Source organism: Mercenaria mercenaria, chromosome 5, assembly GCF_021730395.1.
Source record: "Mercenaria mercenaria strain notata chromosome 5, MADL_Memer_1, whole genome shotgun sequence".
NCBI classification, from domain to species: domain Eukaryota; kingdom Metazoa; phylum Mollusca; class Bivalvia; order Venerida; family Veneridae; genus Mercenaria; species Mercenaria mercenaria.
The window spans coordinates 19,407,631-19,479,719 of NC_069365.1; the positions used below are offsets into that span (position 1 = coordinate 19,407,631).

Below are 72,089 nucleotides of genomic sequence, written 5' to 3' on the forward strand. Positions count from 1 at the left end.
GCATCCCCTCCCCCTTTACTGTCAGTACGTTTTCGTGGTTCCCCTTTGTTTTGGCATCCCAAGACGGTACTTGTTGTTGTTTTTTCCTACTTGTATGCTTGTGAGTCTATAACGGTGCCCTACTGTTTTCTTATGTGTTGCTTGTTCGTTTTTCTATGTTATTCAGTTGATCGTAGTTGTGTGTTTATCGTTGGTACATGGGTGTCTGCGCTATTGTGGTTTACGTTGTAGTGTTACTGTTTTTAAAGAACATGGCATTCCCTTGTATATTCGTCCTTGTTCAACTTTCCTCTTCAGATTCCTCTCCTTCCCCAACTACATTTCGCCCCTTACCATTTCCTTCTCCTCTATCAATATTTAGCTTAAATTAATATGCACTTCTTGGATGTTTGAAGCAACCCGTCTGAAATATTGTTCCATTACAGCTTCTTTTTGTTGTGGGCCTACTATGTAAATGCGTGGCTCTGGGGCTGTGTTTTTGGTGCTCTGTGCTTCCGAGAAATCTACTCTTACCTATTATAATTATTTTGTGATCGGACAAAAGAAGGCTACTGGACAAGGTTGAATGACGTAAAAAGGCGCCAGAAACTGAATAGCCACCAGACGCAAAATACCGTTAGGTATTTATGACCACCAGAAAAAAATGGCCATCATTTACTTAATGGTCATCCGGCGCAAAATGACCATTATTTACTAAATGGCCATCACACACAAAGTAGCCATTTGGCCGTAAGAGGTTAAATGGCAACCAGATACAAAATGGACATCTGATGCTTAATGACAACAGACACAGAATGACCTACATGTACTTAATGACCACCAGAAGCAAAACGGCTGTTATATATTGAATTACAACCCGACATGAAATGGCCATCATATACTTATTGGCAACCAGACAAAAATAGCCATCAGAGGCTTCATTGCATCCAGATATAAAATGGCCGTCATTTACTTAATTTCAACCATAATAAAATAAATATCAGAGGCTTAATGGACATAACACTTAAAATTACTGTCATATACTTAACAGCGACCAGACACAAAATGTCTGTCAGAGGCTGAATGGCCATCAAGACGTAAAACAGTCCTCAGATACTTAATGGTTACCGTAATGACGTATAGGCTTCACGCTGACTGCCAAATGTTAATAATCACACACTGATAACAACCGAGAGAGTCTTAGTAGCTCTCGGACGCTAAAAGAACATCTGACTTAAAATGGTAATTACACGGATAATGGTTGTCGACAGTTAATTCATAGTGTATCGAACTTCAAAATACAAATTTGCTTTCTTCCAATTCCACTGCAGACAAAAGTTACAAAGGAAATGATTATGATTCGATATTGCTAACTTACGAAAATCATTTATACATTTAAATACCTAAAGTTTGTCAGACGTATATTGGAAAAATTAAATTTATACTTTATTGACTATGTACTCATTCACTCCGTTATACTCCTAACGCATATCAGACGCTTATTATAATGTTAGAAATATTTATTTCATAACGTGCATCAGACGTTTAGTGAGAACGAGGAAATAATTCAGTGGTAACGTACAACAAACATTTGGCGGGAAAAGCAAATAACGATATACTTAGAAATGATATGTCATTGTAAAGGAAAAACAAGAACGAATGCGTTTTTTTTTTAATTTATCAGACTTTGCATTTTACATACAATACATAAAACATACAGAACGTGTAGTACATACGCCCCCACATGATGGTTTATCGGAGATCATGAAGTACGTAATTTCGATTTAGTTTCTTCAAGTTTATCTTAACGTTAGCCTTTGAAGTGCTGACCCAAAACAATAGGGATCTTCAACTTTCCACGTTAAATCATCATATGCAGTTTGAAGGTAGTCTAAATTATTGACAGAAAGCCATTTCCAGATCCTTATTCACTGATTTACTATTACCTTGCTTCTACTCATCAGTGGCAATCACTCAATGTACTATGACTATGCTTTTATTAGTAGGAAACCATTTTCAGTATTGATGTTACTTTGTTTTTATTATCAACCTACCGAACCTAACCCAAACCAAAACGAAACAAAAGGATCATCTACGACAAGCTTGCTATGACTACCGGAGATTTAATCATTTCAGTCTACAACAAATGTTTCAGTCTGAAGTTCACTGTGGCCCTTACCTTAAATCTACTGAATGAAAGTACAACAGAATTTATGCACTGACGACACGCATTATTCACATAACAATTAACGGCTGTAGCGCTTGAATCACTGTGACAACTTACCCCAAAACAATATCGACAACAGGCAACTCGGTTCCCTACACGTAACCGTTATTTCAGTTATTGATCAGATACAGTTTTCTGCTCTCGATGTTACTGTGAAGCAGACTGTTGATATACTGACCCTAAAGACAAGATAGATTATTAACTGACCACAGGCAATCGTGCATAGTGGACTAAAAGACCGACCAACTGACAAGAGCAAAACAATTTATAGCTTTCCTTCAAAGAGACATATATAAATTTGTTAACATATATCGCATACAAAGGAAACAGATCATTTTGATTAGTAAACATAAAATACACAAATGGACTAAGGCTATATTTGTTTTCTCCTATACATCACATAAACACTTCCATTCAATATTTCGATATTCACATACTTTCCCGAATAACATTTGCTGATGATATCAACTTCTCGTACACATATAAGTATGTAAACATATATTTATATTTTACACATAAAACACGAATTCATGTAAAATATTTTTATTTGATATTGAGGAAGTATGTCATTATTACACTTAAATTCTGAGGAGAGTCCGCACCTATATAGTAACAAATAGCCTTCCAGAAAAACTCATCATTCAAATTTCACCTAATAAAGCACAACAAACGTAAACAAAGAACACCATATTTTAAATATAGCTGACCGTATGTATGTAGACTGGTTTTACCCGTATCTAGAAATGTAACCTATAAAATTATGCCCATTATTTAAGTAAAATTGACTGTAAAATACCTCCTGTGTTACCAGATGCGTTGAATAACATAGTTCTACAATAATTGATATTTTGTAGACAAGACCACTGTGACCTTGAAATTTGACATTATGGTCCCACAGACATAACCATACATGTAGGCTGACGACTGAATGTCCAATCGTTCTCTACTTATTTGTCGAAAATTGGTTGTAGTTTCAATGCCTGTTCGACTTTGACATTTAATCCACTGAACCAAACTAGAAAAATGCCATTAAAACTAATCACACACAATCATCTGTATACGTTACCTGATGTAAACCTTACCGTTGTTCAGTAACTATTTGGAAACCATTGTTTCGAGGTTAATGTGCAATTCACCGATCACAGGGGATTTTATATACATCCAAAATCAAAGATGAAATTATTCAGAACATCTCTATATTTCAGTTTTATCACATAAAGGCATACATAATACTTTTTGATAACTTACATGTGTATCTATGTAGTCGCTGTCCCAATATAATCCACAGGTATTACTTTATAATAGAAAATTGAAAATTATCTTTGTCTTACGGCTAATTTTCTACCATTATTAAAGGGAATTCCTATAGTTTTTTATGCACATCTTTCTGCGCAGCTGACACTTTCTATGGAAAACCGAACTGAAGTCAACATTTGTTGAAACATGTTACAAACAATCTTAAATATGAGGAATCTTGCATGAAATAACATTTTTGATAAGTTTTATCAGTAATCAAATGTTGATACTGGTTTATGTTGTATTGACAAGTATCATGCCTGACAGGTATCTTGCTATTTTTGTGGTTGTGTTTTCACATCGCATTTTAGTACAAAGACAGTGTTGTTACTATAATATAAGATAATTGACTTAGTACTGATAAGACAATATCACCTTTCAGATTATTTAGTATTCAATTATAGAAAGAATTAAGAATTTTTAAAACTTTTTTTTAACTTTTAGCAGACGTACATGTAATCAATTTGGCCAGGTTCGCGCCATTTCCGTCCGAACAGGTGTTGTATTCTATCGGTCTTAACATAAAATTTAGCCTGGTGACCCATACAATTTTAGCCATTTTTATGCTCACAATACAATTATCTATACACAAGAAGAAAAAGAAAAAAATCTATGAAAGAGTTTTTTCAAAATTAAAAAAAAAAATTCTTCACTATGGGTATTTTTCATTGAAATTAATTCACAAAAGTAAATATGAAACAATATTTTTTTTTCATTTGTACCCATTATTGTAAGGATAGAGTATTACATATATGACTATGATATCAAATAAGTATATAATAAAATGTGTAAAAAGAAAAAACCGTATTGTGCTGCCTGCATGTATATTTTGGTTGGTATTTATAAAAAAGCAGAAAATTATGAAAATGTTGAAAAATCGCTGGCAGTTTCAGCAACAGTGGGTGTGTTCAAAACAATTTTTCACCAAAACAAGCCTGGTGACCTATTGTTTTTTTTTTTTGTTCATTGTTTTCAGCACAAAGTTTCCTATCATATATGTGAATTAAAAAAAAATTCTATGAAAGGAAAAAGACTATAGGAACTCTCTTTAAATGCAGTAGTTCTAAAATATTGATTCTTTTTAACTTTACTAACTGTAATCACTATAACAGTTGCAAATGCGTCTTTATTTTCATCAGTTCAACAATGCTACTAATTTGCTAATATTCCGGCTATATTAAATACTCGTGTTTAATAAAAATTTACTTGTACCTTATACATGGAAAACTACAACCCTTTAAACACGACATAAATGGAAAGTCTTGCAGGCTCGGCTTGACTCATCCTGTTCTTGAGAGTTAATAAAATGCAAGCTACCGTGCACGCCATATAGCGATATGTTAAGCTTGAGACATCGGCAAAAGAATTCATACGGCGATGCAGATGGAACCTTCAATGACACGCAGACTGCAATTCCATGAAATACAATATGTGGTCCCAAGTTTACATAACGTGTATGTACAAAACGAGAAACATTTGACAGAACTAAACAAACTGAAATTTAGTGTGTGGGAGGTGGGGAGGTAAAATGTTACGAAGCCTGCATTTCACAGAAACAGCCATATTCAAGGCTGATAAAACAATACCCAAAATCTATTAAAGCGGGAGGATTGGAACAACTTAAGCCGAACTGGTCAGGCCGAAAGAGTATACTTCCACAACATAATTAACATGCTGAACGACATGAAGATATCAAAATATAACAGCTATGACTGAAAGAACGGAGAGACAAAATAAAAAAATGGAAAACCACAGGTCGCTTAACAAAACATTTAGTTCACTCATCACATGGTATAGTGTATCCATCTTGAACTTACTAGATCCACTGAAAAATAAAACAATATTGCATTTATGTTACCGTCAGCATATTTCAGTTGTAAGAAAACATGTGAAGGTTCCGCGCTTCCGAGAAATCTACGCTTACCTTTCATATTTTATAACATATGCAGATTACGTCCCGGATATTTATCTAGCTAACGCGACGTTCCAAAACACGTAGTCTCCCTACACCACAAACCACAGCAGTGCAGAAACGCACATACACAAGACAAACACACACACATTCAACTGAAAGACACAGAAACACAGAGAGACAGACACACACGCACACACAGAGCAAGAAAACAAACAAGCTGGAAAATACAACACAGTGAGGGACCGCCCAGGGACGGTCATGTTTGCAAAAGCGTCTCTTGCAAGTTCAATATTTTAAAACAAGAAATAGCCCTAAGTTTGAGAACAGTAGTGAAAATAATACGAGAATAATACCAAATCTACAGAAAGCAATAAAAAGAACGAAAAACTCGATAATTTTCGTTTAGACTAATAAACGATTAATGACGCGTACTAAAATATCCTAATTAACAGATCTGTCAGCTTTTGTTAGACCAATGTGTAAGGATATACCGCTTATCTCACCGATCAACTTTATTCCCACCAAAACATTAGAATATCTTCATTATCTCACTGATCAACATTATTCAGACCAAAACATTAGAATATCCTAACTATGTCACTGATCAACCTTATTCAGACGAAAACATTAGAATATCCTAATTATGTCACTGATCTACCTTATTCAAATCAATACATTAGAATATCCTAATTATCTCACTGATCAACCTTATTAAGACCAAAACATTATATTATCCTAATTATCTCATTGGTCAGCCTAATTCAGACCAAAATACATTAATTTAGGAATCAATTTACTTACCCAATTGACAAACCTTATTTAGACAAAAATTACACTAGCTTTTGCTAGCACAAGAATAACTATGGCTTGGCGCCAGCTGACGATCTTGCGGAAACGATTTTTCAATAATGATAATAATGTTGTATCAAGACAGCCCTACCTCCTTGTCTAAATTACTGAGAGCAAGAAGTATGAGATTTGAACACACACAAATAATGTTTTCTTTATCCTGTCTTGTATTCATCTGTGTGGCTTTTGATTTTTTATACACGTCTTATTAACATCCTAGATGCCTTCAGTGACTCATCTCTGGCAAAGCCCACGTGAATGTGACCTGACAAGCCGTATTTTTGATCTCTACATTGTGTTCCCGGCTGACAATACCTCCCGTTAAGATTCGCATACGTACCACCCGCGCCATACCACCACGCGCCGTGTCTTTCTATGGCCATGTTTGTGTTAAAGTAATCTCTGTCATAGGTTGAGAATGCATTACCAACATTTGCGTCAAAAGAACTGTCTGGTAATATTAAACCTGGAAAAGGTTGAGAATGGATAACCAACATTTCCATCGAAAGTAATATTAAACCTGGAAAATTATATATATATGTAATGGTCAACAGATAAAAATATATCAATTTATGATAAGTAATTTTCTTAAACGTTCTTTTGTAAACATAAAAACGTTACTCTAACTTTATTTAGGGAAGATAGCATATTTGACTGTGGCCAGTCTAACTTACTGTCCTCTTTCATAATAATGTAGAAATGCTATCCTTAGTATATAGAAGAGACAGTTTACTGTATCTCATTCCATGCACATACTTTCATAAATAAAACGATGAGGTATATTTTCAATGTCTGATATGGTATGATTGCCGCTTCGCATTACTATTTCAGTTATTTTACGGTGGGTAGTTGACTTAGCCCTTATTCCTTCAGCTCATACTATACTAACGTTTGCTACTAAATATAATATATTTTCTGGTCCTTCGGGATCATTGATTTCAACTCATTTAGGTTTGAAGATTGAATACTGCTTAAGCTGGTGCTAGGGGGCGTGGGTAGTGTTGCATTTTACATTACTGCTCAGGAACAGACTCAATCAAACTGAGTCTGCAATTTTCACTGTTTGCCTTGTTTTCGGCGCTTCCGAGGGATCTACTTTCCAGATTTTATTTACTTCACAACAGCGGGTGTTAGGTGCTGTGTGGCAGCCGTAAAACGTCGCCATGACTTCATCTCAGTGTTGTTATATTTTCTGGTCCGTCGGGATCATTGATTTCAACTCATTTAGATTTGAAGATTAAATACTGCTTAAGCCGGTGCTAGGGGGCGTGGGCAGTATTGCATTTTACATTACTGGTCATGAACAGACTCAATCAAACCGAGTCTGCAATTTTCACTGTTTGCCTTGTTTTCGGTGCTTCCGAGGGATCTACTTTCCAGATTTTATTTACTTCACAACAACGGGTGTTAAGTGCTTTGTGGCGGCCGTAAAACGTCGCCCCGACTTCATCTCAGTGTTGTTATATTTTCTGGTCCTTCGGGATGATTGATTTCAACTCATTTAGGTTTGAAGATTGAATACCGCTTAAGCCGGTGCTAGGGGGCGTGGGCAGTGTTGCATTTTACATTACAGCTCATGAACAGACTCAATCAAACCGAGTCTGCAATTTTCACTGTTTGCCTTGTTTTCGGCGCTTCCGAGGGATCTACTTTCCAGATTTTATTTACTTCACAACAGCGGGTGTTAAGTGCTGTGTGGCGGCCGTATAACGTCGCCCCGACTTCATCTCAGTGTTGTTATATTTTCTGGTCCGTCGGGATCATTGATTTCAATTCATTTAGATTTGAAGATTAAATACTGCTTAAGCCGGTGCTAGGGGGCGTGGGCAGTGTTGCATTTTACATTACTGGTCATGAACAGACTCAATCAAACCGAGTCTGCAATTTTCACTGTTTGCCTTGTTTACGGTGCTTCCGAGGGATCTACTTTCTAGATTTTATTTACGCCAGTAACGTCAAATATAAATGTGACATTATTAAAATGTAAATCAGGAATTTGTAATTAGTCATCGTCTGAAAACCAGCACTGAACAGGGATAGTTAATAAAAATTCATTTTTAAATATATAATAAAAAGATCAAGGAAAGAGACAATTGTAATGTTGCAAAATGTTTAAGGGACAGTGCCTTGAAGAAAATAACATTATAACAGTGGTATATAGATTTAGAAGTAGCAAGAAGGGAATCACGATGATTCGCGGTAAAGATGGCAGAAGATAATAACGTTTAATCAAAAAGCTCCTTGGTACGGATCAGTGCATCGCACTTCAATGTCGATTTAGCAATATCAAAAGTATATTAGATCAAAAGTTTTAACTTGTTCGTAGGAAGAGGTAAGAAACGCTTTCAATGATGAGAAACACTCAACCGCTTACAATATATGGGACCTCATTTGTAGTTGTGACCATGTCTTAGAAACGGTAATTGTTTTCTTATCGATCCCATTTTCAAATTTCAGCAAAGTAGGAGCAAAAAGGAAGTATAAGAGAAAGTATATTTCCGGTAAAATGTATTTCAGTTTAAAATGAAATGTTCCTTTCTCAAAACAAAATTATTTAAAGCAAAAGAACTGTCACAAAGATATCAATTGCGGTGATTTAAATATCTAACACTGTACAAAAGAGTTATCTTTCAGAGAATGAAGCAGAAATAACAGGTAACGTTTTAGATCTACATTCTTTGTAAACAGCAAACACACTTATTCGCAAACGTGTCTGGGCAACAGGGCACATCTGTTTTAACATATGTTATACAAAGTTTTTTACATACAAAATTATTGCAGACTGCTCACAGAAATGTACTTGTTTATAAACAAAAAGTAATTAGGCTTATAACATGAAGTTAGAATTGCAATTTCGAGCTTATGACATGTAATCTGAAGGAAAGACTAAACTGCAAAAAGTATCATAATATTAAGAGAAAACTTTTGAATAAAGTTCTGTGTCCCTTATTACAAACATTTAACGTTGAAAATAAGTTTAAAAAGAACAATGACGTTCTCCTGTGTCATAATATTTCGTAAGAAAGATAAGAACGTTGACAAATTAATATAAACAATTGATGTTATTTTGGCGTACAACTCTCATTTCGCGTTCTAGTAAATTAATACATTCAAACACATTATGACACGAAATATTAGTCAGGAAGATGTAAATTATTTCAACGCCAGTATAACCAATTAAGTGGATCTGGATCCAGTCTAGTCCAGATTTCAATAAATAGGAGAAGTGCATGGATTTTGTAGTGAGTGACTGTGTTTGGTTTTACAGCGAATCGGCACAGACTGGTTATGTACCGCCGAGAATAGTATTAAATCCCATATATATTTTAGTATAATTGGGGTATGCCGAGTTCAAATATGTATGTAGGTCAAAATGGCAGAAAACAAAATGACTGCAAAACTAAGATATTTTAAAACATATATGAAATAGTATCAAAATAACCCCGCCGGCCCCCTCTCTCTCTCCCCCCCCCCCCCCCCCCCCCCCAAAAAAAATATATATATATGGGTTTCTTTATCAAGGTAATGTAAAAGTAACAGTTATAGATGAAATGAAAAACACTTTTCAAAGATAAATAGCTTTTTAAAACAGATGTGAGCTGATTTAACAACAAAAAAATGAAAAGAAAAAAGCAATTTATCATGACTATTTTTCAAATTTGAAAATGAAATAAAATTATTCACGTTAGTTATAATTGCCAGACATTATTCACGTAGCTTATGACTGCACAGAAAGCATCCATGTTGGTTATAATCACACAACTTTGTTGTACACCTTACTACATTAGGAGACAGCAACTTGACAAATGTTCAGTAACAGAAATTGACATTGCTGGTGACAAAATCAAACTAGAACTGTCACAGGAATGACGAATACCCCCACAATAGGGTCTTGTCACAGAAGAATGGCAATCATAAGAAAGACATGGCCACAAGAAGGTGCAATTGAAATCGAACTTGACCTGATGTTACTACGAAAGACCCGTGGTGACATTTCAACTTCATTATTTCACGATTTCTGCTTCATGATTTCACGATTTACACTTCATGAATTCACGAATTCACGATTTCTGCTTCCTGATTTCACGATTTCCACTTCATGAATGCACGATTTCACGATTTCAACTTCATGAATTCACGATTTCACGAATTCACGAAAAAACTTCACGATTTCTTGATTTCACGATTTCATGATTTCACGATTTCTTGATTTCACGATTTCCACTTCATGAATTCACGATTTCACGATTTCTGCTTCCTGAATTCACGAGTTCCACTTCTTGAATTCACGATTTCCACTTCATGAATTCACGATTTCACGAATTCACGATTTCACGAAAAAACTTCACGATTTCTTGATTTCACGATTTCCACTTCATGAATTCACGATTTCACGATTTCTGCTTCCTGAATTCACGATTTCCACTTCACGAATTCACAATTTCACGATTTCCACTTCATGAATTCACGATTTCCACTTCACGAATTCTCGATTTCACAATTTCCACTTCATGAATTCACGATTTCACGATTTCCACTTCACGAATTCACGATTTCCACTTCACGATTTCACAATTTCCACTTCATGAATTCACGATTTCACGATTTCCACTTCACGAATTCATGATTTCCACTTCTCGAATTCACGATTTCACAATTTCAACTTCATGAATTCACGATTTCATCATTGTGAAATCGTGAATTCGTGAAGTGGAAATCGTGAAATCGTGAATTCATGAAGTGGAAATTGTGAAATCGAGAATTCGTGAAGTGGAAATCGTGAATTCATGAAGTGGAAATCGTGAAATCGTGAATTCGTGAAGTGGAAATCGTTAATTCAGGAAGCAGAAATCGTGAAATCGTGAATTCATGAAGTGGAAATCGTGAAATCAAGAAATCGTGAAATCGTGAAATCAAGAAATCGTGAAGTTTTTTCGTGAAATCGTGAATTCGTGAAATCGTGCATTCATGAAGTGGAAATCTTGAAATCGTGCATTCATGAAGTGGAAATCGTGAAATCAGGAAGCAGAAATCATGAAATAATGAAGTTGAAATGTCACCACGGGTCTTTCGTATGTTACACCTGTGTACCAAAATGTATCTAAATCTGTCAAGCCTTTCGTGAGTTATTGTCAGACAACCATGAGTTTGACAATTTTTAAGTTGGAAAGGGGCTATAACTACATGTAAAATCGGTGGTTTATGGCCAAAGTTGAACTTTACCTGTATTTTATGATGTTACTCCTGTGTACCAAAATATTTAAATCTATCAAGAACTGTCACAGGAGTGTTTGATGGCTCCAATGGTGGATGAATATTGCACAATAACTGTGTTAAAATATCAAATAATAAGAAAAGTACGGATAAAGTATATCAAAACACAATATAAGTCCAATTCTAAGCACAAAGGGGGCATAATTCAGGAAATAGTGGTGCAAGAATTATGCGCCTTGTGTCATATGATGTGGGTGGTGTCGTGGAACATCTGCTTCTAGTTTGAAACAAATGCATTTCGTAATAACTGAGATATAGAGAAAATGCAACCTTAAGACATTGGTCCATGTTTAAGACCTTATATTAATTCTGCATTGGCCTTCACAACTATAAATACAGATTTTATAGAGATTCCTTAGAAATATGATATTGTGCCACAGCCAGCGAGGGCACGAACTGCATCAACATAATTACAAAGTAGCATACTGACCAAATGCTCTTTCTCCTTCTATTTTATGATTGGCCATCCACAATAAATGCAGTCTTTTTTGTATGTTTGATCATTCATCTCAGTGTTCTTGAACAATATAGAGTTCTTGCCACTTTGATTCAGAAATTGAAACCAAAACTGACAACAATTTTTCTGTTAGTATTTTCTCCATATTAACATCCTCGCAGTCACTACACGATGCAGGCAGGGTATTTCAGTTTGCTTTAAATATTTTGCCGTTTTTCAACCGTTGAGTTTGATGCTGTATCAGTGATGTACAACGAAGCAAACGTAGACGAATTGTTCTTTATTGTATCAAATAGCTAAACTTTTGATACATTCTCACTGAGTTTCTCTCTTAAATAAGCATAGATCTGTTAAATCGGACTAGACTAATCACCAATTTGCAGTAATTCCAATATTAATAAGTTGATAAAGCATTATACACATATAGTTAAACAATTTATAACAAAATGCTGGTATATCGGTGTCTGTTTTTCTGTTTTAGAGAGAGAGAGAGAGAGAGAGAGAGAGAGACGCAAATTGAATGTTCTTGTTGCAAAAGGGAACTTGAAAAGGAAACATCTGCGATCCGTTGAATAATTACACATGAAGGCCTTACATTAAGAATGTAGGCATGTAATATAATACACATTACAGCCTTTAACATTTTATCAAAAGAAACAAAAAATTTCGAAAAGATATAAGACTGAAACAGACGGTGGCATTTCTCTTATATATAATTGTCGTTGAACTATTTTGTCTGATGCACTTGCATGTGTACAGCTTCTTTAAACAAGTTGTCTGTCTGATATGTGATAAACAGTTTTTTGCAGAAATCACTACATTACCTTTGTGTAAGAGTATCGTAGACCATTTGAAACAATTTTCAGAATACAAACTGCTACATACTTACGATGAACAGTTTGATTATTCTGAATGCTGCATTAAAGAGTACTATTTGTGTGCTGTTGAAGGCAATAAGTCATCATTAACTTCTTTACGATTCTTATATATCATTATCAAAGAAATAAAAGATGTTCGATCATTATTATAAACAACAACAAATTATGGTTCTAACAACTATTATTTAATAGATAAATTAGTTAAATTAATCACTTTTATGTTTTGATATGCAAGTGCGAAGCATCAATATATATGAAATTAAACTTTCCATTATTAGTTGAAAAAAATCGTTAGTTTTATCTTGCGACTGGCAAAGACATTTGCAAAATCTTCATATGTACGAAAGTTTTGACATTTAGAAACTGTTATAAATAAAATTCGTTTTTACTACTTCTTTCCTTTACATAAGCTTTGAAATACTCTTCTTTTTTGAAATACTCTTAGTCTTGACAATATTCTAACAACATAAGTATAACTTTAGACAGTTGCTATTACTTTGACACATACAAATGTACAAATTTATACTCCAAAGTAAAATTATAGTGGACATTATAAGCGCCTATTTATCTGTAACGATTTCATGAATGGGAAACCTGAAAAACAAAATATTGTATATAAATTATTCGTGTTAGGAAGGTCAGTGTATATATATGTAAAACAAAATTCCCTCCACATATTTTATATTGCGTGTTTGCAATAAGTGCCTCGGTAGCGCAGTAGGTAGCGCGTCAGTCTCATAATCACAAACGCAGGAGCAATCTGAAGGTCGTGAGTTCGATCCTCACCCGGGGCATTACGTTTTGGTTTATTTATTACTGGTTGGCGACCCTGATTCGGACAATTTTACAACATTTTCAGCTGTCATAGTTTCATTTTAATGCAAGATCCATGAAATGTTACCTGAATCAAGTTCGGTTCTTCGGTGACCCAAAATGCCAATTTGTTTGTATATAAAGATAAACTGAACACGTTATTGAGGCCCGATAGAGGGTACGTAAATCAAACTCCTTTCGAGTGTTGCAGGACCAGGAAATCGGAAAATAGGAAATCGCTAGTTATCTTCATTTTTGTCTCGCAGAATCGCTTTTAGGTCGGTGTTAATGATAAAAAGACATGTTATCTTGTTAACATTCAACTATTAATGTTTGATATAAGGCTGTCAAAAGTTTTAAAAATCCAGCTGGCCTATATATGATACAAAATTTAAGGTAAAACAATTTGAGTTAAACGCAATGAACTCATGTTATCATCAGGAAAACCTAGACACTTGTTTTATAACACGCAATTTTCTCGTCTGCATTTTGCAGACTGTAGATGAGTACCCCTTGAATAATGTTGGGGCCTCACTGAAAGCACATGCACCTCCCCACGGCGAGAGCTGTCACAACATTTCGTGAACAAATGTAAATATTCATATATTTTGTAAGTTTTACTTGCCGATTTTCAGTTATTGCAGATGATGTTGCACATAATGCTAACGTCTTTTTACTTGTCAACAAACGATCAAAAATAACACAAAAATAAGCGTTTACGCGACTGTCCGATTTCCTAGGTCGCCCTAAATTCTTGGCCGTCCACCAGTAATGAAAATATGTATGTTTTCTTTTATTGACATTGTATTAATTGTATTTCTTTCAATTAAAATATATGTATGTCTGTTTTTAAAAACAACAGCTTCCTTACTATACAACCCAAGAGACAAACAAATTAGTATACTCTTAAGATGTTTGAAACACATTTCGTCTATAGGAAAATTATAATATTCTAAAGAGATGTCATAACTTTAACGTTTTGACACACTTACCATATTTGTCCTGGATCTACGGCTTCGAGCTATTTATTGTTCATCGGTAATTTTGCATCCCAAAATGTTGTTTAGTGTAAAAAGAGAAGCCGTAAAACAAAATTCTATCATGGAGAAAAATATTAAAAATCCAAAAGTTGGTCAACGGTACCTCAAAGTTTGCAGTCCAATAGATGGTTGCATTATATTTGATGCATCTGTGAAAGGTCTGAAAATAGCGCAGCGGATCTCCTTTATCGGAAAACAGAAACGTCTTGTTTTAAGGCACCGCCACAGTGGCGGCCATTTTACTCAAAATTTTACATGCAAATTTTATAAAAATAAAAGATGACTAAGTGTTAATAATAAAGTCAATAATGTAGTCATAATTATGTTCTAAATATCTATGTGAACATATGAAAGTAAAAGGATGTGCATTTCACTAACCGTATTATGCTTTTATTCTATATTTTTCTCTGACCAAAATGACAAAATTTTGCAACTTTACGTGCAGTCAAACAAAACAAAATACATTTAAAAGATAATTACAGCCAATTGTAAAGCAGACCGTGAAGAACAAAGTCTTAGGAAATTATTTTAAAATTTTTCCTGGTTAATGAATTGTACTAAAATCCCAACACCATCAATTTATCCAATTTGTGTTATCATAATTTACATGTATATAAACATGTGATATTGTAGGTCGACTGTTCAATGAAAAACTATGTTATCTCCCTATATAAATCAATATAGATAGCGTAGTGTTGCACTGAACCATCGATGCGTATAGGTTTACCTGGCTAGCTGTGGTCAGTAATGCATGTGCAAACAACATTTTAAATTAAACTTACAAGGGGTTGTCTTTTTGTGTCTAATGCAATAACCAGAAACAATTTCGACAAAAATCCGCAGAGTTCGCAGTATACATACGGTACTTTTAAATGAACTAAATTTTTGTCTTTGTAATATTTTTATATTGGAGTTTGACAGCACGTTAGATTTCAATATTTTGGGGTAATCTTTCGGTCTATATGAGACTCAAGCATTTTACAAGCGGCATGATATTATGTGTAACCGGGTTGAATTTATTACATTTATATTTATTAACTCTCGGTTAATACTTAATCATGTTCCTTTCCGATTAATCCCTGTTTGTCGTCTTTCTACTTTTACTTTCGGTTTTGTTGTTATTTTTAGTTCCCGCGCTTTGGTCATGTGAAAATGGCGGTCGATTATCTGTTCTTCTGTCATTGCACATAACCCAGCATGTATTTAATATGTTACGTTTGTTCGCAGTAACCGGAGCACAGACAGAGAGACGTGGTGTGTATGTATGTATGTATGTATACTGCTTGACGCCCCTTTCGGGTATAACTAGCAGGTGCGCGTCTGTGCCAGAATAAAGTTAAAAGAATGACAGTAAGATGTCAAAAGGAAGATAAGTGCAAGATAAAACTGTATTAACAAGAGTAAAATCAGGATAAAACAGGGTGTAGTCACTTAATAGTAGTGGGATGCGTTAACAGCATGTCTGAAATGTTCAGGATCAGGCTGATTAACGATCAGGGGTGGCAGCTGATTCCATAGGGTAACGGTGTATGGAAAGAAAGAGAACTTAAAAACATTAATGTTTGTATGGATCTGCCTAAGGGAGTGTTCGTGCATATGACGTGTTCGTCTCAATGGCTGTACTAGATACGGAGGGACTGGAATAGCTACGTAACCATGAACGATTTTGTAAAACATGAAAAGTCTAGCAATTGTCCGTCTGTCCTCGAGTGTCTGCCAACTGAGATCATTTAACATGTTTGTTACACTATCATAATATGAATATTGACCCTTTACCCACCTGGCAGCTCTTCTTTGCACCATTTCTATTTTATGTATGTTTCTTTGTGTGTGTGGTGACCATACCGTAGAGGCATACTCTAGTTGTGGCCTAACTAGAGTCTTGTAGGAGGTTTCTTTAATATTTTGGTTTTTGACCGGGAGGTTTCTGCGTAGAAAACCCAGTGATTTGTTTGCATTGTTTGTGATTCTATCTACATGTGTGTTCCAGGAGAGATCATTTGCTATATCTACCCCTAGATACTTTGCACTGGAGACCACTTCCAGGATTTGACCGTGTAAAATGTAGTTATGTGTAAATTTCTTTCTGTTTTTTTGTTATGTTCATGACCTGACATTTGCTGGGATTGAACTCCATCTCCCAGACGTGCTCCCAAGTTTCTAGTTTCTGGAGGTCCTGCTGTAGTGTGACGCAGTCTTGTTCTTTAGAGATTGTGAGGTAAACTGCCGTGTCATCTGCAAATAACCTGACTTGTGATTGTAAGGACTGAGGTAGATCATTTATGTATAATAGGAATAAGAGGGGGCCAAGGACTGAGCCTTGAGGGACACCTGATGTGACAGGTACTTCATCGGATTTCATTCCGTCCACGAGTACTGACTGCGTTCTGCCAATCAGGAAGGACCTTATCCATGTGATAACCTGTTTGTTAACGCCGCACTCTTGTAGTTTATAAAGTAACTTTAGGTGACTGACCTTGTCAAATGCTTTACTGAAATCAAAAGTCATGTGTCATGTATTGTTACAGAAAGGGTTTGATCCCATCAGATCAGTAAGTGTTTAAAATGTCCATTGATGTGTATGTTTAAACATGTATTGATCAGCTGTTTATTTACATGTATAATTTTAAGGTTTCAGACCACTATACTATGAATTTGATATGTTTTACTGTTTTATGAAATATATGTAATACTTGAATGAATAGATTTTAATGTAATTGACTAAGGACAGAATTATTGATAGGTTTGATGAATTACCGTATTTGTTCTAATTAATTACCGTATTTGTTAAATTAATGTATTTTGGTAATTGTATTAGGATATGTTTGGTATGTTTATTTTCAGACCTGAAAGGTTTTGGTATCTGTCCATAAGAAGGAATAGTATTTGGAAGAGTGCTGGTATTAACTGTTATCAACTGGTATTAAATACAATAAAGTATAAAAGATCGAACACGTCTTCTTGGATGTGTTTGGCCATAGTATATAGTCGCAGATCCCAAGATTACAAATGGAGCCCCCAGTGATAAACCAGTGAGGATACCAGTGACACACCAGAAGTACTTCGGAGATACTCTGTGAGTTAAAACATTATTGTCAGTGCTCAGTAAAAAAGACTTTTAATTTTTTAATACATTTAGTTTTAAAGAAAGTATTTACATACAACACGGTTCTTCAAGAAATCTATTGAACTCCAGTGAACTTCAACACAAGTGTTTTATGGGTCTTCATCTTCTAGATTGGTGCTATTTATAAAACAACAGTGACAGAGTGACGGTGATTTTACAAGTTCAACTCTTGGTACATATACAATGGTTGTAGACCTACAGTGGTACCTTATGTTTTTACACTTAAATGTTTGACTTGTGTATTTTATTTATTGAAACTTACCTTTAGAAGTCATCTACTGAGGACAGTATTTCTTCGGCTGGAGGAGAAGACATTTAGTGTGTGCGTGTTTCAAGTAAAGACAATCGACAAGTGTTTGTGAATAATATAGTGGTCACAGTTTACAGTATTTAAAGCCATATATACCAGGTTTGGTGAGTCATTTTATATTGAACACTTTAGTCGTTCGAGCAGAATTATCCGCATAATTACAAGTTATCTTGGTTTTAGAAGTTATACGGTAAAGTTCTGCCAGAGTGATTTCAGTGTCATGATAATGAGAATGCTATTGTAAAAGTGTGTGAGAAATTTCACTGCACAATTAATTTTTGGTGTAGGGATTTAATCAGTTGCATGATTCATTAATTCTTCTTTCTATTTCCTGAGAGTCTCTGAATTTAACCTCATAACTTATAAAGACCGTTATTTTTAAAACACTCAAATCATTTATTAAAATAACATATTGACCAGTAACAAAATACATTCCAGTCTTCAATAAGGTAGACACATATTGTAGTAAATACGGTAGTATAGTTCTGTGATTTTGACGGATTGAAGGTGTCGGTTGGTTCTAGAGTTTTGTTGATTGATTGGTTCTTTGTGGTTTAGTCCTTAGACATCCTTGGTCTATATATATTCAATAGTATATTTAAAGTACTAATTCTTTATTTTAGAAATAAGAATTTTAGAAATATCATTTCAGCAATATAGATACTTTTGTATCGGTCAATATTATTATGCTAGGATAGCTAACAAGATTTTTTACAGCAAAACAAGAACTGGACAGGTAGAAAAGTAAAGACACAGAAACACAGATTACAACATACAGATATTACAGATTACAGTCAAGTCACAGGTATTTTTCAGGTACACAACAGAAAATTGTTTGACCAACAGCTGTGCAGACATCATATAGAGAATTTCATCATTGAAAATATTTATGAGGGTGATTGAAATCTATATTTCATTCATCATTGTTAGAAAATATTGTGATTTTTGTCGGTGATTGTGATCATTTTTTGTCTGTCAGGGTGTTTGAAATAAAATATTTCTTACATCATTACAATATAATTGTGATCTTTGTCCGTTATTGTGATCAAGCTTCGTTCGTACTTGAAAAAGAAGCCTCAAGCTTCGTAAAAGGAATTGTACAGGATTGAAATTGTGAAGAAGCCTCAAGCTTCACAGAGTGTATCGAACTTCGTTCAGTTATAACATAAAGAAGTCTCAAACTTCACAGATAGAAAGCCTCAAGCTTTATACAAAAAGTCGAAGAAAAGCCTCAAGCTTGTAAACTTTGTGAAAGTGAAAGAAGTTTAATAGTGGAAGTTGAATTACAGCCAAGGAAAACAATTAAGGCTAACAGACACTTGAAACCAAATTGTGAGAAATATTTAAGGTTTAGAGACACCTGAAATAACAACTGAAAGAAAATAATTAAGGTACACGGACACCTGAAATATAAATTTGAAATAGTTATAAGGTACATAGACACCTTAAGTAACAAGTGAAAGTATAATTAAGGTACACGGATACCTGAATGATAAAGGTATATGGACACCAATATAGACACTTGAAATAAATTAAGGTCTTTGTACACCAAACAACACTTAATAAAGCTTATGGAAGTGAAAAATTCAGCAAATTGAAAAGAAATAGTTAGTTGAATTGTGAATTGCAACATACAGAGTGAAATATAAGCAAACTGTTGAAAGTGAAAGAGAGAATTGTCGACTTGAAATATTGTCAAGTAATTGAAAGTGAATGTAAAATTTTGTCGAACAGTTGAAAGCGAAAGTGAAATTTTGTAAAAAAGTTGAAGTTTACGACAACGTAGTTGAATACGGATTGAATAGAATTTGAAAGAAATACGTAAAGAGATCAGAAGTAATTCGTGAATCGGGAAGAAAATTGTCATCAGTGCTAAATAAAGAATAATTTTAGCACTGGGAACTGCTTACACAAATAAAAAGTTTTGCATAGCAATGCAATAATTATTCATTATTGAAATTGTATTGAAAGAAACACATTGAAGATACACACAGGAATTTGTGAATTTGAATAAAACTTGTGATTAGTGCTAATTAGTGAAATATTTAGCACTCAAGACTGCTTACACAAATTGAATCGACATAAAAAAGTGATTGAATTCATATTGAAATAAAAGTGAAGCACATTTGAAATACATTTAGTAAAACATGATGTATTGAAATTTGGAACAGAACAGAATAGAACCGACAAGAATAATTTTAAAAAATTATTCAACTGAAATTGAACTTTAAGAAAAAGTCGACTACGAATTATATAGTCGGAAGAAGTCGAACGTTAGACAGAAAGGTGAATCGCAAACTTAACAGAATTTGAAAGAGAAGTTTGGATAAGAATAAGGGTGGACCCAAAACACTTGAATTGAAATGAATTCGAGATAAAAATATATCTATATACTAAGAAGTGCGGAAGAAAATAAAGAGACTTGTGAGTTAATCCGAGTTTAAACCGAGACAGACACAATATAGTTATACAAACTTGTGATGATAATAAGAGGATAGATAGACTTTGTAAAGTCAAAGATAGAACACAGGAGAAATAGTGTTTGAATTTACTGTCAGAATAATTGAATTAGTGTTTTCATATACAAGTGAAAGATGTCGGAGGTATCAGAACAAGACAAGAAGTTGCTTGCAGCCTTTAAAGCTCTACACAATCCTCCAGAAATAAATACACCAGATGATTTAGTGTCTTACATGAAACATTTTCATGAAGAAGATACTGGGACAGGAACTGTCAAAGAGGAGAAAAACTACATCTACAGATGATAAAGGAGCAATTCCTAAATTCATCAACTTAAAGAATCAGTTCCCACGTATTTCATTGTTTTACAGAGAAAGTGGAAAAGGAGAAGTCACATATCAGACATGGAAATATGAAGTTGAATGTTTAATCGAGGAAAAAAGCTACAATGAAGAACAAATATTGTTGGGTATACGACGGTCAGTGAAAGGAGAAGCGGCAAATATCTTAAGAAGGTTGGGTCAGAAATCTACTCTTCACGACATTCTATGCAAGTTTCACAGCACCTTTGGCGACATTGAAACAAAAGAATCAACTTAAAGAAATTGTATGCATGTGCCCAAGAACAATCTGAGTCATTCTTAAGTTATTCATCCAGACTTGAAGAACTATTTGCACAAGCATGTGAAATTGATGCGGTAACATCAGGGCAAGAACAGATTCTGAAAAATGTGCTATATCAAGGACTTAAACAACCGTTAAAACAGATGGCAAATTACAAGTTTGAAACTATAAAAGACTATGATAGATTTAAAATGGAAGTACGCAAAATGGAGAGTGAATTAAAACCAACAGAGAAGAAAACTGAATGCCACTCCATGAATCAAAAGCAAGACAAATCTGAATTGAGCGAGGTTAAAGAATTATTACTGAAAATGGATGAAAGAATTCAAAAGAAATTAGAAAAAGAGCAATCTAAAAGCAATCCCGGCTATAACAACAGAGGCAGAGGTAACTACAGAGGTCATAGCGTTAGTAGAGGAAATTACCAAAGAGGCTACAATAATTTTGGGAATAGAGGGCAGCATAGACCTTCAAGACCAACAGGCCCACAACAGTTTCAACCCCTTAGACAATCATTGCCTAGATATCCGCCAGCAGCAATAAATAAGACATGCTATCGCTGTAAAAAGGAAGGACATATTGCCAGATTTTGCACAGAGAATTTAAACTTCTAAGTGCTTCTGTTACTGGACCAGACAGCAGCACTCTGAATGAACAAGGTCCTCAGTTAGTTGGGCAATCAAATGAAGCCCATGTTACTATCAATAACATTGAAACTACAGCGTTGATTGATACAGGAAGCTGCATAAGTAGTCACTCCTTCTATACTACAAATCTTCAAGAAGTTCCATTAAAACCTGTCAAGAACATTTTGAATATTGAATGTGCTGATGGAAACACGTTACCATATCTAGGTTACATAGAAACTACTCTTTCAACTGCCGGAATTCCAGATTGTCAAGATCAACAATGTTTATTTCTTGTGGTTCCTGACACGACTTATAACCATAAAGTACCTATGTTATTAGGAACAAATGTCCTAAATGAACTCCTAAACAAGTGCAAAGAGAACTTCGGAACACTTTTTCTTCAGAAAGCTAGTCTTCATACTCCATGGTACTTGGCATTCCGCTGCATTTCAATACGAGAAAAAGAACTTAAAAGAAACAAGAACCGAATTGCGATAGTAAGAAGTGCTGAATCATCAAAAGTTGTAATTGGACCAAATCAGACAATAAACATTCAGGGCTATACAGACAAAGAACTTGAATATAATCCTACTTGTGCTATTTTACAAGAAACAGAAGACTCATCTCTGCCAGAGTTCATAGATATTACACCTGCAGTTATACATTTCAACTACAAGAAGAACGATTATATTTCTGTCAATTTATCCAACCTAACTACCAATACTGTCACAATATCTCCTAAGTCAGTGATATGTGAATTACAACCAGTTACAGTAGATGAATCTATATTTGACAGAATTGAAGATAAAGACACTGAACGCATATTTGAAGAGATTCACATCAACTCGAATTTGACTACTGAACAGAATACTCGAATAACAAGTCTGCTCACTAAGCACTTAGATATATTTTCAAAGAATGATTTAGACATTGGAAAGTGCGATAAAATAAAACACAGGATAGACCTAATAGACGACACGCCATTCAAACAACGCCATCGTAGAATACCTCCAACAATGATAGATGAAGTTCGACAACATCTTGAACAATTGTTAGCTTCTGGAGTTTTTCGCAAATCTAGATCACCCTGGGCGTCAAATTGTGGTACTGTTTAGGAAAAAGAACAAAAAACTTAGAATTTGTATCGATTACAGATGCTTGAACAAGAAATCAGTTCGTGACTCATACGCTCTCCCTAGAATAGAAGAGGTTTTTGACATATTGCATGGAGCTACCCTGTTTTCAACCATAGATATGAAAAGTGGCTATCACCAAGTTGAGATTGAAGAATCCCATAAGGAAAGAACAGCTTTCACAGTCGGTCCATTGGGTTTTTTTGAATACGAAAAGATGCCTTTTTGTCTCAGCAACTCCCCTGCTACATACCAACGTCTAATGGAAGAGTGTCTAGGAGACCTGAATATGAAAATCTGTATTATTTACTTGGACGATCTGATCATATTTAGTAACAACTTCGAAGAACATCTAGAAAGATTAGACATGGTACTGACACGATTGAAAGAATGCAATTATCTGCAGACAAGTGTTTCTTTATGGAAGAAAAAGTCAAATTTTTAGGACATGTAGTCAGCAAGAACGGTATCGAAACAGATCCAGACAAAATAGAGGAAGTGATAAACTGGCCAAGACCAACCAATGCAGATTCTTTACGTTCCTATCTGGCATTTTGTGGGTATTACAGACGTTATGTCAAAGATTTTTCAAAGATAACAAAACCACTATCAGACCTACTACCACCAACAGCAAGTAAAAAGAGTAAAAGAAAACATCAGGTGAAAGAGTGGAAATGGGCAGATGAACAAGAGACTGCATTTTAGAAACTGAAGTCATTACTTACATCACCACCTATATTAGCATACCCAGACTTCCTGAAACTTTTTGAACTGCACACGGACGCCTCAACAGTTGGGTCAGGCGCTGTGCTCTACCAAACTCAGAACAACCAGAAGAAGGTCATCGCATATGCCAGTCGAAGCTTGTCGAGATCGGAGAAAAACTATTCAGCATTCAAGCTAGAATTCTTAGCATTAAAGTGGTCAGTAACAGAGAAATTTTCTGACTATCTCACAAACAATCACTTCATAGTTTACACAGACAATAATCCTCTCACTTACGTTTTAACTTCTGCAAAATTAGATGCTACAGGTCAACGTTGGGCGTCGGCTTTGGGAGAATACAATTTTGATATTGTTTACAGATCTGGTTTGAAAAACATGGATGCAGATGGTATGTCCCGCTATCCACACGAGAAGTTGTTGGATGAAACAGAGGAAGTGATAAAGATTGATGATGCTACTGTAAAGACAATTTGTAGTTGTACTCAAGTACAGGCGTACATAGAAACTATACCAATAGCATCTATCAACATTGTTGAAATAACAGACTGTCCAGGACAACCGTTAGCTCAGATAGAGTGCAGAGAAATTAGAAAATCACAAAGAGAAGATCCAGTAATAGGCAGATGGTATAGGTCAGTACTTGACAAGAAACTTCCAGACAAAACTAATAACTTCACAAAAGAAGACCACAACATGAGAAAGAATTTTGAAAATTTTACTTTGATTAGAGGGATTTTGTACAGGAAAGTTAACACCGGAGAAGAAACTGTCAAACAACTAGTTCTTCCACATGTGTACAAGAAAACAGTGTTACAGGGTTTACACACAGATGTAGGACACCCTGGCAAGGACAGAACTCTTTCATTAGTCAGAGAAAGATTTTTTTGGCCAAGTATGTCCGCAGATGTTGAACAATGGACTAGTGAATGTGATAGATGTTTGAGAAGAAAAAGTCCGACAAATAGTAGAGCACCACTCGTCAATGTAGTAACAACATACCCGCTCGAACTTGTGTGTATGGACTTTTTAACTTTAGAGCCGTCAAAAGGAAGAATAGGAAACATTCTCGTAATTACAGATCACTTCACAAAATTTGCACTTGCAGTTCCTACGAAAAATCAGACAGCGAAAACTACAGCCGATGCATTATACGAACATTTTCTAGTACATTACGGTATTCCAACAAAGTTACATTCCGACCAAGGTGCAAATTTCGAATCCGATATCATCAAAGAACTGTGTAAACTAACTGGAATGCAAAAGTCTCGTACAACTCCGTACCATCCAATGGGTAATTCGATCCCTGAAAGATACAATCGCACGTTACTGAACATGTTAGGTACATTACAGCCAGAACAGAAACCAGATTGGAAGAAGTATTTGCCATCTTTAGTGTATGCCTATAACTGTACTAAGCATGAGACAACTAAAGTGTCGCCATTTGAACTGATGTTCGGTAGACGTCCGAAATTACCGGTAGATTTATTATTTGAAACGCCAGTTACACAGTCGACAAGTCAAACAACACAATCTTACATAGAAGACCTGAAACAAAGAATGAAAACAACACAAGAGATTGTAAAGAAAGTAACAGAAAAGGCAAGGTTAAAAATGAAAACAGGGTACGATAAAAAGGCAAAGGCTGTGAAAATAAACGTTGGTGACAAAGTATTAGTAAAGATATTAGCCTATGACGGCAAACACAAAATTGCAGACAAATTTGAAAAAGACTCTTATACAGTGATAAGTCAGCCAAATAAAGACATTCCAGTGGTTGAAGTAAGGTCTCCAGATGGTAGTATGAAGAAGTTACATAGAAATCACCTTTTTCCTTTGGGATTCATCGACAATGAAACAGGAAAGGAAAAAGATACAATTGATATAGACAAGGAAAAACCTGTTCCAAAGCCCAGAAAGACATTGGAAAAGTTAGAAACAGAGAAAGGTGCAAGTTCTAACAAAGAGAACAAAGTGATAGATATAAATGATAGTGACGTCACTGAGAAAGATAAAATTGATCAGATTTATAAAGATGATGATGATAGTTCAGGATATGGATATGTAGAACTTACATATTCTTCCGGGGACGCCCGAACTCCTGATGGTGAGGATTCCGATAAAGAAGAACAGATTGCATTAGTGAATGAGATTGAAGAAGATGATGTTGTATCAGAACATAATATTGAAGGCATAGATGATACTCATGATGATAGAAGTCACACAGACAACCTATCTGAGTCAGAAGATGAAACAAATTCAAAAGATGTCATAGAGACACCAGCAGAGATAGAAGGGAGACAAGAGGAGATAAACACAAACACAGGAACAAAAGAGATAGAAAACATCCAAGGAACAGCAGAGATTGAAGGGAGCAAAGGAGCTGAAGGTCAACATAAAACAAGGAAGAAACAAATAGGAAAGCCAGTACCAGAGCTCAGGAAATCCATTAGGCAGACTAAGAAACCTGAATGGCAGAGAGATTACCATCTATATCAACTTACCAACAGACCAGTCGATAGCAGACTCAAGCTTTGGATAAGTTGATTAACTCTGGAATTTTAGATACATTAAATTCAGACATTACACATAGGATTTTAGAGGCTGTGATGAAATAAAGATAACATGGAATATAAAGAATAAGACGAAAGACAGTTTTTAAAGTTTTAATATGTAAATATTACCTGAAAGAGAAGTCATTCATATACATGTACTTCAAGAATGAAGTTAAATGTCCTTATCAAGTGAAATTTGATATCAACTACAGATGAATTCTGTGTTTAACTTGAAATGGAACATGATAGTATATGTATGAAGCATGATTTATAGAATGAAACAAACATCATCTTTTGAATTAAGTGTGAAAAATATGAGGTATATTACTTCATATACAATAACTTGGTGAGCTGACAAGGAAGAAGCTAATGAAACTTAGGTGAGCTTCATTAACTACTTGATAGCTAAAATATCTGTGTTATTATAGTGTAATATTTTTATCATATTTTCAGGTAACTATATGCTTGTTTTTATTACAAATTGCGAGGACGCAATTTTCAGAGAGGGCGACAACAGTTATTTATTGAGTAATTTTTTTGTTGTATATAGAAATTAATTTCAGTTGCAGAAAATGGACCTGAAGTGGAAATATTTTTGTTTGTTTTGGGTTGTGACATACAAACTAAGATATTGATAAGTTATACTTAGTTTATACTTAGTATAATAATCTAATTAGAATTAGATTATGAACTTTAGTTTATTTAAGTATTAATACCTAAAGTATTAATGATGAACTTTTTGCAGATGTTAGATAAATGACGGGACGTCATTTTCCGGACCGGGGGAGTGTGTAACCGGGTTGAATTTATTACATTTATATTTATTAACTCTCGGTTAATACTTAATCATGTTCCTTTCCGATTAATCCCTGTTTGTCGTCTTTCTACTTTTACTTTCGGTTTTGTAGTTATTTTTAGTTCCCGCGCTTTGGTCATGTGATTAGTCATGTGGTAGTTTTATACCTGTTGTACGTCATTCTTTCGCTATAACTGACAGAGGTCAGACATGTTTTATAGAGAGAAGTGAAACGTTTGTCTTGAGTTTTTTAAACTCGGCTAGCAGTGTGAGGTGTAGCATTTTATCCTTTTGTAAAGTAGATACATGTAATTTGTAATGACTGGAATGATTTGTTTATGGTCTCATATTTATAATTTCGGCTTCGAAACATATTTCCATTGTTTTGAAAATGGCGGTCGATTATCTGTTCTTCTGTCATTGCACATAACCCAGCATGTATTTAATATGTTACGTTTGTTCGCAGTAACCGGAGCACAGACAGAGAGACGTGGTGTGTGTCATGTATTGTTACAGAAAGGGTTTGATCCCATCAGATCAGTAAGTGTTTAAAATGTCCATTGATGTGTATGTTTAAAAATGTATTGATCAGCTGTTTATTTACATGTATAATTTTAAGGTTTCAGACCACTATACTATGAATTTGATATGTTTTACTGTTTTATGAAATATATGTAATACTTGAATGAATAGATTTTAATGTAATTGACTAAGGACAGAATTATTGATAGGTTTGATGAATTACCGTATTTGTTCTAATTAATTACCGTATTTGTTAAATTAATGTATTTTGGTAATTGTATTAGGATATGTTTGGTATGTTTATTTTCAGACCTGAAAGGTTTTGGTATCTGTCCATAAGAAGGAATAGTATTTGGAAGAGTGCTGGTATTAACTGTTATCAACTGGTATTAAATACAATAAAGTATAAAAGATCGAACAAGTCTTCTTGGATGTGTTTGGCCATAGTAGATAGTCGCAGATCCCAAGATTACATATGCACTGTGAATCATCTTATGCTTCTATGCTGATGATTATTTGACCAAATGTTAAGGCTTTAGTGTAATATGCAAGAGAAAAATACTCGGCCTGAAAATATGAACTGATATTGAGTTGTGCCTGTGGCGATGCCTTAATGTTAGCAAGCTTACTTTCATGTTTCATGTTCACTGTATTAATCGGCGATTTTATGACCATTTTGTGTCGATCCGCCGTATGACCTAACTCACTCACTTGCTGTAATAAGGTAAAGTGTTTCCTGTATTTTTTTAGGGATAAAATGATAAAGGTAAGGAAAATGACACCGCAGCATTATGAAACGATTATTTTACCACTGCATTGTTCTACTAAGTCCTTGTGATAAAGCAATTCGATTGATACCAATCAATTTAAAAAGCAGACATAGGGTAAAACATTATGCGGAATATTCCATTAAGACGTCGCAATATATATTTTATAATATAGCTAGCTTCAGTTAAACACAACTGTAGCATAAAACATGTGAAAAGATCCTTTGGAAGCGTAGAACGCAATCAATCAAAATAACAAACTCGATTTGACTGAGTTTGTTCATTAGAGGTAATGAAATGTGCATTACCTCTCAAGTACTCTAGCACCAGCCTAAGCGGAATTCTATTATAGTAAAAATGATTGTACTCTAGGATCCAAGATGACTAGAAAATATAACAACATTAAGTTTAAGTACGGGGAAACATTCGGCACTTCAAGACTGCCGTTTTGATAGTTCATAAAATCGGTGAAAAAATAACAACATCTAAGACGTTGCATCCTCTTCCCACGACGGAGGTATCAGGTAACTGCGTAATACATTTCAATTTATCAATCTGAATCTCTCATATCTTTCATTCAGATTGTGTAGTTATCATTATTATTATATCATTATCATTTTCTATGAATCAGATATCTAAATATATCTAAATATATAAACTGGCGCAATTCCATATATATTTGTTAGTCTATTGGACACATCACAAAGAAGTCGCTCTACTTTACGTAATTTCAGACAGTTGAAGAATAATTCATTGAAAACATTTTCTTCCGCTGATTGTGATGTTATAGCTTTTAGAAAATGAAATTGGGGGAGGGGTGGGGGAGTATTTCAATACGTAAGCACAGCTGCATTAAAATTCTTGACACAATGGCTGTAAGTGAATAAGTGTTTCTTAAGAATAAAGAGATATATAAGTACAGAGCGTATTCAAATCTAATTATTATCATAGATATGCAGATGATTTATATGTAAATGGTATTACCATAACCAGATGGCGGGCAGCAATTATTTTGCAAACTTATTAGCTATATATTTGTTCACGTTATGGTATGTATAGATTTTTTATGGGGATTGTTATTCATCCACTGTATAAGAGTCATGTTCGTGGAAGGGTGTATTCGTTAAAATTATCAAAAAAAAAATGTTTAAAAAAATGGCGCCACTACCCATGGAAGCCTTATAGGGACATTTCATTCCCGTACATTTTACTTCTGAATTCTGCACTTTTCACTTGCAAGTTCTTGACCTTTTACTTCCAACTTCTTACTTTCGTACATCTGACATCAAACTTCCTGACGTCCGACTTCAAACATTCCAAATTCTTACTTCCAACTTCCTTATCACTTTTAAATTATAACTAACTCGCTCCCGACTAATGACTTCGAATTTCGTCACCTCTTACTTATAACTTGAGCACTTCTCATTTCTTACTTACAGTTTCAACACTTCTAAATGTGGTAAAATAAGACAAATGCGAATAAAAAATCTGCTGATTAATTGTTTACACTAGTTAAAATTTAGAAATTTCCATAGTAAGTCCTCTAAAATCAAATTTAACTTTGTAATGACCAAGTCAGATTGCTGTTGAAAAACCTCTGATTTCCAGCTTTCCCACTTCTGACCTCTAACTTTCTGACCTCTGACGTCGAATTTCTAGCCTTTTAACATACAACTTCAAACTCCTTGATTTTCTGCCTTCTGACTTTTAACTTTCAAACTCTTTATTTCTGACTTCTAAAACTTCTGCACTTCTGGCTTCTAACTTTCTGACTTCCGACTTTCCTTTTTCTTCCTACTACTATACTTAGAAGTTAGAAGAATGGAAGATGAAAACGAGAAAGCAGGAATTTAGAAATCAGAAGTGCGGAATTTGGAAGGAAGAAGTATGGAAGTACGGAAGAAGGAAACAGGAGTGCAGAAGTTAGAAGTAGGAAATGAGAAATAAAGAAGTTGGATGTGAGAAATGCAAAAGTTAAAACTCAGAAGACCCTACTAATTTAAGATGACACGGCATGTTCAGGTCAAAGGCTACGGCATTCGTTGAATGCTTTTGATGATTCTGGTGGGATATTTCATGACAGAAGCTTCTGAAAATCTACTGGGACCGATTCCCATTATAAGTGAACATTTTCATGTTTTTATATTTGCTACGTTTTTGACTACATGTATTTACCAATTTTGGAAAAGATGTGTCATGTGAGTAAAGTTTCACGAGCAGTTAATCAGTTTTAACTCTCCGGTAATGTATATGACATTGACAGTTCCCAGGCGGGGCCTCAACTCGTTTTCATTCATATAATGAAATATTGGTTGATGTCCGGATTTAAATGGATACTTAGAGGTTTTAAACAAAATGTATGAATCTTCTATTAAATTATTTATAGAAAACAAAGCAAGTCCGTTTTGCTGTTTTAAATCCTGCAGTGGCCATTTCAATATGACTAAATGTGAGTTCCCGAAAGTCTAAAATTATGAGCACGTTTCGTTAATTAGAATATCTGTTTTACAAATGAAATAACAGAAGATCATGTTGTTTAGAATATGTTTTTTCCTTGCATCATCTGTTTCAAAGTTTTTCTAGTTGAAAAACAATAGAAATTCCGTTCTGGCAATATGGTTGAATGATATGTTCTTTTCTATTCCTATGTATGCAGTGAAACTAAAAATACATACTTTAAGCAGGCACTATCTATATTAGATACATGTGTAGCTGACTGCATCAAAGTACAAAATCTAAAAATGTAATTCAGAAATCATTTTCTGAAAAAAGAGTAATTTGACATGATGAAAAAAAGATCCTGAGTAAATATTTAGAAACACTGGTGATAACTCCGCATAGACGTTATTGTAAGCTTATGTGACTACTGACCTTGTACCTCATGCAAAGCATGCACTTTACTTTTGCCCACCCGCTTAGCTCAGTAGGTAGAGCGTTGGTCTACAGATCGATATCCTGAGCTCGATCCTCGGGCCGAGCGTATGTTCTCCGTGACTATTTTATAAACGACATTGTGTCTGAAATCATTAGTGCTCCACCTCTGATTCATGTGGGGAAGTTGGCATTTACTTGCGGAGCACAGGTGTGTACTGGTACAGAATCCAGAAACACTGGTTAGCTTAACTGCCCGTCGTTACATGACTGAAATACTGTTGAAAAACGGCGTTAAACCCAAAACAAACAAAGGTAGCAGTTGGTAGTTTCCAGCCTTAGATGCGAATTGGCCAGTCAAAATCTTAAAATAAAGTAAGTGTCAAAACTCAAGCCATGTTTTCATTCAAAATAATACTCAATGCGCATTTTGTGCTTTGTTGCTGTGTAATGGACATTAAAAACACTTCTGACAAGTATTCAGCCGACGTGAACGGAACTAGTGTCCTGAAGATGGTCATATCCCAAACTGCGAATGTTGATTGCTGGCTCTATGTGCCTAATTCAAGAAGGAGTACTAAAAAAAACAGATATTTTTGTTACGCATACAAGTAATAGGTACAGGAGAGGCTTGTGTTCAAGGCACTGCGCATTGTTGGACTCCTGCTTTTCCCCTACCTTTTTACCACCAGGCTAAATATGCAATATTTTGGAAAATTTGTCCATATTTTCGAGAACCTATGTTTCATTATTAGCTACCTATGGACTACAGAGCCTTATAAATGGCAAATAGTTCTATTGGATTTTAAGAACGCATATAAATACATGATACCTATATGCTTTATTGCTTTCAAATCACATTGTATAGTTGATTTCTGATGCATCGAAGAAAAGCTGTCTCCGATCGGCTTGCGAAAAGTCTGGCATCTGCCAAAAACTGGCATCTGCTACAAAAACACTTTACCTTACAGCATGAAACAACTGCATAATTACTTCAGTCTGAATAGAATATCTAAAGATCAAATCAATTACTGCCCTGAGGAAATTGTGATTATATACTTGTATTATACTCTGCGACATAAGTAAATCTTTTGATAGGGTATGACATTCAGGGCTCACTTTCAAACTTAGACAATGTGGTATAAACGGAAACATAATAATAAACTCGATCACTAGTTATCTGAACAATCGAAGCCAAAACGTCTAATTTGGTTCTTCCTATTCTTGTGAAACACAAGTTAATGCAGGAGTGTCTCAAGGATTCGTCTTAGGGCCTTTTTTTTTCTTATTTATGTAAACGACATTGCCGAGTCTCTTTTAAATATACTTCGGCTGTATGCTGACGACAGTTCACTCGCTGTTAGCTCTGACAATGCTGAATATATCAAAACAATACGAAACCATGATTTATATATATTAAATTGGGCTCAAAAATGGCTAGTAAATTTTAATCCCTTTAAAACAAAAGTAATTCATTTTACTCTGGCCAAAGACAATATTGCTAGACCCTTCTTACTTTTTGACAATGTTCAGCTCAGCTATGTTCAAACACACAAACATCTTGGAGTTACGTTTTGTGATGATGGCACTTGACACACACACATTTCAAACAAAGCTTCTTTAGCATCTAAAGTATTAGGGACAATGAATTTTTTAAAATTTAAACTTAAAAGAGCAACTCTCTATCAAATCTACATTTCCTACATAACGCCAATTTTAGAGTATGCTTCTATTATTTGGGTTAATTGTACAGCATACGAAACTTGCTTGAGAACATTCAATATGATGCTGCTAGAACAGTTACCGGTTTAACAAGATCTGTTCCATAAATATTCTGATAAATGAAATTGGCTGGGTTTCATTATCAAATAGACGTAAATTACAAAAACTAGTTCTTATTTTCAAATACAAAAATGGCGATTCACCGAGCTATTTAGTAATAAAATTAACTTTTACCCGATATGGTTAGTGACACGAGTTAGTTCAAATCATCCTGATTACGCAACTGTTGCCCGTCGTCTTGATATTTATTCCAGATCAGTACTATCATCATCTATTAAGCTTTGGAGTGATTTAGATATAGAAACTCGAAATTCAGAAACTATCGCCTCATTTAAAAGAAATATGTTAAAACTATTTAATATAATCTAAAAGTAGATCCCTCGGAAGCACCGAGAACAATGCAAACAGTGAAAATTGCAGACTCGGTTTGATTGAGTCTGTTCATGAGCAGTAATGGAAAATGCAACACTGTCCACGCCCCCTAGCACCGGCTTAAGCGGTATTAACCCACTCGTTGTCCCTACATATTTTCTTGAAGGTGACCGCTTCTAGCAAGTGCATCATGCCCGAATACAAAACAAATGCAGTAGCTTAAATAACGACTTACACAACAATCATCTACGCGATAATCTACAATGTGCGTGCGGCAGTTTGTGTGAAGATGCTGAACATTTCTTCTTTCGCTGTGCAAAGGGAACAGATCTGTTACAGGGAGGAAGTTGTTCTTTCTCGCTGTCGTATAGTTCATACCCGTTTGACTCATTCTTATCTTTTGAATAAAGAAGATCAACCCGAATGTGTACCGTGTCAAACACCGCTAACTATTAAAAATATTTTAACCGACTGTTTGGAGATTGCTATACAACACAGTACATATTATGACGTTCAATTTTTGAAAGAGTTGTTTGAAAACGTTTCAGTTGGAAATATTTTATCGTTTATAAAGCAGATAGGAATATATAAGAAAATCTAATATTTCATATTGTTATTTACATTTTGCAATAGTATTATGATTACAGCTGATATTTTAACACATACTTTATACATTTTTATATAAATGATTTTAGATATGCTTTACATTCTCACATGGATGTTTTAAATATATTTTCCATTATTCATAGTGTTCTTTACATTTTTACATGGATGTTTTTCAGGTATGCTTTACATTTTTATATCAATGTTTTTGCTTTACAGTTGGCGTTGCAATATGATTTCTTCTAGGCGATATATGAACATTTTGTGTCGATTCGCCGTGAAACCCAACTCACTCACTCTGTCCTATGTTAGCTTTTAGTTTTTATTTCAAATTAGACAATATCTTTGCTATTTACTAAAGTTTACCTCCGCCCATTTTACCCTACTAAATGGAAAAGCTTTATTCAAAAATGATACAAAAATCTAACAAATAAATTTCTTACCTTGATCGAGCAGAATGTCTACAAAGAAAATCAAAGTGACATAATTTCGTCTAACAATCAAAAATGGTGTGCACTAAGGATATCTAGTCCAGTCTATTTATAGGGTTATGTCCATTTGACTATTTCAATCACGATATAGCCGGGAAATCCGACTACTTTTTGACGTGGATTGAATTGGACAATTTAAGGCCCGTTATAAAACATAAATCACTAAAGTTTGAAAAATATCAACTTTGATAATAATTACATGAAAATTTTAGTTATGGAATATAGAAAAACATGAGAGGTTTTTTATGCGTAAGATCAGACATTTACCTCAATAACTCAAAACTTTACAAAATGATGATGCAATACCTTCTGCATTTAAACTACATATATATTGAGGCCCGTTTGTCAGTTTGTGAATATGAATATCGTCTTTCATGTTGGTGAATAAACATTTACGGTGACTATAATTGTATGAACTAAACGTTTGTGTTTAAACGTTTCATATCCGATCGACAGGTCTAGCAATGATTTATGACAACACATCATTTAAATTGCCAATCAATCTACCGCTATCATTGTGTATAATCATCTTTACAGTTTTAGACAACGACTATTTGAAATGATACTACAAAACTATAACTCAATGAGAACTCCAAACTAAGAAGTAACAAATGTATACAGCTGACAGATTAAGATCACTGAACAATGATGCTGGACAAAAATACCTTGAGTGAACCATTTAAATTTCAGAGATGTGTCCTTAAATTCTTAAAAAGTGTGGTATGGAAATAGGTGATTCTACACAGATGTCCTCTTCGCATGTGCGTGAGAAGTCTTTAATGTGTAAATGTTGAGTTCTGCTCAACCCGGGGCTAGAGGGCGTGGACGGTAGCATGCATTTTCACTACCGTCCATGAACAGGCTCAATCAAACCGAGCGAATAATAATTGAATAATTGAAACAAAGGGACATAACTGATAGCAAATGGTTTAGTCAAGAGCTAATTAAAATCCATTATAGGCCGGATATTCCCGTTACCTTTCGTGAATACTACGAACTTGCGCCCCCTGGTATCAAAATGTGACGTGCAATGTTGCACTTTGCATTATGCTTACTTTCAACTTGCTTAGTGGCTGATTGCATCTTTCATATTGTGTGGTCACATCATGTATTTTCTTCTGTGAGCATTGTAACTGTGCAATGTTGCTTATATACAGTCCCGGCATGTTGAAATATTCCAGTACGCTACATGGCACTGTCATTTTGCCAAATGAAATTATGATATAGACATCAGGGTCTAAGCAGCAAAGAAGTTGTAACTTTCAGCACGCATGGTATCATTGTCAACAAGCGTGGTATCATTGTCAACAAGCGTGTTAAAGGTGCCACCATGCATGATTACTATACCAGTAAGCACAATGGGAGTGTCAGTCAGTAAATTGTAACAGTCAGCAGGCATTGTGTAATATTTACCTAAATATCATTCCATAATGAGCTATTATTCCAGAAATTCAATTCTGCCATCTGGCAGTCGGGTTCTTTTTACATTACAGCCTACTTTATACGTTACCATTTATAATTTCTAGAAAATATTGACTGGCACTACAGTTATAGTCATGCGCTTTACGTTATCAAATGTACGTTGCGAAAATTTGTAACAAAAACAGAAAATATAACTATATGATTTCATACATTGTATTTTATTTGAAGGGTCTATGTCAAAAGTGTTATAAAAAGAGGTTGCGGTTATAACAGATGAGAGCTTGACATAATTAGTCCCCTACTGGTTGAAAACCAGTTTCGGGGACTATAGGAATGCGCTTTTCCGTCATTCCGTCCGTCCGTCCCTCTGTCCGTCCGTCCGTCCGTCCGTCCGCAATTTGGTGTCCGGTCCATAACTCTGTCATCCATGAAGGGATTTTAATATTACTTGGCACAAATGTTCCCCATGATGAGACGACGTGTTATGCGCAAAACCTGGATCCCTAGCTCAAAGGTCAAGGTCACAATTGGAGGTCAAAGGTCAGCAGTGCTTTTTTCCTGTCCGGTCCATAACTCTCCCATCCATGAAGGGATTTTAATATTACTTGGCACAAATGTTCCCCATGATGAGACGACGTGTCATGCGCAAAACCCGGACCCCTAGCTCAAAGGTCAAGGTCACAGTTGGAGGTCAAAGGTCAACAGGGCTTTTTTCCTGTCCGGTCCATAACTCTCCCATCCATGAAGGGATTTTAATATTACTTGGCACAAATGTTCCCCGTGATGAGACGACGTGTCATGCGCAAAACCTAGACACCTAGGTTAAAGGTCAATGTCACAATTTGAGGTCAAAGGTCAACAGGGCTTTTTTCCTGTCCGGTCCATAACTCTGCGGTCCATGAAGGGATTTAAATATTACTTGGCACAAATGTACCTCATAATAAGATGATGTGTCTCGCACAATTTTCAGACCCCTAGCTCAAAGGTCAAGGTCACACTTAGCAGTCAAATGTTAATATAGCATGAACAGGGTCTGTTTCGTGTCCGGTCCATAACTCTGACATTCATCAAGGGATTTTAATATTACTTGGCGCAAATGTTCCCCATGATGAGACGACGTGTCGTGCGCAAATCCCGGACCCTTAGCTCAAAGGTCAAGGTCACAATTGGAGGTCAAAGGTCAATAATATTTTTTTTCCTGTCCGATCCAGAACTCTGTCATCCATCAAGGGATTACAATATCACTTGGCATAATTGTTCCCCATGATGAGATGACATGTCATGCGCAACACCCAGTACCCTAGCTTAAAGGTCAAGGTCACACTTTGAGATCAAAGGTCAGTAGGATTTTTTTCCTGTCCAGTCTAAAACTTTGTCATGCAAAACAGGATTTAGATATCACCTGGCACAAATATTCCCCTGGATGAGACAACATGTTATGCGCAAAACCCAAGCCCAGGGTCTAATGTCAAGGTCACACTTAGAGACCAAAGGTCAGACACAAGAATGACTTTGTCTGGAGCATTTCTTCTTCATGCATTGAGAGATTTTGATGTAACTTGGCACAAATGTTCACCAACATAAGACGGATTGTCATGCGCAAAATCCAGGTCCCTAGGTCTAAGGTCAAGGTCATATTTAGAGGTCAAAGGTCAAATTCAAGAATGACTTTGTCTGGAGCATTTCTTCTTCATGCATTGAGGGATTTTGATGTAACTTGGACCAAATGTTCACCACCATGAGGCACCCTTGTTTTTAGAATTACGCCCCTTTGTTATTACTATAAATAGATTTTATTGTAACTTTTTTATTATTGGTCGTAGAGAAAAATCGAGACCACTTTTCTGTGGTACAACATGCATGTTACATCCATTTTTTAGGTGTATTTTGACCTATCTCTACCTGGTAAAGAGTTTCTTGTGGACTTATATTATATAGATTTTTTTTTAAGATTAATTTCCCTTTGTTGGTACTATAAATAACTTATATGAAAACTTTTTTTATAATCGGCAAAAACATTTCAATATGAAAACAACTTTGGGTTTTTATATATGCACATTTTAATCCAGGTGTGTTGTTATAACATATTGTATATAATAGTACAATATTGTTTATACATCATTGACAGATATCAGTTCATGATGTTATACTGCAGTAGAGAAAATTAGGTGCCTTCCAGTAGGGGACTTTGTATTGCATTGCAATACTTCATTCACTTGTTATATCAGTTATAAGATATTTCGAATTATTACAAAAAATAATAATAAGCAGTAAGGTATAGTAAAGAAGATGAAATAATATAATGTTGGCAATATGAGTTTCAAATTTATAATAATTATTATTTTTTTAAAAAGTTGAAAGAATATTTGGGATATTGAAAAATATTTTGTTTAAACAGATATGTTACATGTACAAATTCCATAAATTAAAGCTATTAGACATCTCTTCATGTTAAGATAGATATAATGCATCTCGGTTTGATGATGATTTCTGTACATATTGCTACATTAATTTAATGAAATATTAAGACATTGAACACAATGTCTGGACCCAAAATATGCAACTGTCAATTAGTAGTTCATGTTTTTCGTGCAGATTATGTACTGGTACAAAGAAAGAGCATTGCACCTTAAGGGTAACAGATCTGTACGAGGTGGCGTAGCCCCCCAAGTTTAAATTGTTTACCCGAGTGTTTTAATGTTCTTTCTGTTTTGTATCATAGCCATCCACATACGGTAGTTGTAGGCCTCATTGCCATATACAGCAGTTCAGTGAGTACTTAAAATCCTTGCTTTACAAATGTGTAAAGCCCAGGTACAATAAACCAATGCCAGAGCAAAAAATCAATAAAATACACTTCACTGTCTACTGTTTCAGACATGCAGCTGGCATCTCTCCTAAATAAAGTATCCAACAGTGAGGTAACTAGCGTGCGGGTATTAATTAAATACCGGCACACTTTTAGTTACCGCACCCTGTACCCAGTGTACATATGAATTACCTGCATCAAATTTGTTAAGAAAAAACACCAAGCTATGATACAATAATGTAAATACAGAAGAATATAGTTATTTTGTGGGGCGTCTTTAAGTGTACCAAAGGTCTCTTATAACTCATTACATGAGTGGCGATGTGCGTATATATTACTTTTTTTATAACTTTGTGTAATATACTGTATGCACATTTATGAGACTCAAATAAAGTTTGTTATATCTAAATGTAAGGATTTTTATTCTGATATTCAACGGACGATTGAATACTAAGTACATAATTTGAGCCCGATTTGATTTGCATCCGCTGCTATATTACTTTTTCTTTTGTCATCAAATTTTTCAGTAAGATAAAAAAATAAACTTTGGTAAAATGATATAAATTAATCTTGCTTGACACATATCAAAAGAAAAAAATTACTAACAATGTTTTGTCATTTTCTGCCGATACAACTGACACTATTACATGAGCAGCTTACAGTCTTTCCTTATTTTCTCAACCATGTACTTCCTCCTTTTTCCAGGCTATATTGCTTTGACAAAATGAATGTCGGGTATTGTGAACACCAGAAGTGAAATTTGAGGAGCTTTTCTGTATCGTTCGCTTTGGTACTTCATTTATTTAAAATAGATTTGAGCCAATTAATTAATAGCAGGCTGTCATATTATTTCACCTGTTATGCTTAATTGTCATGTCTGATTCCAATGACAAAAAGGCGCATATTAAAAATGTTGGTCAAGCTCGTTTGACAGATGAAAAAAATAAAGTGGTTAAAAGTTTTGTAGCAATCCTTTCTAGCAAATTTTGCCAACCCGTTGAATAGATATCCGCAAGGATTTCCATTACCGTCCGTGAACAGGCTCAATCTTACCGAGCCTGCAACATTTTAGTTTATGTAAGCTGGGCGACACTGTAGTGTATTAAACGTATAGTATGATGCTCTTTAAGACAAATAATATAATTGCTAACTCTGCAAATGGATCTTGCTTTATGTTTTCCTTTAGCTTTAGTAAATTGTGACAAAATCTGACGCCCTTTGTACATCATATCTATGTATTATCCATCAGTTTAAGAAACTAAATCAATGGAAAACTACTAAATTAACTTTGGCGTGCTTTGGTGTTTCCATTCAAATAATGTTACATGACTAAAAGATTGATCATTCAGATTCGAAACTGTCTTTATTCTCTGTGATTGTTTACACTGTTCGAAACGGAAGAGATGAAGTTACTGAGCTAAATGTAGCTAAGCGCCTGCCCAGGGGCACAAAATAGCTTAATTAAGTTATTAAATATGCGTAATGCATGTATTGTTCGTGGGGTTTGAAATTATATTTATTTATGCAATTCACCAAGAATAGGGGTACAAATTAATAAATAGTTCTTTGTCCGCACTTTTTCACTTATATTTGTAAATACACAACAGCTGAAATATTTTAGGATCCCAAAGAACAATAACACATGGCAACACTGAAAACATTACTAGTACGCAATCCTTCGTAATAATGATGTGTCAGTTAAATAGTTTTATTAAAGATCGTTTTATTTGCGTTTTGCTTACATTTTATCATATTTGTCCGATCTATATCTCCTAAACCCCTTATAGGATAATCATGAAACTGGGGTCAAATAATTACCTTGTTATACTTTAACGTTTACCCAGGTCAGTATGATATCTAGCATTCCATCTTTCATGTATATTAGTATATTCAGTTTAAACATGAGATACCTTAACCGGTCACACAGGTATACGCGTGACATATAGTTGACCCGATCAAATGGGCATTGGTCAAACATATATTTAGAAAGAAGCTAATAATAACTATGTCCTCATGTCTAGACAGTCAAAGGTCACATAGTTGTTATAAAACCCATAGACCACGGTACTGTGGTGCGCACTGTTAGATAGATACTTGTAGAGTACACACATTATTTTCCAGCCACCAATTCTGCGTCAGGGTGTGCTGTATTGAAAGACTTTTGGGACTATTTTACTATTAACTGTTTCATCTAGTTTGACTTGTATATACGTTGATACAGAGAGAGGCTCGCGTGTGAAAATTTCTGCACATTCTAGTATACAATTAATACATTATATAAAACCGACAGTGTATTTGTTTATTTTCCATCTCTTCTCGTTTCACATACATATGAGCTCTTGATTACCCACCAAAGACACAACGCGAAGGAACAATATTCTATACGATCACGTAACACCAGCCGTAGGGTAACAAGACTCGTTTTGGTGGCCGTGACCAGGATTACGTAATCATTACAAGAACTGTGATGGACACAAAATTACGTAATTAACAAACAGTTTCATTAGTGTCAGTGATTCGGGAGGAATATTGGACTAATTACAGACCATCTTCACGTAAGTTAGATTTTTATTGCTTGAATTTCTAGAATGGCGCAAGCTAACCAACAAGCACCGTTACAACAGGGTCTAAACGGGATAGAAAATGAAATGCAAACTCTTAATATGATTGGGGCACGGGGAATAGATAGCATCATATCACCTTATGAGGGTGATCCTTCTAAATTCAGGCAGTGGATGAAGGAAATGGACAAGTATGCCATACTTGTCTCCGCAAATCAAGTAAGAAGAAAAATGATTGCTTACCAAAGCAGTAAGGTTGCTGTTTCAGATTTTATTCAAAGGTATCTAGAAACAAACCCTACACATACTTGGGATCAATTAAGAACTGAACTCAGAAATAGATTCAGTGAAATCACTGACCCTCAACACGCATTACGCCTGTTGCGTGATGTGCGGCAAGGCAAACATGAAAATGTTACGGTCTATGCCGAATCCTTATTAGCCCTGGCAAAAGAGGCTTTCACAGGTCAGCCAGGTGGTTTAGCAGCGGTAGAAACGCAGCTAATAGGTTTCTTCATTGATGGCCTCGCCCATGACTATCTAAAATTCAAGGTCATGCGCGAAAACCCCCAAACGTTACAGGCAGCCGTTCAGTCGGCAAATCAAGAACACAATTTAAGGAAGAGGTTCTCACTCAGATCTGGGAGAGATTATGGTCACTTTGATAGGCGACCCTCACAAACAGCTCAAAGGCATGAGGAGCCTATGGAAATAGATCATGTACGCCCCACCCGTAGATGTCAGCTATGCAACCGAAAAGGTCACACGGCGAGATATTGTCGTGTACAAAGAGCCCCACCTAATACTGTTAATGCAGTACAATACAAGCAAAGGTTAAACAGAAATGCAGACATTGAGTGCTGGCACTGTGGTCAGAAAGGACATATTCGTATAAGGTGCCCTCAGTTACAAAACACAAATAGACACGCACGACAAAACACACAGCAGCCAAAATACTCACAAACTACACAACAAGCAACCTCACATTTAAACTAACACGCTCCTCACGCTTTGAAGCCGGCTTGGGGAGCTCTAGACAACATAAGCAACATAATTCAAAAATTACATATCAAGTTAATATAGCAGGCAATCCAAATTCATGTTTAGTTAAGATAGGCAAAAATAAATACAGAGCTCTAGTAGATAGCGGAAGTGAGGTAACACTTATTCATAAACGAGTTTACGACTCGCTACCTTTTGAAACAAAATTATCTAAAAAGATCAATATTAATTTGCAGTCAGTCAATGGAGGTCAATTAAACGTTTTAGGTCAAGTAAATATTCCATTTTACATTGGCGGAACAAAATTAAATCACAATTTCTATGTAGTATCTGATATTACCAAAAATGTTATTTTAGGAAAAGACTGGATGTTTAAATTTGGCGTTCGTATTTACTGCGACTTACACCGTCTTCGTATAGGTAAAACTTATGTGCCTTTAGAATCTGACATACATATTCATTCGATTGCTAGGTTGCACAAAAAGGTTATATTAAAGCCACAAACTGCATACCAATGTATAGGTAAACTTAAGAAAGATCCTAATTTTCCCCCGACAACATACGAAATTTCACCAGTAACAGAAGGTTTCATAAGCACTGAACCGGGACTTTTGGTAACTACCTGTGTGGTTAATGTCCGTAAAGATAGGAAATTCCCGCTTGTAATTGTAAACAGCACAAACAAGACGATTTGCCTGAAGAAAAATTGTATTGTCGCAAAAGCTGAGAAAGTTAATGAGGTGGATATAATTACATTTGAAAATCAGCAAAATCAATCTTGTGAACCTGACAAAACAAAGTTTATATCTGAACTCGCTCCGGGCGATATCAACTGTCCAGGTAAATATGCAAAATTGATTGAACCACTGATAAAACAAAACACTGATTTATTCGCAAAGACTGATATGGATTTAGGCCAGACTGATTCGGTTACGATGAAAATAGACACTGGTGATGCTAGCCCTATAAAAGCGAAGTCATACTTTACTCCTTTGAAAAATAGACCCATTATTGAAAAAGCAGTTAAGGATATGTTGAAGGCAGGTATTATTGAACGCTCTCGTTCACCTTGGTCTTCAGGAGTCGTTCTAGTCAATAAGAAAGATAATACTAAGCGATTCTGCGTAGACTACCGCCCCTTGAATTTTGTCACAAAGAGAAACTCGTGGCCCCTCCTTAGAATAGATGAAATGCTAGCACGACTCGGGAACGGAAAATTCTTTACGACACTGGACTTGAAAAGTGGTTACTGGCAGGTCATGATGGATCCTAAGGATAAAGAAAAGACAGCATTTCAAACGCCCTTAGGCCTATTTGCCTTCCGTAAAATGCCCTTCGGCCTTTGTAATGCCCCCGGGGTGTTCCAAGAGCTTATGTCAATAGTTCTGCAAGACTGCGAAACATTCGCAATGGCCTATTTAGACGACATAATTATTGTGTCTCCTACACTTGAATCTCATTTAGAACACATAAGCACTGTATTTAATCGCTTAAGGCAGCACAACCTTAAACTAAAGCTAAGCAAGTGCTGCTTTATGCAACCAGAAACAAACTATTTAGGCTTTGTTGTCAGTGAAAAGGGTATAAAACCTGATCCTGAAAAAGTAAAAGTAATACGCAACTTGCCCACACCGGCTTGTGTGCGTGAAGTGAGATCATTCATCGGGATGATAGGTTACTACAGAAGAATGATCCCTGCATTTTCACGCATGGCTGAACCCCTAATTGCACTCACACGCAAATACGCCAGATTTAATTGGACCCCAGAATGTCAACAAAGTTTTCAAGCACTAAAAGATGACCTTACTGCTATTCCACATCTTGCTTACCCTGATGTTACGAAAGGTTACGTAATATATACCGATGCGTCGGATACCAGTATCGGGGCAGTCTTGGTGCAAACTTGTGACCCAGAAGACAGCATTCTGCCAAATGTGCCTTGCGAAAGGCTAATACACTTTTTGTCTCACAAATTAAGCCGATCTCAGCAGCGATACTCCACGATAGAGAAGGAGGCCCACGCATTGAAAATTGGGCTTGAATCTTTTGATGGGTACATTAGAAACGCTCTAGTGATTTGCCGGACAGACCATAAACCACTAGTCCATCTACTTAGCTCACCAATGACTAATAAGAAAGTTCAAATGTGGGCGTTAGCTATTTCAGGCTATGATGTGAAAATTGAATACATCAGTGGGCGTGAAAACACATGTGCTGACATGCTATCCCGCATGCCACACCCTCCTCTCAGTCCTGAGGAAGAGGCGGCAATTGACCGCTATGTTGACATTAACGATAATACATTCAAGGTCAAAATTATTAACACCAACTTGATCAATCCAAAGGAATTTGTAAGTTATGTCCCAAATCAGCCCGAGGATGTTGCAAAACCAATTTTAGACCAAACAGACATAGACATGTCGAAAGAGCAATTAAAGGACGAATCGTTCAATCAGATAAGAAAGCAGTTACGAGTTCATGACCCAGCCAAAGCTATGAACAAGTACGTAGTTTTGGATGATATCTTATATTTATCTCTGACCCAGACGGTGAACCCGTCCTCAGGCTATGTGTCCCATCCCACCTGCGAACCGCAGTACTTAAACAATATCATGAGCTAGGTCATCAGGGTGCGGACAAGTGTTACGACGCTATCAAGCGGAAATATTTCTGGTCCAACTTGTACAAACATGTACTTGAATATGTTTCAAAGTGTGTAGTCTGTCAAATGAGATCGCAAAGCACACGAAAACCTCCACTACAGGACACAGAAATACCTAACTACCCCTTTTCTAAAGTCAGTGTAGATATAACCGGCCCACTACCTCAGACGTTGGCTGGAAACAAATATATACTAGCCTTTGTTGATTGGCTTACAGGCTATGCCGAAGTGTTCCCAGTTAAGAATAAGACTGCAGAAACAGTCGCCCAAATAATTATTGAGGAGATTTTCCCTCGATACGGGACAATGAAAACACTTCTTAGCGATAACGGAGGAGAATTTGTAAATGAGGTAATGGATTACGTAACTAAGGAATTAAACATACCAAAAATTGAAACAAGTTTTTATTCTCCAAATGCTAATGGTAAGGTTGAAAGATTCAACAGGAGTCTAAAGGATATTCTGTCTAAAACAACAGAACCACAAAACTGGGATGTAGGTCTGCAAGCTGCTGTAGCAAGCTATCGCTTCAGCCCTTGTGAAACTACAGGTTTTTCCCCGTTCTTTCTTATGTATGGTCGTGACCCTCAGTTACCTCTTGACAACTTGCTCCGCCCGCGCAGGCGATACATGGGTGAACAAGAACATAAAATTGCCCTTGAGCAACAACACAAAGCATTCAGGGTTACTTATCAAAACATGAAAAAGGCTAAACGGAAGCAGGCAGAATATGCAAACCGTAATGCCACAGAGGTTACCTTAGATGTAGGCCAGGCAGTATTTCTAAAGAATAATGCCAGGAAAAGCAAACTTGATCATAGGTACACACCATATTATCGCATTGTTGAGAAAAAGACCCCGCTCACTTTTGTATTAAGGCATATACTGGATGGTACCACCGTCCATGCTCATGCTCGAAACATAAAAGCGGCCAATATAGATGAATGGGAAGCACCCAAGGTCAATATTGATAAAAGGACTAGGAAATCAACGTACGCAGTACCCCCCTCAGACTCTGAATCCAACTCAGATAGTGACAATTCTAGGTCAGATTCACAAACCGTCCCCAAAAAGGTGACAAATAGGTTACGTCGCGAAAGAACTGATTCGTCTGCTAGCTCTGATAGTGACCCACCACTAGCAGAAATTCAAAGAAAACTACGTAGAAAAAGACTACGGGAACAGTTATCGTCCTCTGATAGCACTGATAGTGAATCCGAGCTAACTAAGCTTAAGAAACAAGTGCAATCTAAACGCAATAAATCAATAACTAATGTCCCGACCGATACACCATACTCTTCAGAAAATGAAAACTCTACAAGCGAATCTCCCATGGAAGTTAACATGTTAAATGATCCGGAAATTAAACCTTCACTGTCGCAGTGTAAAACTACTGCTGAAATAAGACAGGTAAAATCGCCTGGAGGTGATATTCAGACAGCTTGTTCAGATTTCACGAACAAGTCACCCGATGTAAATGACAAAAATGCTCAGTTTAAGAACCTACTTAACGCTCTAGCAAAAATGTTGTAGGAAGGCTTCAGATGTAATTTTGTATATATATAAAAATATTATGTTTATGATTTTATTTTCCATTTGACTCACAGATCAAAGTAAGACAATGGCGTTTATATACATAAGAGTATATAGCCACACTTATTGAAATTTTAGTAGTCAATTTCGACTGCAATGTATAAACTTTATACAGTATTGTAATGACATTATTTACATGAATATACTGCCTTAGGCGAATTAACTTGTGAAGACGGCCGCGGATTGTCATTGATATCTTGACTCAAAATCAACATAGACCAGTTTATGTTAAATTCACTGTATAATGATATCCTTGTGAAACCAATAGCTGACAACACAATTCGTTTGTCGTTTCAGGTCATCATTATGATTATTCAGATATATATTGCACTTTTGCTTGCCATATTTCCCGAAGCCAATACTATCACGTTAAGAGATAACGTGGTGTTTATGAAAAGTAATCAGGTTACTTTCACCCGTAGTGCATGGAAATTAGCACTCACTCTAGACTTAGATCCCTATGACCAATTTATCACTAACATTTCTGAAGATGCTGATAAGATCGAAAGAACTATTAGGCAAACCATATTAAAATATGACGCTATTAAGACAAATCCGAACTTCGTGCTTACACTAAAAAGTTTAGAACAGGAACTGAGTCGACTTAAGTACACTTATTTAAAATTGCGCTCTAAATTCAATAACAACAAATTCATTAGGAATAAGCGATCATTGCTTCCATTTATTGGCTCATTATTTCACGGATTATTTGGCGTGAGTACGGATGATCAAATAAATGCTGTTAGGCGAAATGTTGCAAAACTGGCAGGAACTCAAGAAACAATTCTGCATGTACTCGATGAAAGTTTAACAGTACTCAATGTTACGAAACAAGGTGTGTCTGAAAATCGTGAAACAATTAATCAAATCCTTACATCCATGGAACAGTTACACACAGATTTGTCTAATTTCGAAGAAAATATTCACAAAGAATTAGTTAAATTCACAGAATTTGTACAAACATACCTTCAACTATCAAACCTGATTCAAAACTTCAAGGAACTAATTTCACGTGGCCTTAGCTTGTATGAACACCTTGAAATACAGTTAGATGCCGTTCCACTGTCTCATCTCGCACCAGCAATTATTGAGCCAGTTTCTCTCGCATCAATACTATCTGAAATTCGATCTAATTTACCGCCAATGTTACAACTACCGTATGATGAAAACACTCAACTGTGGTATTATTACCAAAACATGCTCTGTACTGGAATGTTAGTGGCCAACAAAATAATTATTATTTTGCATGTCCCTGTACTTGAACAGTATGAGCGGTTTAACATATATAAAGTGATAAACATGCCCATCGCAATACAAAGTAACAGCTCTCAAACACCAAACACACAAACACTACTTGCAAAATACCAACTTGAGGGCACAGGAATTGCATTTAATACAGATATGACACGATATGCCGTTCTGACTAACAGTGAACTGGCCAGCTGCTCAAATAAGGCCCTAGGTTATTGCGAGGTAAAGTCCGCCTGTACTCCATACAAATATCAAAACAATGTATGGTTCATTTATATTACAAAATCGTAAGGAGATAAATACTTATTGCAACAGGATAGTCATGCCAAATGTTCGCCTACCACTTGCGACGCAAATAACCCCAGGTATTTGGTTATTTATCACTGACCATGCAGTAAGGTTATCTCTCACTTGTCAAGATGTTAGAGGTGTAACGTCGAGTCCATTGATTCTATCACCGCCTGCGGGCATCACTAAGTTACAACGAGGTTGTATAGCGAAAGGTGATTACCTTACTTTAACGGCTCACTCTAGCTTTGACCTTCATCGACAAATAACAGACGAAACAGTTCGTCTTATAACCTCAAGTTTTAATATCAGTACAGAGATCCTGTGGGGTGATTTTGTAACACAATTACCAAACTTTACAAAACAGGAACTACCTGAACACCTTAAGAGTCTACCAGAGATTCCAATGCCCTCTTTAATAAATGAATTAGCAAATTTAAGGGAGGTCGAAATGCCTGAAGAGGGAGGATTACCTTTCTGGGTTTATGTTGCAATAATCTTAGTAGTACTTTTAATTTTGGGGATCATTATGTTCACATGTTGCAAATTTGTTAACCTTAAGGTACTTAAGGGTTGGCTTCGCCGAAATTCTGGAAGTAAAGGCAATAATAAATCTGACTACATGGTTGCTTGGAAGAAAGCGGATGCTGCCGACCCCTCGGCTAAGGAAAATATCCTGATCTACAATCCAAAGTCGATTGAGGCTTCCGCTCCAACAGTTGGAAATGATTACGTCAAATTGTACCCAGACGTAGAAGAGAAATAATGTCGACATGAATTTATATGACTGATATATTCTGTACATAGTGGTATTTGAGTTACAATTGTGGATTACGTATATTTTATATGAACTTGTGTTACTATATGATTTGAACTTTTAACAAGCGGAATGCTTGTACATAATGCAATGGACATGACATGTAAATAATTTTAGTCAACGACGATGCCTCATTAGTGATGGACACTCTCTCGCAGTTTATCTGTATTTTCATCTAAGTGCGTTTTCTTCCTCCAGTTAATATTTACGGCGTCTAAAAGTACGATACATTAGTTATCTGGAATGTGGACAATACTTGTACATTATAGTTACAAATGCAGCAACAGGACTTCAGCTATGTAACGATAACATCTCCAAGCACAACTAAATTACTATTGAACTTTGGTTCAACTTTTATATGATTACTCCATGCAAACATATGTTATAACGACACGTTATAACACCATATTGGTTTATCTACATATTATTCCTAAGGCAATGAGTATCGTAAACCCCTGTGACGGATATATCAGGCGGATATATGGCAGGGTCGACAGAATGTAAGCCCTTAGTCCTTGGTCAAGTTCGAGATCCAACTAGTCACCACTTCTAGGCCACTTCAACTACTCCCCACTAACAAGAAGACCGATGGACACAGATGAAGAAAAATAAATCGCGTGGATTATTTTGTAAAATAAGAAAAAAAAATAATAACTCGCGTGGATTGTATTTTTATTTAAACACTCTCTCATTTTTGTTGTTAGGTTACCTTAATATTTTTATTAGCTAAGTTAATCAAGCATATTTCAGAAATCATAACTTACCCCCGGAAAAACTTTGTCGAAATATTATTGTCAAATATTCGCATATCGCTTACTTGTAATCTACCTGGTGTATACTCAGCATAAAATTTATAGTGGACAAATACTTATTAAATTGTTTAAGACATTGGTTTTCCGCTTAATTATTTTTGTTGCTTCTACTCTAGCATTTAGATTTTTGATCAGATTTTTGATTGCTGTTTTGCATTTAAGTTAAAAGCATTAAATCAATTAAATATGATTTAATCCTTTTTCCTAGAAAGGGGCGAATGTTATACTTTAACGTTTACCCAGGTCATTATGATATCTAGCATTCCATCTTTCATGTATATTAGTATATTCAGTTTAAACATGAGATACCTTAACCGGTCACACAGGTATACGCGTGACATATAGTTGACCCGATCAAATGGGCATTGGTCAAACATATATTTAGAAAGAAGCTAATAATAACTATGTCCTCATGTCTAGACAGTCAAAGGTCACATAGTTGTTATAAAACCCATAGACCACGGTACTGTGGTGCGCACTGTTAGATAGATACTTGTAGAGTACACACATTATTTTCCAGCCACCAATTCTGCGTCAGGATGTGCTGTATTGAAAGACTTTTGGGACTATTTTACTATTAACTGTTTCATCTATTTTGACTTGTATATACGTTGATACAGAGAGAGGCTCGCGTGTGAATATTTCTGCACATTCTAGTTAACAATTAATACATTATATAAAACCGACAGTGTGTTTGTTTATTTTCCATCTCTTCTCGTTTCACATACATATGAGCTCTTGATTACCCACCAAAGACACAACGCGAAGGAACAATATTCTATACGATCACGTAACACCAGCCGTAGGGTAACAACCTCATCAAGATAAAGTGCAGAACCTAAGAGGCAGCCATGTCGACTCAAGGTCAAGGTCATAATTCACTGTCAAATGTTTGAGCCTTCCATTTTGTGTCCGCCCTGTATCTCCAAAACCACTTGAAAGACTTTCATGAAATTTGGGTCAATTCATCACCTTAACAAGTCAATATGCAGACCTTATGAGTCAGCCATGTTGGCTCTGTGGCAATGTCACAACTCAATGTCAAAGGTTTGAGACTTCCATTTTATGTCTGCTCTGTATCTCCTAAACGCCTTGAAAAGTTTTGGCTTGACCTGGATGTATTAATCCCCTTTATCGAGACAATGTGCAGAAATCAAAATTCGATCCTGTCAGCTTAAGGTCACGGTCACAACTCGAACGTTTAATGCTTCCCAATACTATCCATACCAGTGGCGGGGGATATAGCTGTCCTTCAGACTGCCTTTTTTACTATTGTATTTAGCTACTATATAAGGAAAGATCACTACTTTTATTATCCAGATACTGTGTATATGCTCTGACATGCCGAAAAGAAGTCAATATTAAGAAGAAACGCTACAATGTGTGATAAAATGACAACTTTATCATTTTATAAATGCATGCCGTGAACACATTTCTCTCGATGTCGTCACCTATTTGCACTGTGGGACAATCTCTAATCGTACCATATATTTAACAAGTTAAACATACAAAGAAAAGAATGTGTAAATGTTAGCTTTCTATATGTTCAAATGACGGAGGAAGCGGTTATAAATGAGCGATGGTTGTTTCTCGTGTATCAGTTTGAACTGTGTATTTAAAGGTCTCGCGTACCGATTAGATATGTAAAATATGCACATTTTCAGTTATTGTTGGTCTTAAAACACACATGGGTATATGGACATTTGTTCCAAATGTGCATAATAGAAAAATGGAATGTCTTTTCCTGGTTGCAGTAGCATTAGTCTTTTGAGTAGGTTCTTTAGTAACATACATGAAAATTACAAGCAGAAGTTTGACATTGAAGGAAATCGTACGATTTAATGGTATTTGGTCGCATTTCAAACATGTATATTTGAGTGTAGGGACACAAGAGCTAAAAGTGTAATTAAAATCTTGTAGTTCCTTGATATGTCTCCAGTACACATCTTTGGATAACTTTTTGAGTTTCGATTATAAAAGAAAAAATAACAAGATTAAATTCGCAAGGGTTGTTTTTTAATAAGAAAAATAGTTTCGAGTACATTTTTCATTTAGTAATGATATAGGTTTTAAGTCATTACATTCTGATACACATTTGATATATAGTTTTCGCAGAAAGAGTTTAAAATAATTTTCAATATTTAAAAACTGACAGAAAATTATCAAATCGCAAGTAAAACTTATATTCAACTTCAGTTACCCTGATCATTGAAATCACCCATGCGTTTTCATATTTACCTTGACCACTCTATTGTGTATAAATGAGGTCAATTAGTGGTCAATATCGACTGATTTATATATCAATCTCAGTACATTGTACATACCTGAGTAATTGTATTGTAAAATATGGAGTGATGTATTTGGTGCAACTGCAATTATACTAAAAAGTATAAAAGCTGAAATATTTTTATCATACATAAACCTGTATGTTAGGCTTCTTTTATAATGTGTGAAACATTCAATCAACTTACTTAAACTTAAGTATGGTTTTCTTTACAATGACCAATCCAAACACTATTAGTGATTCCTGATAGCATTTTAAGACATGTAAGCTTCAATGTCAACAAAATTTTATATGACATGTATTACAACAACATATTATTTCTTTGAAGAGTCAAGGAGCCATGAGAATGGTATTTAATGGTTAATATCGCCCCATTAAGTATAAAATTATTTCTTGGATAGAAAACTCATCATACAAAAAATGTATATGTTCTATAATCACGTACACCCTATATGTGCCACTTTTGGAAATTATATGTACCTTCCTCCATAATGTATCAGGAAAAAATAATAACACATGATTTTGATTATGATAAGTACACATGTTCCATGTAGCGACTTCTTGATGCTCTGTGGCGAGTCTGCCATTTGATCACTGTAATTGAATATGTAATATAAGGGATAAGTACTCTGGGACAAACGTTTCGCAGTCTGTTTTTACAATTGTGGATCATTTTAAAATAATTATAAAGGTCATATTTTCTTTCCATAGAGTAATGTAAAGCAGAAATTTTATTTTTAAGGTTTCTTAATGAAAATGGTAATTTAAAATCAACACATGTCCTTTCACATTTATGCGGCATAACGATAGTCATCTGAGAAACTATCTAAAGAATTCCCATCTAGCATGTACAGACCGGCTATGCGTACACCCCCTGAAGTTTTGTATAAGATTATATATAAAACAGGAATGAGTGTTGAAAGGTTTCCCCCTCATAAAAGGAACAAACATGAAACTTTCTTAAAACCTGTTAAGTAATTTCAAGTTATTGTGCAACAGATCAGAAAACTGACAGGTATATGTATTTACAAATAATATAGTTTTCAATTTCTGAAAGGTAAACAGCTCACGAAAATTGTCTTAGTCATTAAGCAATTGTTTCATATGTAGGGGGAACTGGTGTACAACCGTTATGCTTAAAATATATTTTACACAAACCAGTTACAAGATTTTTTTCTATGCAAACAGATTGTTTTTTTCTTTTACATGGTCAACTTTCCTATTGGTCAAAATAGTATATTTTTGCTCAGGTAAGAATGTTATGAACTTTGAACAATTCCAGTTATCTAAAAGATCAAGAACTGGGATTAAGAACTGGCTTGAAGAGCATTACGAATTTATGCCTGTATTTATACTGTTGGATTTAAAATGTTTATGATCTTTGTTGTTTTATGAATTTGTTTTTACGTTATAAGTTTGTTAAAAAAAATATTTAATGAACATGACTATTTGTTCTCTATCAAAGTGAAACATGGCTTTAAAATATTACTTGTCAAATAATGTTTAAATAAAACAAATCTGTCGCAACACAACATATTTCAATACTTGAGTGTCAATGCCGAGTCTTTTATGTGGGAGTTACTCGCAGTAATTAGTGCTTCGTCTATCTGACTTTTCTCTTTTCTCTATTAATTTAGTGTAAGAAATATGGTTTATAATAATATTGTTTGTTCCATGGAAGAGTTTTAAACCGGTTCTTCAAATGGAAACTTTCCTCGGCAAACAAACGGATTAAAGACTGTGTAATTATCTATTTTCTTTTAAGATTGTGTAACAGTGAGTACTCTTTTACAACCTTTCCTTTTCGTGGCATTGAACTCTGTATATCATTGGAGGGACCATGCACACCGCCGTGTGAATACATCTGTTGGTGTCTAAGATCATGCTGGTGCTGGTAGCGTGTGTAGATACGTTCTGCTCAACCCGGAGCTAGATGTAGTAAACAGTAGTATGCGCTGTCAGTGCCGTCCATGAACAGCGTCAGTCAAATCAAGTCTGCATACTTTTCATTCATTTATATTAAGACATTTTTGTTTCAACATGCAAATCTCACAACTTGATCAAATCAAATCGGTCTTTACAACCTTTTTTTTTAAATGTGTTTTATATTATATGTTGTTTCCTTTTCAGTTGTAAATTGGATTTGTATTTAGTAATACCTTTGTGACCAAAATTATATCACATTTGTGGAAAAATATCTTAATCACAAAATGGTAATCCCGGTGAATGCATCATTTACTGCTGCCAAGGAACCCATTAATGAAAGAAAATAGACGACATAGCTAAACTGAATTTATGGCATTGACCGTTACCACGTGTAATATGATCTCATAGTGAAAAGATTTCTCTTCTATTTTGATAACTAATTACACTTAAATTGTTACCGAGTTTTCAATTTCTCGTCTGGTTCGAACTTTGATTGTGTTAATTGATCAGTTTTATGTAATACGCAAAATGTATCCCTTTTTCATTCCGGTCAATATATGGTAATGTCCGTCCGGTAAGTACAATAGGCGTCAAACGTTTATTAGGTGTTTGACACATTGTTATCAGATGTAGATGTGCTACCAGACAGAAGTTTGTGATTGGACAAAAGAAGAAGTTGAATGACGTAAAAAGACTCCAGAAACTGAATAGCCACAAGACGCAAAATACTGTTAGGTATTTATGGCCATCAGTGAAACATTTTTGGGCCCATCATCTTCTATATTATTGGTCATCGACGCAAAAATACCATTATTTACAAAATGATCATTCGGACAAAAGTAGCCATTTGCCAAAAAAGGTTAAATGGAAGCAGAAACAAAATGACCATTAGGTATTAATGGAACAGATGCAAAATGGCCATCTGATGCTTAATGACAACCAGTCACAAAATGACCTTCATGTACTTAATGACCACCAGTTGCAAAACGGCTGTCATATATTTAATTACAACCCCGACATTTGTAATGGCTATTCTTATCTTAATGGCAAACCAGGAACAAAAATAGCCATTAGGAGGCTTTTTTGCATCCAGGATTAAGTGGTCTTATTTACTTAATTGCAAAATTATAATATTAAACATTCAGTGGCTTATTGGACATTACACATTAAAATGAGTGTCATATACATACAGCATCCTGACACAAATGTCTGTCAGAGGTGAATGGCCACCAGACGTTAAAACAGTATTCAGATACTTATTAGTTACCATAATGAACGTATAGGCTTTACGCTGAACTGCAAATGATAATTATTTGCACACGGAATTACAACCGTGAGAGTCTTAGTAGCTCTCCGGACGCTAAAAAAACATCTGACTTGAACCTGGTGAAATTTCTACTTTTATCTATTTTAAATGGTAACTACACGGAAATGGTTGTCGACAGTTAACTTCATTCGCGTTATATCGAACTTCAAATACAAATTTTGCTTTCTTCAAATTCCACGGCAGATAAAAGTTTAGAAGGAAATGATTATGATTTCGTTATTGCTAACTTACGAAATTCATTTATACGTTTAAATACCTAAAGTTTGTCAGACGTATATTGGGAAAATTAAATTTATACTTTATTGACTATGTATTCATTCGCTACGTTACACTCCTAAGGCATTACAGATTTAGTTATTATTGTTTGAAATATTGGTTCTTCATAAGTTGCATAAGTGAGATCGAGGAAATAATTCAGTGGAAACGTATACATCAAACAATTGGTGGGAATTATATACTTAAAAATGATATGTTATTTTAAAGGAAAAACAAGAACGAATGCGTTTTTGTTTTTAAATTTATCACGATACATAGCAAGACGCATTTTACATACATACATAAAGATAACAGAACGTGTAGTACATACGCCCCCACATGTTAGTTTATCGGGAGATCATTGAAGTACGTAATTTCCGATTTAGTTTTTTCAAGTTCAATCTTAACTTTAGCCTTGAAGTGCTGACCAAATACACTAGGGATCTGCATACATTCCACATTTAAATCATCATATGCAGTTTGAAGGTAGTCTAATTATTGTACAGGAGCCCATTTCCTGTTCCTTATTCATGATTTACTTTACTTGCTTCTTACTCTTCAGCGGCAATCATTCAATGTACTTGACTATGTTTTTTTCAGTAGGGAAACCATTTTCAGTATTGATGTTACTTTTATATCAATACCTAACCTAACCCAAACCAAAACGAAACAAAGGATCATCTAGCACAAGCTTACTATGACTACCGGAGATTTAATCATTCCAGTCTACAACAAATGTTTCAGTGTGAAGTTCACTGTGGCCCTTACCTTTAATCTACTAAATGAAAGTACAACAGAGTTTATGCACTGTCGACACGCACTATTCACATAGCAATTAACGGCTGTAGCGCTTGAACCACTGTGACAATTTACCCCAAAACAATATCGACAACAGGCACCTCGCTCTCCCTAACGTAAACGTTATTAAGTTATTGATCAGATACAGTTTCTCTCTCGATGTTAAAGTAAAGCAGACTGTTGTTAAATTACTGACCTAACGAACGATAGATTATTAACTGACCACCAGGCTTCGGATGCATTACGGACTAAAGGAGCCGACCAATGACAAAGCAATACAATTTACAGCTTTCTTCAAGAGGACATATATAAACATATATCGCATACAATGCAAACAGTATCATTTTGATTAGTCAAACTAACATATAAATTACACAAATGGTCTAAGACTAGATTTCGTTTCCTACTGAAACGCTAATATAACATAAACTCTTCAATTTCAATATTTCGATATTCACATACTTTCCCGAATAACGTTTTTTTTTTTGCTGATTGGGATATCCTTTCTTATACACATTTAAGTATGTAAACATAAAACTGTACACACCAAAAAACGAATTTCAGTAAATATTATTTTTGATATTGATTATGTATGTCATTATTACAGTTTTAAATTCTGAGAAGAGTCCGCCACCTCTATAGTAACATATAGGCCTTCAGAAAACGCATCATTCAAATTTCATTATAAAGCACAAACAAAAGCACTAAACAAAGAACACCATATTTTAAATCTAGCTGACCATATGTATGTAGACTGGTTTACTGCAATATACAATTAAAGGGTAAAATCATTCACATATTATACATACCCGTATCTAGAAATGTAACCTATAAAATGATGCCTATTATTTAAGTAAAACTGATCGTAAAAATACCTCCTGTGTTACCAGATGCATTGAATAACATAGTTTTACAATAATTGATATTTTGTAGACAAGACCACTGTGACCTTAAATTTGACATTATGGTCCTTCATTCATGCTAGGTGAGACTGAATGTCAATCGGTTCTCTACGTATTTGTCATTACTGGTTGCAGTTTCAATGCCTGTGAGGACCTTTGACATGTAATCCACTGAACCAAACTAGAAAATATGCCATTGAAACTAATCACACACTATCATCAGTATATGTTACCTGATGTAAACTTTACCGTTGTTCAGTAATTATTTGAAAACCATTGTTTCGAGGTTAATGTGCAATTCACCGATCACAGGGGATTTTATATACATCCAAAATCAAAGATGAAATTATTCAGAACATCTCTATATTTCAGTTTTATCACATAAAGGCATACTTAATAACTTTTTGATAACTTACATGTGTATCTATGTAGTCGCTGTCCCAAAGATAATCTCTCTGGTATTACTTTATAATACAAATTGATTGAAAATTATCTTTGTTTACGGCTAACTTTTTACATTAGAAATGCTGTAGGTTCTAAAATATTGGATTCTTTTAACTTTACTAACTGTAATCACTATAACAGTTACAAATGCGTCTTCATTTTCATCAGTTCAACAATGCTATTGCTAATATTCCGGCTATATTAAATACTCATGTTCAATAAAAATATACTTGTACCTTATACGTGGAAAACTAAAAGCCTTTAAACACGATATGATTGTTACATGTGCAAAAATACAATGTTGAGACATCGGCAAAAGAATTCATACGGCGATGCACATGGAACCTTCAATGACACGCAGAGTGCAATTCCATGAAATTCAGTATGTTGGTCCTAAGTTTACATTTTAAAATAATAGACGGTGTATGTACAAAACGAGAAAGAAACATTGACGAACTAACATAACTGAATTTAGTGTGTGGGAGGGTGGGAGGTCAGATGTTACGAAGCAGCATTTTACAGAAACAACCATATTCGAGGCTGATAATACAATACCCAAAATCTGTTAATGTGGGAGGATTGGAACTTAAGCCGAACTGGTCAGGCCGAAAGAGTATACTTCACAACTTAATTACATGGCTGAACGACATGAAGTATCAAAATATATAAAGCTATGACTGTATGATACGGAGTGAGGAGAGACAAAATAAAAAAATGGAAAATCCACAGGTCGTTAACAAAACATTTAGTTCAACTCATCTCATGGTTAGTGTATCCATCTTTGATACTTTCTAGATCCAGAAAAATAAATCAATAATTGCATTTATGTTTCCGTCAGCATATTTCAGTTGTAAGAAAACCTTGTGAAGGTTCCGCGCTTCCGAAATCTACGCTTACCTTTCATATTTTAATACATATGCAGATTTCGTACCGGCTATTTATCTAGCTACGCGACGTTCCAAAACAGTAGTCTCCCTTCACACAAACCAGCTGTGCAGGAAAAGCATCATAACAAGGACAAACACACACACATTCAACTGAAAGACACAGAAACACGAGAGACAGATACACATGCACACACATGGCAAGGAAAACAAACAAGGGGGAAAATAAATAACAGTGAGGGACGCCCAGGGGACGGTTCATGTTTGCTAAAGGTCTCTTGGCAAGTTCAATATTTTAAAACAAGAATTGCCCTAAGTTTGTGAACAGTTGTGAAATTATACGAGAATAATACCAAATCTACTGAAAGCAATAAAAAAGAACGAAAAACTCGATAATTTTCGTAGACTAATAAACGAGTATGACGCGTACTAACAATATCCTAATAAAGATCTGTCAGCTTTTGTTAGACCTATGTGGTAAGGATATACCGCTTATCTCACCGATCAATTTTATTCCCACCAAAACATTAGAATATCCTCATTATCTCACTGATCAACCTTATTCAGAAGAATACATTAGAATTTTCTCATTAGCTCACTGATCGACCTTATTCAGACCAAAACATTAAAATACTCTAATTTTGTCACTGATTAACCTTATTCAGGCTAAACATTAGAATATCCTAATTATGTCACTGATCTACATTATTCAGACCAAAATATTAGAATATCCTAATTACTGTAATTTTGTCACTGATTATCCTTATTCTCGACGGAAAATTAGAATATCATAATTATGTCACGTTCTACCTTTTTCAGACCAAAATTTTAGAATATCCTAATTACTTAATTTTAGTCACTGATTAACCTTATTCCGAGAAACATTGAATATACTAATTATGTCCTGATCTACCTTATTCAGACCAAACATTAGAATATCCTAATTATGTCACTGATCAACATTATTCAGACGAAAATATGATAATATCCTAATTATGTCACTGATTTACCTTATTCAAATCAATACATTAGAATACCCCCTTTTTTTTTTTATGTTTATTAATTATCTCACTGATCAATCCTTATTAAGACCAAAACATTATATTATCCTAATTATCTCATTGGTCAGCCTAATCAGGACCAAATACATTATTTTAGGAATCAATTTAATTACCCAATTGACAAACCTTATTTAGACAAAATATTTCACTAGCTTTTAACAGCCAAGAAATTACTAAGGCTTGGCGCCAGGAGACGGGCGACGAACTTGTGGAATCGATGTTCAATATGGGTACTAATGTTGTATTAAGGCAGCCCTCCTCTTTGGCTAAAAAATGAGAGCAAAAAAGTATGAGGTTTGAAACACTACACAAATATTGTTTCTGTATCCTGTTTGTATTCAACTGTGTGGGCTTTTGATTTTTATTACACGTCTTATGAATCTTCTAGATGCTTCTGTGCTCATATCTGGCAAAGCCCGCGTGAATGTGAGCTGACCATCCGTATGGGTGATGTTCTTCTACACAGTTTAGTTCCGGCTGCAATTCATCCGTTTAAAGATTTCGTATCGTTCCACGCCTACCACCCTCGCGCGTGTCTTTCTAGACCTCTTGGTGTCTTTGTAATCCTTATCTCTGTCATAGGTTGAGAATGCATAACCAACAGTTGCATCAAAAGACCTGTCTGGAAATATTAAACCTGGAAAAGGTTGAGAATGAATAACCATCATTTCCATCGAAAGTAAAAATAAAAATATATCAATTTAAGTAATTTTCTTAAACGTTCTTTTGTAAACATACAAACGTTACCCTTATATTTTTTCAATTTCTTGCTGACATGCTTAAGATCTGGAATGATATATCTGGATAAAGACTTTTTATGGAAGATAGCATATTTGGCTGTGGTGGCCATTCTAACTTACTGTCCTCTTTCATAATAATGTAGAAATGCTATCCTTAGTATGTAGAAGAGACGGTTTACTGTATCTTATTCCAAGCAAATACTTTCATAAATAAAACGTATGAGGTACATTTTCAATGTCTGATATGGTATGATTTGCCGCTTCGCATTATATTTCAGTTATTTTACGGTGGGTAATTGATTGCCTCACCTATCCCAATTCCTTCAACTCATTACTGTACTAACGTTTGCTATTAAAAATTGATACAATGTGGAAAAGTCACATATCGTCTACAAAACGTATGCAGGCTCCATTGGTCCTTCAATCCGCCATAAACTGACAATTTTAAAGTAAAGTCACTTTCTTCACATGAATCTCAATATTACAGGTATCAGTTGCGTATGGAGTACATGGCTAGAAGGTCAGATCGATATTTTATTGTGGTATAGTTTATGTACATGCTTATATCTTCAAATGATTTAGCATCAAGAGGTCAGACAATGGTATAAATAAATACAAAATCTAAACTGTGATTTTCTTATGTGCTTTAATTGTTTGAAGGTTCCATTGTAACAATAAAAGAAATCTATATGAAGATCGCTTGGAAGCAAATACACAATAACCAAGAAAAAATATTAGCATACCCAGTTTTGCTTAATCTATGGGTACAATGTGTGAAATATGCAACACCCTCCTCTTTCCTTAGTACCGGCTTAAACGGATTCATTATATGAACAACCATGATCCTTTTTTTTATTAACGTCGCACCGACACATGAATTGGTCATATGGCGAACTTTCCATTCCAGCTTTATGGTGGAGAATGAAAGACCCTAGGTGCCACTCCATGCATTATTTCATTTAGTGCGGGCACCAGTGTAGAACCATCGACCTTCCATAAGCCAGCTGGATTGGCTTCCTCTCCTAAAGAAGTCAGAACGCCCGGAGTGAAGGCTTGGATCCCATTGATTGAGGGGCATGTGATTTGAAGTCAGCGACCTAACCATTCGGCCACGGAGCCTGAACTGGGAAGTGATGATCAGAGTATATAATCAGCACTGTTATGACAATAATCATTTTGCTTTAAATTGGCTGTTTTGGTATCCGGTCCCGTTAAAAGAAAGCCTGATTATTCTGCATTTCATACTCGTCTGTAAAACTCAACCGCGTTTCCTGGCTTTAAGTCATGTTTTTCATGTATACATAGGTTCCGATATTCTAACTTAGGTAATCGACACAATTTGCATCTATTATCGGCCAGTACATGCTTTGTTAAAATTTTCGCATTCGTCAGCGCGCTCTTGCTCTTGTAAAAACAGGCGCTAATCTTCAATGGCTTTTATTGGTGTTTACCGGATTTACGTGCTGTATTCCTTATCGAGTGATAATACATAATCTGTGTCTTGTGTTAGCTTGAAGTCCTGGTATGTTTCAAAAGCCTAGTCACCGTTTTGTTTCTTCATTTACAGGCCGAATTTCTGGTTGCTCCTTGATGGCTAATTCTTGGATGTTATTTCTGTCCTTGAGAAAAGTAAAATAGCCTAATTGATAATACCTGTTTTATGTTAACGTAATCCATTGATGATATTAATACGTAAGTTAAGGGACTTGGTTTTATATATCTGCGGAAACTTATGGGATGATTACAGAAGATTACCTATTTCTCAACTTACAATAATATCTTCTCTACTACACATTCTTTTACTGTTTGTATGATATTTTGTAATCTTCATAGCAGTACTACGTACTCTCCCGAATTAAATGTATATACCAAGGGCTAAGCGCGAAACTATTGTATCTTGTTCTTTTTTTTATATACACTGTCAGCCACAATAGTTTCGCGCTCAGTCCACGATACTTGCATGATTACATGAATGACTTCTTTGCGATTTTTAATACTAAAACTTCATCACGCAAGTGGGTTTATTTCAACTGAAACAAAAAGCAGAACTAAAACTTAAATGTAGGGTAGATCAAATTCCTAAATTTTAACGGGCACGAACAATAACTTCAAATGTTTATGTGAAACAACACAAATAATACAAGCATCAGGTTTAAAAATAGTACACAGTGTAATCATGTTATAGACATGTTACAGGGTATAAATGTGTGTTAACACTAAAAACTCAACTGTTACTGCTAGGCATTTCATTAGAGCGTAGTCGAAAACTCGTGACGTAATGATCACTGTCAATTTCAGTCTGGTATTTCGTCCAACTAGTAGTACCGATCAAGGTGTAATTCATTCTTGCGTACCACACGGGGATTTCCGCTCTTTTTTACGGTTGCTAAGATGACTCTCGTGCTTTAAATGACGTATTACGAATTACATTTATGTAGAAGTTTTATGTTGTATTTATAATGATTTTTATTTTTTTCAAAGAAACGGGAATAATAAAACCAGTAGCTTGACAGTGCCTATTTTAATCCTGATAGCAGATGTCTCGATTCAAAACACGTTATTTTTTCAAAAATTTATAACATTCGCAGCAACTGATAAAACAAAACGGAACGAAACATTGTATTTGTCTTGGAACGTCTGACGTCTTTCCTGTTTTCGGAGTTGCTTTCCGCGCTTTGTTTAAATACACTGCTATAAGAAATATTTCTATAAAGAAAGCCGTATCGGTTGATATATGTTTTATATATTATTTCTTTAAAATCGCGTTTGCAGGAAAAAAGATTCTGTCAACTGGTTAAGATGCAGATGGGAATATTCCGGCTCTCGGGTATCTGTTTAGGCCGTAATCGCAGGGTGCCTCGTTACGCGCAAACAGTTACCCTTCGTGCCGGATTTTTTCCTCTGCACCCTTACACCGGTGATGAAAATCTTATATTAGTGATTTAAATAGAGCATATTTTTTAAGCTTCACAGTATAAAAACGAAAGCATTATTATTATTTGCCGTGGTAATTTCATTTAGCTGTGAAAAAAATATAGAAAAGAAAATACGGTTTTTGACATGTTTTGCATACTATACTATAGAAAAACAATAAGCTATCAAATATATTTAGCACAGTGCGAAGTCGTACTCGATTTGTTCACCAAAATACGTTGTGCTCATCCGGTACCGGTACCTGACTATGAATAAAATGTGCCAAAAGTGACGTACTCGCGAAGTCGTACTCGATTTGTTAACCAACGTTAATTCCGGGTGTTCGTAAAGGAACAAGCACATGAGAATACATATATATATATATATATATGAATAGATTTCTCCCAATATCTGATTTGTTTTCAAAGTTTGTAATTTGAATTTAGTCCTAGTAAATATGCGATATTTATTACGCTAATTGCATTTAAAGTTATCAGAAACGTGCTCATTACGGTACCGGTACCGGTACCTGACTATGAATAAAATGTGCCAAAAGTGACGTAATAAAGCTGTGTCGTCACTAATTGCGAAAAGCAAATCGAGAATGACTTTCTTCAGGTACTACGAAGTGTCTTGACATGACATTAACGTGCATTTCACAAACAGAAAGAAAAAAAAAATAGGAAGAGAAATTCACAGGTCGCTTCAACACAACAAAAATGAAATGTTGCAGGCTCGGTTTGATTGAGCCTGGTTTCGTGGACAGTAGTTACTTGTGACTCTGTAGACAGGCCGATAGGGGAGGTAGCTAGAATCACGGATTGAGACTATAATGAATGTAGCTTTTTACGCAAACTCAGTTTTATATATCCAGCAAAGTAAAATACGTTTAATGAGGGTTTAATACGTTCGTAGAAAATATCTTTACCGTCAGGTAGAATCATTTCCAAATATACGAAATGGAATATGCATGGTCCTTCCTAAACTTCTCTTAAATTAAAGTATCCGTTTAAACTTATCATAATACAACATAAACGTCACATGCATATTAAAGATACATTAGATACTTTATAAGACATACCTAGCCAAAATTCGCCATATGGTGCCACAAAAACATTCTCATATTCGGAGAGTTCTATAAAATCAGTTGAACCGTTCAATTCGGTTGTGAAAAAAACTGCAAAATAAATTTAAATTGTAATAAACGTAACACCAGTTTTATCATTCTTTATGGGTCTCTGTTCAGATGGTTTTTGTAGTTTATGCAAATGTGATCTAAAATAACTCGTTTGACGCCTTTTATTGCAAGATTATCTATTGAACAAAAATGAAAGAAATCATACAAAGAAATACAAAAAATAAGTTCGAGTTACTAAGGTCACAACTTGTCAACTGGCAAAGCGTGCATTTGGTAAACAAAGATACCTATCACGTTATCATTACTGTTGGATATATGTACATTACATCTTTACGTTATACACATTTTATTTGTTTACTGTGGTTGTTGAAAATTTATTGCGCTTCTTAAAGACAGGTTTTTCTAACTCATTCATTTTAAATATGGATTACCGTCAGCCCCCACCCATCATTGTTCATATCACAGAAGACTGTTATCACTTCTTTGACTTCCTTAAAGTTATCTTATAAGGCGCTTTCTGCTAAGGGAGCCTCTCCAAATTGTGTCTGCAGTTGTTTTATCTGAAAACGAAACAAAATAAAATCAGTTATGTTCTCTAACTATTGCAAATCATATTACTACGAATATTTGAAGTTTTAGTTGCTTAATTCTTAAATTAAACCATATTATTTTCAAAGTAAGTTATACAAGTTGTATTATTTTCACTTTCCGCGTCTCTTGTATATTATATAATCGTTGTATTTCAATTATTCATTCTCACAGGCCATCTTGAAATACAGTAAATATTAAAACTGTAAGCAGCGTTAACGTCTTTAAATTATGATCAGATTAGTTTATATAGGTCATATGGAAACGAAAAATTAATGTTAGTGCAAATCATTCTGCTTTATTTTGAATTAAATAATGATCGAGATAAGTAACCTTCTCCCACTATTTTTTTCAAATAAAAGCAGTCACCTACATTATGACTTAATATGTGATTGCATTTCAATTACAATTTTTAAAAGCCATATAACGTTTTATCCATAATCCAAAACGGAAGTCTCGTGTTAAACTTATTTCACAAAATTGTTCCTGTTTAAAATCAGTTCAAATAAAAAGGTTGTATTTATAAAAAAAACTCCATTTACTTCCAGCGTTGTGCTTGTAAAGCAATAATCAAAATTAAGTCATCGGATAATAGACTTTGTAAACTTTAAGGAAATTCCAACTTTAATCTGACTTGGATGTTTTGTTTCTTTTGTTGGTTTTAACGTCAAACAGACACACTTGTAGGTCATATGGCGACTTTTAGGCAAAAAAACCCATAAAAAACAAAGAAAAATATCAAACAGGGAATGCCACGCACCAAAAACGTAGCCTCCTCAAAAACGAAACCCCCAGCACGCAGACGCGTGCACCCACACACACACACACACACTCAAAGCCAACACAAGACACCAGATGCCCCTCCGTCCTATTATGTTCATCACGGGCGGGCTCCTGAGTAGGAACTGCTGTAAATCAGTGGTTGTTGCCTAGTGGAAGACGACGGTTCTAGTTTTGTTGATAAATAGGAACACTTTTTGGACTCAAAATTTTTGCATTATAGGGGACTGATATGTTAAATAAGTACCTTTTTTCAAAAGACTGAAGCAAGTATAGACTTCTCGGAAAATGTTGCTAAATGTTTAAGAAACCTCAATTATCCTTCATTGTAAGTGTCCAAACAACACAAATTGTTTGAAATATAAGATCAAGGAAACAATAATTCGTACAAATTGCCGATTAACGGTTTATCTTTTTCTAATAAAGAAAAATGTCAGACATTTCATAACAGTGGCGTTAGTTGTCTGATCTCTTAACATTAAGTCTTTTTGATGCACATTGAAACACTTTTAAATAATTCCGGGCGCTGTATTATTTTCTCTAAATATATATTGCTTTGTATTAAAAGCAAGTTTACATTTGGTATATGTGAGTAACGCTTTACACTTATTAAATAGAATAAATATTTTACAAAAATTACCAATTGAAAGTGTAAATGTTTCCATTACTACAAAATTGTATATTAAGTAAGTCCTCTAGGTTTTTTTCAGAATTCCTAGCTATAATTCCTAATATCTTAACCTGTTGTCTGCTGACGGGCATGTTATTCGGTATTTGTGTCAATGCAAAACTAAGATCAGATTGCACTTCATGTTGGCTGATCAGTCTGACACTGTTAACAATAATTGGTATGCACAGAATGAATGTTGAACAATCCATTTCGCAGGCTCTAGATTAAAAATAAATAATTATGTTCTTTGCTTTTTCGTTGTCAGTTACGAATAAGCTGAAAACGGTTATACAGCTTTAGAGGCGGCAAACTTTAGCAAGCGTAATACATAGTCAAGTAAACCATACACAAAGAAAGAAGGCATGATCAGGTACAGAAAACACTTTTTAAAATTTATCAAATTCAATTAAAATCCTAGATTACTGCATACATTTAATGAAAATATTTAAAATTAAAGTATTACTTACTCTGTTTACTGTAAGTACTCTAACACCAGCTTTCCAGGTCAGGTAGGTTTGATAGTAAGATCAAACTTGCCGTCAGTTTCAAAATGATAGCTTCATTTGGTCCCACATTGTGTATACAATTATATTAACATCATAGTCGTATTTTTTGATGCTTAGACCACTAGTTAAATTTAACAGCATGCCTTCAGTGAAAGCTAAGATACACACAAAAAATAATTTTCTACTGCCGTACTCCATTACAAGAGGTAGAATTAATTGTTACAAGTTTAAAGTTAGAAATCCATTCCTAAAATATATATTTTCTCTTTTATCTCAAAAAACTTAATGGCATGGATGTTTGATATTTTATATCACTGACTGAAAACGTTTAAATATATATTGTATTTCACAATAAAGCTAGAGTGTCAGGGATGTTCAAATATGTTTAGGAAGTACAAACATAAATATATCTATATGTATGACCTAGTAATTTCCTTCCAAATACTCTCTTGTATATGGAAAATTTAGCTTCGAATATTGCATTTGGTTTGAGTGATTCAGTTCTTGAGAGGTAATGGATTATGCAACACCTCTAACTTAAGTCGTAAAATCACTGGTTAAAAGTGTATTAAAATTCAAGTTAAAGCTATACCCGCGTCAGGCTGCTCCATACAAACACGTCCAAAAAGGCGAGGATAAAATAGAATGATGCACATTTCCACTTCACAGATGTGTGTAATAAGCGGCCTCTTGGAAGTGTGTGTTGTATTTTTAAAAATAATTTATAGCAAATAAGTGCTTTAAACTATTTATGCACGATGGGTGGTTATAGCCGGGTGTTATAATTTCACGAGGGTCTGCGAACGACGTACTACCACCCAAGTGGTTAAATAGTGTTAAAACACGATTGTTTCGATTCTAATTATGCCCATAATCTCAACTTTAGATATAATGTTAGAAGCCGCTCTTTCTTGGTCGCGCCAAACCAAAAACTTGACGTCATCGAACGTAAACATGACGTCATTCTAGCGTAAGAGTGATTTAACAGAGGCATGCATATTAGAATGCAAAATCTAAACATACTTAATAACATTGTCTGGCTCATTGTAGGGACGTTTTCGATTGTTAATAGATTTGGTCTTTGAAAGTAAAATTCCTCTATTGAAGACGTTAAAATGCGATACATAGCGTATCCCACTATTGTTTCGCATTACATTACAGAATAATGTAAATTTAAGTTCCTATTATTTTGGGGTTGAATTCAAAGAGACATTTGCGCATTTGTCCTTTCTATCTAGTGATGTTAAGAAACAATTTCTCTTTTTAAAAAATTGTATGTAGGGCATGCCTGTTGTTTTGTAAAATATTAATATTGGTAGTCTTGCGCCAGGGTAGGCTGCAATTTATCTGCTCTGCAAAACTGGATTATTTTTCAAAAACTAGTGATTCTAGAGATTGGATTTTTGGCTCAGATTTTAATAAAACTGGTGACCAATATACTGCAGAATTTATTTTGTGGAATTATCAATTGGATTTACGAAGAACTTTGATGTAAAACAATCGTATTGACAAATATTGGAGAAGAAAAACGTTTCATAATTCAGTCAGTTTTGAGTGAACAACATCTCACTCGAAATTATAGCTAATCCGTGTACAGGTTAGACATTACGTAGAGACAATTTACTGGATTACAGAGATGTGCCTGGATGTATACAATCCAAATAAAGAAATATTAGCTATGTTGAAAAAGTATAATCTTTTGAAATACGACGTAACGAGCTGGTCACCCTAGGATTAAATCTAAAGCTGTTATTCCACTTGACAAATTCGACCCAAATTAAACTAGATATCATTTATATCAAATAACACAGAAAGGAACATCCGGAACGTCCAAAATTTGATCAAATTAAAACTAGAACATTATTTTTATTGAATGCCCAAAGATAGAAACAACTGTAAACTGTTCAACTTTGACTTAAGGCTGTGCGAGGAAAGTTGCTGGACCTTCTCCAGAACTATTAGAAGAAGGGTATACGACTTGTGTGATCACTGAAAAACTTAGCTACAGCCGGATGGATGATGACGTTTTCAGGGGGAATTGTCTCGGATGGTTACTGCTTTGGCGATGTCCGAGACCCGACCGTTAAAGGCGGAATGACTTGTCCTGTTCTACAGAAACTATCTCAACGTGTCAAGATGACCAGCAGAAACCTTTAAGTCTTGGAGATGTGCTGAATGGAAAGTACGTAGTCACTCATTCATCCTCTACTCTTTGGAATATATAGGACGCTATATTTGGAGAGACACCAGTAACTCAGTGCTAGGTTTATGACAGAATTCACTGAGGTTTCTGAACAAATAACGACACGATCGAGTCTCTTGTGTTGTAATGTGGACTGTAACATCCACATGATATAAATCAGACTGTTACACAAAACAATTTCAGCAGTGTTTTAGATCTTATGGACTGGTTCAACATGTCAATGCTCCTACTCATTCTGGTGGTCATATTCTTGACCTGATTATCACAAAGCTAGAAAACAACAAGAGCTGTCTCCATAGGATGACACATGCCCCTGATGGCACTTTGAATGAATAGTTATGGCCAATGTTAGAGTTTAGGACCTTTGATCTATGGAGCTGGGTCTTGCGTGCAACACGTCGTCTTACTGTGCCACACAACCATGCGTAGTTATTTTAAAATCCATGCATGAATGACAATGATATGGACCGGACACGCTAATCAATGCACAATCATGAAATATGACCTTTAACGTCTAAGTGTGACCTTGACCTTTGAGCTACGGACCTGGGTCTTTGGCGCGACACGTCGTCTTACTGTAGTACACATTCATGTGTAGTTACTTGAAAATCCATCCATGGATGACAAATATATGGACCGGACACGCCAATCAATGCACTATCCTTTAACGTCTAAGTGTGACCTTGACCTTTGAGCTACGGACCTGGGTCTTGCGTGCAACACGTCGTCTTACTGTGCCACACAACCATGCGTAGTTATTTTAAAATCCATGCATGAATGACAATGATATGGACCGGACACGCTAATCAATGCACAATCATGAAATATGACCTTTAACGTCTAAGTGTGACCTTGACCTTTGAGCTACGGACCTGGGTCTTTGGCGCGACACGTCGTCTTACTGTAGTACACATTCATGTGTAGTTACTTGAAAATCCATCCATGGATGACAAATATATGGACCGGAACGCCAATCAATGCACTATCCTTTAAACGTCTAAGTGTGTGGACCTTGACCTTTGAGCTACGGACCTGGGTCTTGCGCGCGACACGTCGTCTTACTGTGGTACACATTCTTGCCAAGTTATTTGAAAATCCATCCATGGATGACAAAGATATGGACCGGACACGCCCATCAATGCACTATCTTTTAACGTCTAAGTGTGACCATGACCTTTAAGCTACGGACCTGCGTCTTGCGCGCGACACGTCGTCTTACTGTGGTACAAATTCTTGCCAGGGTATTTGAAAATCCATCCATGGATGACAAAGATATGGACCGGACACGCCCATCAATGCACTATATTTATAGTTAAGTGATGACTTGACCTTTAAGCTACGGACCTTGCATCTTGCGCGCGAACACGTCGTCTTACTGTGGTACATTCTTGCCAGGGTAATTGAAAAATCACATCCTTGTTTGACAAAGATATGGACCGGACACGCCCATCAATGCACTTCCTTTAGCGTCTAAGTGTGACCTTTACCTTTGAGCTACGGACCTGCGTCTTGCGCGCGACACTTCGTCTTACTGTGGTACACATTCATGCCAAGTTATTTGAAAATCCATCCATGGATGACAAAGATATGGACCGGACACGAATATTGCGGACACTCAGACCGCCAGACCGACGGCTCAAAAACTATATGCCTCCCTTCGGGGGCATAAAAATGTGAATGTCTCAGAACCTTTGCCAGACTATTACATCTCTGATCACTGCTTTGTTAGTTGTAACATTGAACAGTGTCGCCTTCCTTGATCGGGGTGAAGAAAATCAAAATCTCGTATTTGGAAATCTGTTTCCAGTGAACATATTACAATCAGAATTCGGTAAATTTAAATAACCATTGTAGTGAACTCGTCCAATGTGAATGTCTTATGTGTGTGTTCACTCGAACCACGTCAGACATTGTTCAGAAACATGCCCCTCTAAGAAAAGACTATTCTCTGTAGACCGACAGTTCCCGTGGTGGTACTCTGGATACCTAAACTGCTGAAACAATACAAGATCAATAGAAAAAATCTTTTTGATGGACAAATCTGACCTTTAAAGAAAGTGTAATAGTAGTGTAAAATTTGTATTATAGTGTGAACTTGTCTAGGGTCATGGTATTGAGTACTACAAGAACTGGTTTGGAGAAGCTAGAAGGAATCCATCAAAAAGCTTTATGTTGTTAACATGCCGATTTACTGGGAAGGTCGAAGGACAATCCGCTCCCATTACACACAAGTACAGTATCGTTTGGCAAATGACTTTCTACGATACTTTGCTGATAAAATAATAAAGTTAATTAATGATCTTGACAACATATCAAACTGTAACTACCCAATGGTAGTTCTTGCCTACTCCAATCCTCTGTGATGTATGAATAATTTACTGCGTTCAAACACTTTCCGAAAACAATATTTTGAAACTTGTATATGAATCAAAATCTAACATCTTGTGTACTTTCATGTGATACCAACTAAGAGATTAAAGGATTTTTTTTTCTAAAACTTGACTCCCGTTGTGGCAGAAAAATGTAAATGCGATCACTTGCTATCTGGTGTGTTTCCCTGAGGATTTGGAAAAGTGCTGTGATTAAACCTTTGTTGAAGAAAGAGAAAGGTCTCCCACTTGATATCTGCAAAAAACTAATCGCCCAGTGTTCAAAAATGACATTCCTCTCCGAAATTTTAAAAGCTGCCACTAATAAAATCAACAAAATATTGAAGCTAACAATCTCCTCACAGCTTACTTAAGTGCCTATAGAAAATATCACGGGGTTGAAACAGCAATGGTCAAAATGTATAATGATCTTTTGGAAACATTTTATATGCTATCTCTGCAATGTTAGTTCTTCCATTGTAAAACAAACACAGGCAAACTATGTATAAACTATCTATTCAAACTATACACACTATCAAAATAAAATACTTACAATTACTGAAAAAAATATCACAAAGTTAGAACGGTATG

General features: G+C 35.3%; 1 protein-coding gene, 1 long non-coding RNA gene and 1 other non-coding gene across 3 annotated transcripts; all 3 read left to right on the forward strand.

Annotated features, from left to right (window-relative positions):
• The first annotated feature begins 13,578 nt into the window (after window positions 1-13,578).
• Trnam-cau (transfer RNA methionine (anticodon CAU)) lies at window positions 13,579-13,669 on the forward strand. The gene is given in 2 exon segments: window positions 13,579-13,615; window positions 13,634-13,669. It is a non-coding gene; the product is annotated as a tRNA-Met (tRNA).
• A 12,403-nt stretch (window positions 13,670-26,072) lies between these two features.
• Window positions 26,073-29,273, forward strand: LOC123527856 (uncharacterized). The gene is made up of 3 exons (XR_008370896.1): window positions 26,073-27,393; window positions 27,552-27,625; window positions 27,918-29,273. It is a non-coding gene; the product is annotated as an uncharacterized LOC123527856 (long non-coding RNA).
• Window positions 29,274-41,025: 11,752 nt separating this feature from the next.
• Window positions 41,026-48,847, forward strand: LOC123527139 (uncharacterized). The gene is made up of 3 exons (XM_053544469.1): window positions 41,026-41,279; window positions 46,840-48,054; window positions 48,644-48,847. Exons 2-3 carry the CDS (start codon window positions 46,849-46,851, stop codon window positions 48,845-48,847), a joined length of 1,410 nt encoding a protein of 469 aa, XP_053400444.1. The 5' UTR covers window positions 41,026-41,279; window positions 46,840-46,848.
• Window positions 48,848-72,089: the final 23,242 nt, after the last annotated feature.

Excerpts from the sequence above, each read along its gene's own strand:
- LOC123527139 (XM_053544469.1), top strand. The coding sequence starts at position 46,849 with ATGATTATTCAGATATATATTGCACTTTTGCTTGCCATATTTCCCGAA. Across the intron at positions 48,055-48,643 it reads CATACAAATATCAAAACAAT|GTACTTAAGGGTTGGCTTCG; the intron begins GTATGGTTCATT and ends GTTAACCTTAAG.